General features: G+C 34.6%; 2 protein-coding genes and 1 long non-coding RNA gene across 3 annotated transcripts; 1 reads left to right on the top strand and 2 right to left on the bottom strand.

Moving 5' to 3' along the window:
- Positions 1–34,381: 34,381 nt before the first annotated feature.
- Positions 34,382–36,028, top strand: LOC136229612 (uncharacterized). Its single transcript, XR_010689178.1, has 2 exons — positions 34,382–34,943; positions 35,349–36,028. It is a non-coding gene; the product is annotated as an uncharacterized lncRNA (long non-coding RNA).
- Positions 36,029–38,895: 2,867 nt separating this feature from the next.
- Positions 38,896–43,123, bottom strand: LOC136229902 (pre-mRNA-splicing factor ATP-dependent RNA helicase DEAH1-like). The gene is made up of 4 exons (XM_066018768.1): positions 42,921–43,123; positions 42,119–42,358; positions 41,771–41,861; positions 38,896–41,300 (listed from the first exon to the last, which is right to left on the bottom strand). The coding sequence occupies exons 1-2, from the start codon at positions 43,121–43,123 to the stop codon at positions 42,160–42,162; spliced, it is 402 nt and encodes a 133-aa protein (XP_065874840.1). The 3' UTR covers positions 38,896–41,300; positions 41,771–41,861; positions 42,119–42,159.
- LOC136229610 (pre-mRNA-splicing factor ATP-dependent RNA helicase DEAH1-like) lies at positions 42,459–46,051 on the bottom strand. The gene is made up of 4 exons (XM_066018509.1): positions 45,908–46,051; positions 43,331–45,286; positions 43,073–43,227; positions 42,459–42,990 (listed from the first exon to the last, which is right to left on the bottom strand). The coding sequence occupies exons 2-3, from the start codon at positions 45,233–45,235 to the stop codon at positions 43,207–43,209; spliced, it is 1,926 nt and encodes a 641-aa protein (XP_065874581.1). The 5' UTR covers positions 45,236–45,286; positions 45,908–46,051; the 3' UTR covers positions 42,459–42,990; positions 43,073–43,206.
- Between the last annotated feature and the right edge of the window lie 26,038 nt (positions 46,052–72,089).

The following is a 72,089-nucleotide window of genomic DNA, read 5'->3' as shown; positions in this document are numbered from 1 at the left end:
TTTTTTAGAGCATTGTAATGTAAACGTATTAATATAATATTTATTTACTTTTCGCAAAATTTGCAAATAAGTTGCACCAAATAATTATAATTATAATAAATAATGATAATATATATAATGACAAAGCATAAATTATATATAAATATAATTATAATGAAAATAGATAAATTAATATATAATAAATTATAATAATTATAATAAATTGCTGAAATTATAAATAAATAATGATAATAATAATAAATTATATATAATAATTATAATAAATAATGATAAATTATTGAATACTGAAACTGAATACTGAACTGAACTGAACTGAACTGATTAGTACTGAACTGAACTGAATTGATTGTTACTGAAATTAAGTAATAAAGAACAGGGCCTAAGGGCAGCTGATGTTCTTACTTATAACAAAATTGTGATAAGCAGATAAGTAGAAGTTACCTTAAGTTATATATATATATATATAGATGGAGTCCTAGACGAATAGGAAAATAAAGTAGTTCTCATCTACCACAAGATATAATCAACGCAAGGTCTACTCCTCTAAATCATTCTGTCAACTCCTCTGCCGGCCATTCTGCGACAAATATCATCTTCTCACAGCAAGTTCATAACCCTATAAGTATAATGTTTCCAACTCTTTTATATGTTCCAATCCCTATTAGCCCTGTTTTTGTTGAAATGATCTCTCAACGTTATCCATATAAACTTTTTAATCAGTTTATACAGTCGCAACCGATCCCTCAAAATTTTCCATATTTCAATCACCCTATAGAGTCACAGCAACATGTAAATAATAAAACCCAGATGATTGGTTGGAACCCTCCTTGTCATGGATGGGTCAAGGTTAACACAGACGGTGCTTACAAACACTCAATTGACTTAGGCAGTGCTGGCGGATTAGTCCGAGATAGTAACGGGAAATGGCGCGGTGGTTTCGCAATGAATCTAGGTGATTCTGTTACTACTGCATTAGAAACTGAACTCACTGGTTTTTTAAGAGGCTTGGAACTAGTTTGGAAAATGGGATTCAGGAATATTATCTTGGAAAGTGACTGTAAGGTTGCCGTGGATTTGATAACTACTACCGAATCTGATTATCATTTGGTGCCAACTATCAAACAACTCCTATGAAGAGAATGGAATGTGAAAATACAACATCAATATCGAGAAGGGAATCAAGCGGCTGACCGGTTAGCGAATATTGGAATCAAATTGTCATATGGCTATCATGAATTTCAAGATCCGCCTTTAAGCATTTTAAACCAAATCAGCGATGATTCTAAGGGTGTCCAATATCCTCGATTAGTACGTAGCTAGTCTTTCCAGTGTAATCCAAAGCACGTTATAGAGCAGGTGTGTGTCAATGTAAAACTCATGGTGCCTTTGTTTTCTATTTTGTTGTTTGAGTTTTTGTGCCTAACAGAAGGTTCTTATTCCTGTCAGCTTTTTTCCAATGAACGCATCAGCTTTCTCTGCTTCTGAAGCCTCTTGCACATATGCCACGGAACAACATTCTTGCCAAAGTTGTAGGTCTTTTTTCACCTACCAAAAGGAAGATACAATCATATGGAGCTACATTTTTCAGTTGAGCTAGGCTAGTTCTTCTTTTATGTATATATTTGTACAAGTGTTCTCTTATATATTCCTGTCAGGTTTTTCCCAATGTAAGACGTTGTAACTAAGCTACACTTAATAATGCATTAGCTTTGGTTGTTGGAACTAAATATGTCTAAAAGAACTACTGAAGGCTTCCTAACCTGCAGCTTTCTCTGCTTCATAGACAAAATAACATAATTTTTGTATTAATTTTGGGTAACATATATTGGTTGGCTTTTCAGAGACAACTTCTGAAGCCACTTGCACATCGAGAAGTTGTTCAAGTTTTTTAACACATTGCAAACTGTTTTGGGTAGAAAATTAGAAACCAATTTCAATTTTCAGGATTTTATGGATTGTAATCATAGAAATAGTAGGCAGAGTGCAGGATTTTCTATTGTAAACCTATTATGAGTCTGAAACTATGGACAAATTTGCATATCAGATTCAAAAAAGTCTCATCTTTTGATTATACTCTAAAATCATTGGGTTTTGCATTGAACTGAAAAATGAAATGATGTTGATATTCAAAAATTGAAGAAGAGAAATGTTATAGAAACATGAAATGGAAACTTTTTTCAGTCTTAATTGCTATCATTTTCTAGTTATATTTTTTATTTTTCTTTAGTACAAGTGCTGTTGGTCATGTTTTTTTTTTAAAGAAAATCTAAAGACCTTAAAATATATATAGAATGACCAGTGAAACAAATAAATATATATGGAGTAATTAATGGTTTATATCTTAAATTATAAATCATTTAGGTATGTGCTTTAGTTGTTGTAATTAAGGTGTAAAAATATTCTTAACTTTTATCCTTAATGTTTAAAATGATGTAGTTTTAAACTTAACGTTAACAAGTTCGAAATTTCAGACATCATTATAAAAGTCAGATATTATGTTCGATATATTATGCGTCAGTAACATATCAGTTGTAACTAAAAAAAAAAAAAGTTACGCTTTCTTTAGTAATTTCATAATTAATTTGGAGATTATATTATGAAATTTGAAGATATATTTGTATTTTTATTTTTTTTTATCTCCAACTTTTATATAACACAATATAATTTTTTTATTTTTTATTTTTCTTTTCTTTCGCATGTATACACATATTTGTGACCTATTAATAATGAGTGTACAGTTGGGATAATCATTAAGAAAAAAGTTCGATAATTTATTTTTCAAATTATATATATATATATATATATATAGATAGAGTCATAGACGAACAGGGCTCTACCACAAGATATAATCAACGCAAGGTCTACTCCTCTAAATCATTCTGTCAACTCCTCTGCCGGCCATTCTGCGCAAATATCATCTTCTCACAGCAAGCCCATAACCCTATAACTGTAATGTTTCCAACTCTTTTATATGTTCCAATCCCTATTAGCCATGTTTTTGTTGAAATAATCCCTCAACATTATCCATATCAATTTTTTAATCAGTTTATACAGTCACAACCGATCCCTCAAAATTTTCCATATTTCAACCACCCTATAGAATCGCAGCAACATGTAAATAATAAAACCCTTAAGATGATTGGTTGGAACCCTCCTTGTCATGGATGGGTCAAGGTTAACACAGACGGAGCTTACAAACACTCAATTGACTTAGGCAGTGCTGACGGATTAGTCCGAGACACTAACGGAAAATGGTGCGGTGGTTTCGCAATGAATCTAGGTGATTCTGTTACGGCTTTAGAAACTGAACTCAATGGTATTTTAAGAGGCTTGGAACTAGTCTGGAAAATGGGATTCAGAAGTATTATCTTGGAAAGTGACCGTAAGGTTGCGGTGGATTTGATAACTACTACCGAATCTGATTATCATTTGGTGCCAACTATCAAACAACTCCTACGAAGAGAATGGAATGTGAAAATACAACATCAATATCGAGAAGGGAATCAAGCTGCTGACCGGTTAGCAAATATTGGCATCCAATTGTCATGTGGCTATCATGAATTTCAAGATCCGCCTTTAAGCATTTTAAACCAAATCAGCGATGATTCTAAGGGTGTCCAATATCCTCGATTAGTACGTAGCTAGTCTTTCCAGTGTAATCCAAAGCACGTTATAGAGCAGGTGTGTGTCAATGTAAACCTCCTGGTGCCTTTGTTTTCTGTTTTGTTGTTTGATTTTTTGTGCCTAATAGAAGGTTCTTATTCCTGTCAGGTTTTTCCCAATGAACGTATCAGCTTTCTCTGCTTCTGAAGCCTCTTGCACATATGCCGCGGAACAACATTCTTGCCAAAGTTGTATGTATTTTTTCACCTACCAAAAGGAAGATACAAAGAATTATATGGAGCTACATTTTACAGTTGAGCTAGGCTAGTTCTTTTATGTATATCTTTGTACAAGTGTTCTCTTATGTATTCCTGTCAGGTTTTTCCCAATGAAAGACGTTATAGCAAAGCTACACTTAATAATGCATTAGCTTTGGTTGTTGTTAGAACTGAATAATATGTCTAAAAGAACTACTGAAGGCTTGGTAACATAGATAGAATAACATAATGTTTGTGTTAATTTTGGGTAACATATATAGGCTTGGGAAACTATGGACAAATTTGCATATCAGATTCAAAATTGCTCATTATTTGATCATACTCTAAAATCATTGGCTTTTGCATTGAACCAAAAGAAACAGGAGTCATATATCATAACTGAAAATTGAAATGATGTTGATATTCAAGAATTGAAGAACAGAAATGTTACCTTTCCTGGATCAAGAAACATGAAATGGAAACTTTTTTCAGTCTTAATTACTATGATTTTCTAGTTATTTTTATGTTTTCTTTAGTAATTTCATAATTGATTTGGAAGTTATATTATGAAATTTGACGATATATTTGGATTTTTATAATTTTTTTATCTCCAACTCGTAAATAACACAATATAATTTTTTGATTTTTTCTTTTTCTTTTCTTTCGCATGTATAAACATGTTTGTGATCTATTAATAATGAGTGATAAAATGATGCACGTGTGTGAGATGACAAAATTCGTGATTGAGAAGACAGTTTGATGATTTATTTTTCAAATTGACCAAACTTATCAACGTTAGACATAAAATTGCTCTTGACTGTCAATATTGATGTAATTGTAAAATTTTAAACATAAGAGATAAAATTATTCCTTAACCCTCAAGAAAACAGTTAGTGACCGGTTTTAGCGACCAGATAAAATTTAGTCGCTAATTAGCAACCGATGCAGTCACGAATGTTTTACCCAGTCGCAAAAATTTTCCGCATGTGTTTTGCAATAAAAAGAAAAAGAAAACTAAAAAGAAAAAAGAAAAAAAAATATAAAAAAAACATGAGAAAAACCTAATTGCCTCAACCTAAAGTGTCATCATGTTTCTTCTCTGCTCTCGACCTCGACCTACCCCCCTCTCCTCTCTTCTCTGCTTTTCGATCTCGACCTAAGCCCCCTCCCCTCTCCTATAATTGCTATTAAATAAATAATTTCTCCAATACATTACAATATAAAAAAAATTCAGTAAAATACTGACAAAATTTCCGTTTGAAATTCGTTGGCAAATCAACCAGCTTATGTTTCACTTGGCCCATTAGCGACTATTTGTAGTCGCAAAATTTGGTCGGTAAAATTGCGACTAATCAGCGACTAAATAAAATGGTAGCTATGATCTGCGACTATCATAAAAAAAAAGTTCGCGTTTGTCCAGCGACTAGGCATTTACCGACTGAATGTGTTTGGTTATAAACCACTTTAGCTACCGAATTAGCTATTAGAATTGCGGTAGCTAACTAGCTGTTTTCTTGTAATCCACCTTACCCATTTCTAACAGTTCTCTTTTCAAAACACCCTCTACCAAAAATCTTCTCTAGAGGTCAGTCAATATCACCACTATTCAATGAGACTCACATTATTTTCTTTACTTTTAATCAATTAATTTATTTTGCAATAATAATATAATTGATAATAAATTAATATTAATTGAATAAATGTTTATAATTTTATCGCACCCTATTGCCCGCGGCCCAACAATTAAAGAACCGATTATCCGGAACATTTTTCCTTAAGTCCAATCGATCTTTTCGTAGGTGTTTTCTCCTGATCCAATCGGAGGATCAAATTGATTATAGAAACATGAGTTAATTAATCGATTTATTAGTGAACAAGGAAAAATATTATCTAGACGAGTGAATTGATTGAGTTTAAAACAACAACGATTAATTACTATTGTTATAAAACAAACTCGTATTTTATCTTTTGTTAACTTTTCTTAATAATAAAAAACAATTTGAAAAAAATATCGAGTTGGTCACTCTAACTACTGATCTTAGAACCAGAAAGTGCGTGGCCGGCTCACTCCGCTTTTCGTTCCCGGGGTTTCGAGTCGCCACCAATTATCTTGGTAATGTGTGTGCGGTTGTGATTAGACTCCCCGTTCATTTACGTTGACTCCTTATGATTCGGTCTTGATAAAGATGGTGTCTGGAGAGATTTGAGTTCGTTTTTCCGGTTACCTGTAGGGATTTGCAATTTGTTATGCTTTAAATTGTCGGTATAAGTCGGGTACTCGTATGTTTTAAGATTTTGGGTTTAATTTTTTTGTTTAATTTGGGAATACATTATAACATACACGTAATTATATTTATCAAATTAAAATCTAATTTTTATTTTACGTATATCACATATATCATAAATAAAATATGAATTTCTATGAGGAATAATTTAGATATATTATGAATTCGAATGAAATTTTTATATCGATTCGAATTAATTTAGTTAATTTTATTAATTCAAAATAACACCTCAAATCGATTTATTTTGATTTGGAACCACATGTATCGATCTAAATTGGTTAATTTGCTTCTCTTCCATTTCATTTCCCAATATCTAAAAACACGACACATGTTTCAAATCATCCACATAACCAAAGCAGAATACTTTGTCAATGCATTTCTCGAGTTCCTACCATGTTTAAACTTTATTTTAAACTAAGAAATGGAGCATATGGTTTAGGAGGATAAGTGACTTACCTAGGGGAAGGAAGGTTCTGAATTTCAGAGTTGAAGAATATGAATCAAATACATAAGATATTTACAAGCCTAAAAAAAAAGATCAGAATTATTTTATACTTGGATAGATGCACTAAAAAAGATAGAATTATTTACCAGCCTGCAGTTTTCTCAACACCCACACCACACCACACCAAAAAATTTTGAGGCACAAAACAAAATTTTGAGGCGAGTAATCAAAAAATTATTATTATTAATAATATTATTTATTATTATTTTTAATTTCGGAAATAATTTTTTAATTAATTATTTACATTTTGATTCAGTCTTTGTGAACGTTATTCACAACGTCTACTTTGCTCTGAACGTGTCTTCACCAACCCAGTCTTCCTGATTTTCCTCCTCCACCTTCTCCATGAAATCAGAGCTCTCAACAGCTCTTTTTTCTTGTATAAATAGGTGATCAGAGACTGCCTTCAAAAACAATTCACTTTTCATTCATTCTTTATCTTTTCGAAAACTGAGCAAGTTAAACAGAGAGTGTATACAGAACGATTTCCGTACGGTGCAATACGAAAATCGTATTTAAGAGGGCTGTTTTATCCTGGAGGTGACCGGAGTTCATACTGTTTGCTAAATTCCGGCAGTTCCGCGAACGTCTTAAAGAAAGCGACATTGTCCGCGACTCTGCCCATTTAATTTTGTTCGGTCTGTTCCTATTTTCTGAGTTCGAGCTACAACAATTTTAAGACGGTTCAATTACTGCTGATGGCTACCGAACAATCAAATGGGATTGCTGAGATTAACAAACCATTCCGGTTTGAAGGAGCTCATTTCCGAAGATGGAGACAGAAGATGTTGTTCTACCTCACAACAAAGAAGGTAGCGTCTGTTCTGACTTCGGAAAAACCAATTGTTCCTGAAGATGGTGATGAGGCAGATGTTCGTGCTGTTGTTCGTGCTGCTGAGAGATGGACAGAAAATGATTTTCTGTGCAAAAATTATATACTCAATGGACTGACTGACGATCTGTATGATTACTACACTGCTGAAGAAAAAACAGCAAAAGAAATTTGGGAAGCTCTGCAGAGGAAGTATGACACTGAGGAGGCCGGATCGAAAAAATACGCTATAAGTCGGTACCTCAAATTCCAAATGACTGATGACAAGTCAGTGGAAATTCAATCTCATGAATTACAGAAGATAGCACATGAAATTATTTCAGAAGGTATGCCTTTAAACGATCAATTTCAAGTTGCTGTCATAATTGACAAATTGCCTCCTTCGTGGAAAGATTTTAAAAATATTTTGAGGCACAAAACAAAAGAATTTTCGATGGAAAGTTTGATTACTCGCCTCCGAATTGAGGAGGAAGCTCGAAAACAAGATTTAAAAGAGGAAGTGCTTATTGTTTCTAATAGCACTAAAAGGTCCACTGCGGTTCTGAAACCTTCAAAGGAACCAAAATAGGCCACAACAACTACCACCTAGAAATGATGCTGCTTTCCTATGCTTTAATTATGGAAAACCAGGTCATATGGCACGTAAGTGCAGGAACAGGCCAAACACTACTCCTAGTGTTAACCTGACTGAAGAGCAACATAACTTTGTTGCTATGATTTCTGAGATCAACCTCATAGGTGGATCAGATGGGTGGTGGGTAGACGCTGGTGCTTCTCGCCATGTTTGCTATGATAGAAGTATGTTCAAAACATACAGTGCTGTGACCGAAGATAAGAAAGTGTTATTGAGTGATTCCCATACCACTATTGTTGCTGGAATTGGTAGTGTGGAATTGAACTTCACATCTGGAAAAACCTTAACTTTGAAGGATGTGATGCATACTCCAGAAATGAGAAAAAATTTGGTTTCGGGCTATCTACTCAACAAGGCTGGTTTTACTCAGACTATAGGAGCAGATTTATTTACTTTAACTAAGAACAATGTATTTGTAGGAAAAGGTTATGCTACTGAAGGCATGTTTAAGTTGAATGTTGAGATTAATAAAGTGAATGCTTCTGTTTACTCCTTGTGTACTTTTAATGTTTGGCATGCTCGTTTTTGTCATGTTAATAAGCGAATCATTAAAAATATGAGTAACTTAGGATTAATTCCAAAATTGAATCTGAATGAATTTCTTAAATGTGATTATTGTAGTCAGGCAAAAATCACAAAAACACCTCATAAATCTGTTGTTAGGGATTCTGAACCTCTAGATTTAATTCATTCAGATATATGTGAATTAGATGGAAAGTTGACTAGAAATGACAAACGGTACTTTATAACCTTTATAGATGATTGTTCTGACTTTACTTTTGTTTATCTTATGAAAAATAAAAGTGAAGCGTTTGACATGTTTAAGTTGTTCATAGTTGAAATAGAAAATCAATACAATAGGAAAGTCAAGAGACTTCGTAGCGATAGAGGCACAGAATATGGTTCTAGCCTGTTTATTGATTTCTATAAAACACATGGTATTATACATGAAACCACATCACCTTATTCACCAGAAATGAACGGAAAGGCTGAAAGGAAAAATAGGACACTTACCGAATCTGTAGTAGCTATTATGCTTAGTTCAGGTGCCGCCTCACATTGGTGGGGAGAAATCCTTTTGACTGTTTGCTATGTGCTAAATAGGGTCCCTAAATCCAGAAGCAAAATCTCTCCTTATGAGATCTTGAAAAATAAAACGCCTAGTCTATCATATTTTAGAACTTGGGGTTGTTTGGCTTATGTTAGGATTCCTGACCCTAAGAGAGTCAAACTTGCTAGTAGGGCTTATGAATGTGTGTTCATTGGATATGCTGTGAATAGCAAAGCATATAGGTTCTATGATTTGAATGCAAAAGTCATATTGGAGTCGAACGATGCTGACTTTTATGAAGATAGATTTCCTTTTAAGTTGAGAAATAGTGGGGGTGCATCATCTAGTAGCATACCTGCTACTAGACCTATAGTACAAAAAGAGATTGAGGAATCTGAACCTAGGAGAAGTAAGAGACCTAGAGTATCTAAAGACTTTGGTTCTGACTTTTACGCTTTCACAGTAGAAGAGGATCCACTTACCATACAAGAAGCCTTAACCTCATTAGATGCTGATTTATGGCAAGAAACCATTAATGATGAAATGGACTCACTTGAGTCAAACCAAACTTGGCACTTAGTAGACTTACCATCAGGTTGTAAACCAATAGGTTGTAAATGGATCCTTAAGAAGAAACTGAAACCTGATGGTTCAGTAGATAAGTTTAAGGCTCGCCTTGTAGCTAAAGGCTTTAGACAAAGAGAAAATGTTGATTTCTTTGATACTTATTCACCTGTCACTAGGATTACGTCCATACGTGTTTTGATTGCTATTGCTTCTGTGCACAATCTAGTAGTGCACCAAATGGATGTTAAAACTGCGTTTTTGAATGGTGAACTAGAAGAAGAGGTTTATATGGATCAACCTGAGGGCTTTGTAGTTTTTGGTCAAGCCCATAAGGTATGTAAGTTAGATAAGTCTTTATATGGGCTAAAACAAGCACCTAAGCAATGGCATGCAAAATTTGACAACTTGATTATTTCAAATGGCTATAAGGTGAATGAAAGTGATAAGTGTATCTACTATAAATATGAAAATGGTCTTTGCACCATTATATGCCTATATGTCGATGACTTGCTTATTTTTGGATCTAATATTCATGTTGTAAATGCTGTTAAGTCAATGTTGTGTGAGACCTTTGACATGAAAGATCTAGGAGAAGCGAACGTCATTCTTGGCATAAAGATAACTAGGTCTAAAACTGGAATTTCTTTAGATCAATCTCACTACGTTGAGAAGATACTAAAGAAATATAACTACTTTGACTGTAAACCTGCATGTACACCTTATGACCCTAGTATAAAACTTTTTAAGAACACTGGAGACAGTGTAAGACAATCAGAGTATGCTAGCATAATTGGCAGTCTTCGTTATGCCACTGATTGTACTAGACCCGACATCGCGTATGTCGTAGGATTGCTATGCAGATTTACTAGTAGACCTAGTGTGGAGCATTGGAATGCTATAGAAAGGGTCATGAGATACCTTAAAAGAACCATGAAACTTGGATTACATTATCAAAGGTTTCCAGCAGTCCTTGAAGGATATAGTGATGCTGACTGGAATACCTTATCAGATGATTCCAAGGCTACTAGTGGCTATATTTTCAATATAGCTGGTGGTGCTGTTTCATGGAAGTCTAAGAAACAGACTATTCTAGCTCAATCAACCATGGAATCAGAACTGATTGCACTAGTTGTGGCTAGTGAAGAAGCAGGTTGGTTGAGAAGTCTGTTAGCCGAGATTCCCCTATGGGAAAAAACGATTCCAGCTGTATTGATCCACTGCGATAGTACCGCGGCTATTGCTAAGATTCAGAATCGTTATTACAACGATAAGAAACGACAGATACGTTGTAAGCACAGCACTGTGAGAGAGCTACTCACTAAAGGAGCTGTTAGAGTGGATCACATACGCTCAGAAGAGAATTTAGCCGATCCTTTGACGAAAGGATTAGCTAGAGAGAAAGTCCATAATACGGCAAAGAGTATGGGACTTATGCCCCTACAGTGATGAGTTACACACAATGGTAACCCAACCTATAGACTGGAGATCCCAAGAAATAGGTTCAAAGGGTAATAACAAGTTGTGTTGTAATATGAGTCAGATCGTGCAATTAGAAGCATGAATATCCTGAAGCGATTTGAGGTTGAGATAATAGAAACTCTTAATGAAGTCTATACTCCATTTGGAGTGAAGTACATAGCTACAGGAGTACTTTTGATAGACTCACCTATATGAATGTGGAAGTGAGGCCGCTTCCTATGAGTTTAGGGCAAAACTCTAGAGCATTCATTAAACCGGGATAGACGTGCAAGGCCATAAACGCACGGGCTACTAGAACTACACTCTGAAAAGGTTATGGCGTGATATACGTCAGAGATAGAGTTCAAGACTACGAGTCACTCTAGTAAAATCTGAACTATACTCACTACGCAAAGGTTCAAATCGAAAGATACCTCTGCTTATGTCTGACCTTATGTAACTGCTCAGTAAAACGATTTCAAAAATTCTAGTGGGGGATTGTTGGGCTTGGCCCATTTATAATTTATGAAATTGGTCCATGCATGTGTCTTTAAGTTTTTTCAAGTGAAAAACATCCCACATTGCTTTCAAAGCACTTGGTGGAGATGTTTATAAGGAAGGTCCTCACATGTTTGGGGTGTGCCCCAAGGGGTACCCACTTTTGTGAAAGGGTGAGGACCTATCTCTTTGGTTGACCACCACACACGCGCGCGCGCGCCGTCCGTCCGACCGAACCGGGCCGGGTTGGGTTGGGTTGGTGTGGTGTGGTGTAAAATGATTAATTTTTTATTAAAAAATTATTATTATTTATTATTATTTTTAATTTCGGAAATAATTTTTTATTATAATTATAATTATTGCAAGTAGTGATCAATCCCAAAACCAATTATAGTGTTAACAAAAATCTGACAATTAGGAACAAAACCATATGGTTGTATTTGGTACGTTGTTGTATTGTAATCAAAGTTGTAACGTAATGGAATGGAATAGTCATTCTATTACTATTTTTAGTTAGTAAATTTTAAAAGAAATTGATAAAATGTAATTACCATTATAACACTTATTTTGCTTTGTTAAATGTAATCATAAAATTTTGTTTACAAAACTTAAATCAACAAAAAACTTGAACACAAGAAAAATAAGAAAAAATTGCAGGAAAATGCGAATTTTTTTTTTTATTTCTGGTGATTCTTGGATTCTCAACAATAAAATGAATTTAGGAAAGAATCCCCCATCACAAACAATGTCACCACGAAATTTGATTTTATCCGACAATCAAACAATGAAAATCATGTTAGAGTATCTCTAATGGAGTATAATGAACCACTGATTATACTCCATTATTAAAAACTCTCTCATTTATATATATATATGATAACTTGTGGAAAAATCCTTAATCGGAGCACTTCCCTGTGAGGCGCCGTTGGGATCGGCCGGGGACACTCCAATGCCAAAGTCAGTAATATTTCTGAGAATAAACTGTAAGCACAAAAGTAGATAATCGGTAAGTGTACCTCAATAGCTTGGGATGCAAGCTATTTATACTCATGTAGTTGGTAACTCTTGGTAACTAGAAAGTCTCCATTAATGCCTCATTAATGGCGGTTACTGATCTTATTCAAGTATGACTGTTAGCTCATTAATGAGTTATTAGTTGTCTTTATTGGGAATCGGCTTGGCCGTTCCTTGGGCGTATCGATGTTTGACGGCGGGTCTCCCAAGGCGTTTGACCATTTGAGGCATGTTGAGGAATCCATAGATCCGCCGGTGGATCCTTATCCATAAGAGTATTGATGGCTGATCCTTCATTCTTTGTCTAATTATTCTTTTTCCTCATGTATGATATTTGGATGTTATGGAGATGTAGATGAATAGTCATGTCATTACTTATCTTTAATTGCTATCAATTCTCCATTAATCCCAACATTCATCCTTGAAACCCTCAGAGTTGGAGTATTCGAACAGTCAAGTCTTTATTCCCTTTTAATGGCTATTAATTGTCATTTAATTGTATTTATTCTCATTCATGGATGGTAATAAAGGCACCTTTTGGTATACTTAGATCCGTCAAGGCGTATGTACGCTCTCCTTGAGAGCTATGGCGGGTCTCCACTCGCTCTCATCGGGCGTATCTCGTTATGGCGTATCTCGCGATGGTCCACGTGGTGTGGCAGAATGCTAGAAACTCCTTCATTTTCTCTATTATTTGCATATTCACCCCTACATTAATCCTGTAATAATTGTCATTAATTCCATATTAATCATGCATAAATATCTTTTTTAGAAGGAATAATGGTTTGCCATTATTTCTATTAATTTTCTCTTATTCCTTATTCAATAATAATTTGGGTTGTTATCAATAAATAAATATATATATATATATATATATATATATATTATTTTTAAAATAAGATGATAGGTTTAATTAATCCATTATGATTAAGTGATTATAGAGTTTAACCATTGGAGTTACATAGTTTAATAAAATAAAATTTATTGAACGGATGATGTGGTATGTATATTGAGTGGTTGGAAGTATAGATCATTGGAGATGCTTTTACATTTACCCCTAAAATTAAAGTAGAAGATATAACTGACAGTCAAACAATTGAAATAATATGATAGGTTTAATTAATCTATTATAATTAAATGGTTATAGAGTTTAATCATTAGAGTTAGATAATTTAATACAATGAAATTTATTAAATGGATGATGTGACATGTATATTGAGTGGTTGTGACTATGGATAATTGGATGTCACGTCCGGGTCAAAAAAAATAAATTTCTAATATTTATTTTTCGAAATAAATTATAATATATATTTTTTTAGTATATTAATTAATTACGAATTTTAGTATATTATTCGGTTTAATTTAATGTTTTAGGTGTAAATTAAAAGTTTTGAGTAAGTTTTATAAAAAAGTTATAAATTTAAAGGACTAAAATCAATATTTTTTCTAATTATAAATCATAAGAGTAAAAGGGGTTGCAATTGAATTTTATATTAATTATTAAAAAAAATGACTGAAAAAAAACGTGGCATGATTTTAGGAATAGTAAAACCACTTGTTGTGATTTGGAAGAGTAATAAAACACTTGTACATAAATAGTATTAAAATGATTATTTTTCTTACTTTTACATTATAAATAGTATTATTTTTTCTTACTTTCATTTAATAAAAATAGAAGAGAATAAATAAGAAAGGAGGAGGGATCATGGAGAAGGAAAAGAATAAGGTACCTCTTTTTATTATTATACGTATTTCATTATTTTATTGTTTTTCTCGTACTCATACTGATATTGTCAATTAGAGTCGGTATAGTAAAATATATAATTGAATATTCAATTGGTACATGAATTTGAATATAAAATTAGTAAGAATAGATTTATGATAATATAACGAGTCTAACGCTATATTCGGTCTAAAATAGCTATTTCGATAACAGATAAAAATAAGGTTCAGTTTTAAATTATTTTTAAATACGGTTTATTAAATTGTTTTAAATTTATTGTTATATACTTTTGATTTTGATTATTTGAAGAATAATTATTTATTATCGTGGTATTTAGAAAATTTGGTCGAGAAAATGAATTTGATAATCTTATGCGAATTGTTTTTGGATTGAGAAAGTTAATGCGGTTGTTGTTATTATTTTGGATTGAAGTCCAAATATGATTTTTATGAGTTGTGATATTTTGAAAGATAAAATGGTTTTGTCCATCTAGGATTGCCCAGGGTAGGAGTTGTAAGTTGTAAGACCATACCTAATGGCGGTATGGTCAGAGTGCACGGCTGGTAGTCCTAACATTAAGCAAGGAACGAAATATGAATGAGATATCTCGATTATTGATATGATTGATGTTATGATAAGCTACACGGGTGGAATTCGAGGATGAATACACATACACAAATTTTATATTATGTTTTTTTTAAATGCGGGATGATTTGATATTTTACGTTTGTTGATTACGAGTTGGTTTGATAAAACAGTTATTTGTTCATGAGCGAGTTTGATAAAAATGTTTATTCGATTTGATTCATTTTGATAAAATGATTTATCTATATAATTACGTAAATTGTACAATTAAATGATTAGCATGTCAATCAACGTATCAATTATTTAAGAGAACTACCTAAAATAGGTAGAACTACGTAGCTTTGATTTCCGGTTTAAATATTAAAAGACGTTCGGAATACGTAGGAAGCTTGATAGAATTATCAAGTCCAAACCAAATCATAAATAAAACTTTAGGTAGTCCAAATGAATTTTTATATATTAGAAAATCGGTTCGCTTTTAGACTTGATAACACTCGTTATCTTGTCTTCCGTTCATACCCGATGCCGTTTTGGGTCGGGTGTGACATTGGAGATGCTCTTACATTTACCTCTAAAATTAAAGCAGAAGACGTAACTGATAGTTAAACAACTAAAAGTAGAAGACGAAACAGACAGTCAAATAAGCGAACCGATAGTCAAACAGCTGAAAACTGAATTAAAGGGGAATTGTAAAACTGAAAGACCTAATAGATTAGAAAATTTGAGGTTGAATTATAATGCGAAAGGGATCAATTATAACTATGAAAGCCTCTTCTTCATTAACTCTCTCTAAGGAAATTAAAAAGTAGACTATATATACTAATCCTAAATCTAAACAATCGGGAAACCCTCTCATTTCTCAGCTTCTTCCCTGTGATTCTAGATATCTTCTTCACCCTTCCCGTTACTGGAGCCCCTAAATGCTTTCTTGCGGACCTTCCAGCATCCCTCAGTCACCGGAAAAAGGATCCCCCAAGCCCAGTGTTCGATTGTGGATGATTATGTGCACAATCAAGATGATTACATTTAGCAACTCATACTTCACAAACAACTAATTAAGTATAAATTTGATTAATGCCTTACGACCAGGTTTAGGATATTACTGCATTTTGAAGAAAATTTCCAGAAGATATAATCAACCAAGTAAAATTATGTTTCCAACTCTTATATATATTCCTATCCCTATTAGTCCGGTTTTTGTCCAAATGGTCCCTCAACATTATCCCTATCAAATTTTTAATAAGGTTATACCGTCACAATTGATCTCTCAAATGCTATAAAGCCCCGACATGTAGATGGTAAAATCCTTAGGATGATTAGTTGGTGTCCTCCTTGTCCTGGATGGATCAAAATCAACACAGACGGTGCTTACAAATCATCAAAAAACTTATCCAGTGCTGGTGGGCTAGTTCGGGATAGTAGTGGCAAATGGTGTGGCGGTTTTGCAATCAATTTAGGTGGATCTATTACAACATTAGAAGCTGAACTCGTTGGTATTTTGAGAGGTATGGAACTAGGCTGGAAAATGGGATTCAGAAACATTATCTTGGAAAGTGACTGTAAGGTTGCTGTAGATTTGATAACCACTACTGAATCGGATTATCATTTGGTGTCGGCTATCAAACAACTTCTAAAAAGAAAATGGAATGTCAGAATACAACACCAATATCGAGAAGGAAATCAAGCAGCTAACGGGTTAGCAAATCTTGGAATCAAATTATCATACGGCTATCGTGAATTTCAAGATCCACCTTTGAACATTTTAAACCAAATTACAAATGATTCTAATGGTACCCGATATCCTCGATTAAGTACACTCGTTGGCCGGTTAGCTAAGGCCTTTGCAATTATTTTGTACAAAACCTTGCACATGGAGATAGGTCAAAAATCCTTAAGTAAGGATGACTTGTCAATTTTCAGAATCAAAACAATTGTGGTATCATTCAGATCTGGAGGGAACTCACCCTGATCCAACCAATGCCCACAAGCTGGTCCCACCTCACTTCCAATTGTATCCCAAAAGGCTTGATAAAATTCTAGATTAAGCCCATCAGGTCTAGGGGATTTGTTCGAACTCATAGAGAACAGAGCGTTCTTAAAAGCCATTACCTCATTACCTCAAACGGGGCCGTGAGCCTCCCATTTGTGGGTGTGTCAATCATAACTTCAATAACATTGACCGTTTCTGACTCAGTTTGACCATTTGAAGAGTACACTGATTGGAAATATCTCTGTGACATATCCAGCATAGCTTCCTGGTTATCAGTCTCTCCACTTGAATCGTCTTTTAGAGTTACAATCTGATTCTGTTGTCTTCTGGCTTTTACACTAGCATGGAAAAACTTAGTATTTCTGTCCCCCTCAGTCAGCCAAAATAGCTTAGCCCTCTGCTTCCAGAACCTCTCCTCAGCTTCCAGCACCTCATTAAGTTTTCTCTTGGCAAAGAAAAATTGAGCAACAGAATCTCTGTCTCTCCTACCATTTAACCGCTCTATTTGCCTTTGCCATTTCCGAATTTGGCTTTTAAAACGAACATTGAACTGTTTTCCACATTCTTCCATTGACCTTATACATGCTCTCAATTTGTCAGGCTTATGCTTTCTCCCATGACTTCTCCAATTTCCCTTTACCAATTCACTAAATTCTCTCTCATCTAGCCATCTATCTTCAAAGTAAAACTTACTTGCCCTCCTCATTCTCTCTGCATACTCTAAAGCAGGCACAATTGGGAGATGATCAGAATGACCATTTATGATCGAATTTACCCGGTGATTGGCGAAACGTGTGAGTTATCTTATATTTATAGACATGAAGTCATAGACGAATAGGAATTATAGAAACTAGAGAGAATTATATTTGAGTTTGAAGAAAATAAAGTAGTTCTCCTCTACCACAAGATATTATCAACGAAGGTCTACTCTATCGCCGGCGAAGTCTCTAAATCATTCTGTTAACTCCTCTGCCTGCCAGTGCCGGCTAAGTCTCTAATCATTCTGCGTAAATCTCATCGTCTCACAATAACCTCATAACCCTTAATCGGAATATTTAGAAAAATAAAATAATGTTTCCAAGTCTTTTATTTGTTCCCATCCCTACTAGCCTAATTTTTGTTGAAATGATCCCTCAACGTTATCCATATCAAATGTTTAATGAGTTTATACGGTCACCACCCATCCTTCAAAATAATCCATATTTCAACCAGGCTATAGAGTCGCAACATGTAAATGGTATAATCCTTAGGATGATTGGTTGGAACCCTCATTGTCATGGATGGGTCAAGGTTAATACAGACGGTGCTTACAAACACTCAATAGACTTAGGTAGTTGTAAGTATCAAGCCTCGTCCGGTGAACCCGATGGGGATGATACCATTGACGACAACGATGCGATTGGTGCCAAAAGCAACCAATCTGGAAATCAAGCTACTCGGTAGGACCAGAGCTCGGAGTTGGAAGAGTCGCCACCCATTAATGGAAAATGAGCACTAGATTCCTTACGGGAGACCGGTTGGTTTCGGAAAATTGGGTACGAGCCGAGAAGGCTAGCTCCTTTCCGAAGAAAGTCTACTAAGCACCTCGACATCGCCCGGTCTTGAACCACCGGCCTCCTACTTAACACTACTAGGTGCTAACGATCTAATTGTATATTTTTTAAAATTTTAAATTCATTTGAAACCTTTTCTTTCTCGTTTTGAAAGCCATTTTGAGCATTATATGGAAAGCCATTTTATTTTAGAAGAATCACCCATTTACATGAATTAATATATGTGAGAGGGGGAAGAGAAGTAGAAACGTACATCGGAAAAGTAAATTACAACAAATGGACAAATATACCTATGCTATATATATTAAAGTCTAAAGCTAAACTCTCTCCCAAACTCATTTATTTACAAGTTCGTGTCCAAATCTCCGTTGGAACGATTTAGGCGCGTTTTAAAACTTTTTTTATTTACAGGTTGCCACCTAAGTCGCCGTTGGAACGACTTAGGCGTATTTAAAAAGCATGAAGTAAGAGGATTATTGAATTTAATCGTAAAAAGCGTGATTAGACATACAAGTTGATTATTTTGTAAAAAAAGCATTTTAGAAAGAGAGAATTACGTGAAAACCATTTTATTTACATCAGGAAAACATTAGAAAAATTAGAAAATCCTATTAAAATTCTCATATATTTGCATATTCGTAAACGGATTAGGGTATTAAAACGTGAGATTTTGAAAATCGTTTTGAGTTTAATCTTTAAAAATATGGTTAAGCATACAAGTAAGTTTATTTACAAAAAAACAAAAAAGGCATTTTAAAGAATACGAAGTTAAAAACCTTTTATTTTACATCAAAACTCATTTTGGTAGATTTTAATTAGGAGACTCATTTGAAAACATTAGGTGATTAAAATCCTTCTTATTTACCATCTAATTCCCTCTCTTTGAAACTAAATCTCTCATTACACCATTAATCACCCAATCCTAAAATATCTAAAATACTATTCCCAAATTCCCTTAATAGGGATAAATAGTAAGTATGTATATACATGAAAAAATCACTATTATAACTATATGTAATAAATGGTAAAAATAGGAGTAGAAAAAAAGGTAATTAAACAATACAATCCTACACAAATAAACAACAATAGAACTAAGTAATGTGATTAACATATGATGTAAACCTAATATTAATTATTAAGGCAAATAAATAGTATAAATGAAAAGGGGAAAAATAGTATATAATGAAAAGGGGAAAAAAATAGTATATGTTAAAAAGGGGGCAAAATAAAAATAAAAATAGTATATGTGTATATATATTGCCATAGCCTATAATAAGAAAAATAATAATACTAAAATAGTAAAACATAGCAAACCTATTTAATATACTATACAAACATCTAAATAACTAATCAACTATACATTAAAACCAAATACATATATAAGTATACACTAATATATAGATTACAACTATTAAAGAAGATAAATACAAATACATACATATACATAAATATAGAACATAATTAGAATATGATAAAAATATATAAGGAAATTACTAAAGGTATATATTCTAAAAATGATAAAGAAAGAACAAAAAAAAGCTTTAAAACATGATTTTTTTTTAACTTCCAGCAGATTACAGAAAATCCGTCGTAATCTGCTTTTCTGACAGAAAAACATAATTACAAAACCAATCCTTCAATGATCTAGATTTTATGAAAAATGCTAGAACATTTATAAATACACAGATCTACGACGTTATAGAACATATTTAGAATATGATAAAAAATATATAAGGAAATTACTAAGGGTATATATTCTAAAAATGATAAAGAAAGAATAAAAAAAAAGCTTTAACACGTGATTTTTTTAACTTCTAGCAGATTACAGAAAATCCGTCGTAATCTGCTTTTACTGACAGAAAAACACAATTACAGAACCAATCCTTCAATGATCCAGATTTTATAAAAAATGCTAGAACATTTATAAATACACAGATCTACGACGTTTAAATCCCAAACTGCCCGCTAATTCCTCGGATTGTTACCTCTTAATCATTAACGTCGCCCATGTCGTGGGGGTGCGCTCCTAACTCGATGGTTATTCGGCTACACCCTTGCGCTTGAGAGAGCATTTCCTCTAGTAATTAGTTAGGAGCTTGTAAAGACCATAGGCTTATAAACTCTCTAACATTTTCATTTCTTTCCTATGTGGGATTAGAATGCCTATTTTTGTTCATTTTTCTTTCCAAAACCGTTTTAAGTGGCTCACTTCGAGCATTAATTTCTCATTCGTCACTTGTCCGATTCGGGTTTGTAATATACCGTCGAAAAGCTATCACGGTATAGAATACATTGACACATGTCAAGTACTTAAAACCATTATTTATCCGTTACATTTTTAGGACTCAAATCGCCAAAAAGTCACACGCCAAAAGTGGTTTATAATTTATTTTGCACCTATCTAATTTCTAAAAACATTTTTAAATTTATAGATACGATATATTTATTCATGACATTATCCCATCCAACCAACCCGAGCCACCATGTCCGTTTATTGTTTATTTGGATTCCTTTTTTATAATTTTTCTTCATCGGTCCTCTGACCCCCGGTGTCTACAGCAGTGCTGGCGGATTAGTCCGAAATAGTAACAGGAAATAGTGCGATGGTTTCGCAATGAATCTAGGTGATTCTGTTACAACATTGGAAGACTCAGTGGTATTTTAAGAGGCCTGGAACTAGTTTGGAAAATGGGATTCAGAAATATTATCTTGGAAAGTGACTATAAGGTTGTTGTGGATCTGATAACTACTATAGAATCCGATTATCATTTGGTGCCAACTATCAAACAATTCCTACAAAGAAAATGGAATGTGAAAATACAACATCAATATCGAGAAAGGAATCAAACGGCTGACCGATTAGCAAATATTGGGATCCAATCAGTAGCGGAGCCAGGAGGCAGGGAGGGTCGGCCGACCCTCCGGCCCCATCGGAAAACCCCAGGAGTGGGGTTTTCCAACAGCTGAAGAAGATTAGATCTTCTTTAGCGAAACAAACAGAAGGCAAGGGCAACCCTTCCCATCTGTTTAACTTTTTTTTGAAACCTAAAGGTCCAAAACGACGTCGCTTTTGGCCTTTAAGTTTCAAAAAATTAAACAGATGGAAAGGGCGAAATTACCCTTCCCATCTGTTAGGAAGAATATATTAATTTGGCTTAATTAAAGCTTTCTCCGCCCGCGCCTGCTCTCCTTCATTTTCTTCTTTCTTTCTTTCTTTATTTTTTTTTTCCGAAAAAGCACAGAAAGAAAAGAAGGGTTTTTAATTGAAAATTTGGAAAAATATCCAAAATCACACCATACTTTGTGTTAAACTTTTTCCATCTATTCTTCTCTCAATCAAGCAATTTCCAAATAAATTTTCTTATTTCTCATTTTGTATTTTATTTCTTCTAGATTTAGAGTTTTATAATTTCTAAATTAGGGTTTATTATTAGGGGATTATTATTAATATGTTGTTTTCTTAAATATTCTTTAGTAATTACAATTAATTTAGAGATTTCTAATTTAGGGTTTATTATTAGATTTCTAATTTAGGGTTTAATTTAGGGATTTCTAATTTAGAAAAGAATTTTTGCCGGTGTCGAAAATGAAGTTGTGCAAAATTTTCAGAGGGGTAAATTGCCACATGTTAGACATTAATATGTGGCAATTCAGAGGGGTAAATTGCCACGTGTTAGACATTAATTTTCTTAATGTAAGTACACAAATACTTTTTACTCTTATTTTATGATATAATTTGTTTATTATATTGTTCATTTTATTTGTATGAATATGTTGAAGTAGCATTTAATTTTTTTTTGTCCACAATCTAGCTCCCTTGACCTAGAGGTCCTGGCTCCACCCCTGGATCCAATTGTCATATGGCTATCATGAATATCAAGATCCGCCTTTAAGCATTTTAAAGCAAATCAGCGATGATTCTAATGGTGTCCAATATCCTCGATTATGTTCGATTTAGTAGAGCAGGTGTGTGTCAATGTAAAACTCCCGGTGCCTTTGTTTTCTGTTTTGTTGTTTGAGTTTTTGTGCCTAATAAAAGGTTCTTATTAACATTCTTGCCAAAGTTGTATGTCTTTTTTTCACCTGCCAAAAGGAAAGATACTTTCTTTGGTGATACAATCATATGGAGCTAATTTTTCAGTTGAGCTAGGCTAGTTCTTGTTTTATGTATATCTTTGTACCAAGTATTCTCTTATGTATTCCTGTCAGGTTTTTCCCAATGAAAGACGTTGTAGCTAAGCTACACTTAATAATTCATTACCTTTGGTTTATGTCTAAAAGAATAACATAATTTTTGTGTTAATTTTAGGTAACATATATAGGTTGGCTTTCAGAGACAACTTCTGAAGCCACTTGCACATTGAGAAGTTGTTCAAGTTTTTTAACACATTGCAAACTGTTTTGAGTAGAAAATTAAAAACCAATTTTCAATTTTCAGGATTTTATGGATTGTAATAATAGAAATAGTAGGCAGAGTCCAGGATTTTCTATTGTAAAACTATTATGAGTCTGAAACTATGAACAAATTTGCATATCAGATCCCAAAATTGCTCATTTTTTTTATCATACTCTAAAATCATTGGCTTTTGGATTGAACCAAAAGAAATGATGTTGGTATGCAAGAATTGAAGAAGAGAAATGTTATAGAAATGAAATGGAAAATTTTTTCAGTCTTAATTGCTATCATTTTCTTTAGTGTAGGTACTGTTGATCGTTTTTTTTTTTTCTGTTTTTTCTTGTCAGGATGTTTTTTCTGTTTTTTTTTTCAATCTTTTAGTGCCTACAAATAAAATGATGTAACTGCGGTCTCTTTTTGATTTTGCCAACAAAGAGGGACCTAATGATATATTAGGATTCGAACTTGAGATCTCTAAGTCAAACGCACAAATTTCATTAAAAATATTTTGAGATCACTAAAAGATAAGTTTTATACTTGTATAACTAACGTCAATTTTATAATTTTATATACAAAAATTGTTAGAATAAATGGCTTTAAGCTTTGGTGTTTAAAGCTTTGATGATTGAATAAAATGGATTTCAAGTTGGGGGTATATTTGTCTTTAAGACTTTGCTTTCAAGAGCACTTTCACAATCCCACATAGGAAACTTATAAAGGTTTGAGTGAGTATATATAGAGTTGGGCTTTAGAAGCCTTTAAATTGTGTTAAGTGGTTTTTAGCAAATATACCACACGCGCTCGTTCGTTCGCGCGATGCCCGCCCGTCCCGACTGGACTTGGCCCGAATTTTATTTTTCTTTTTATCCGTTTTAACTTCTTTGAATTTTTCTTTAATTTTTTATTTAGTCAAAAACCGAACCTTATTTTTCTCCTGGTCTTGCTCCACGTTCTAACGTGTATATGAACGTTCTAACGTTCATATTTCTGAAGGCTATAAATACAACCAGTTTCCAGCTTTGGAAACACAGTTTTTCTTTCAATCGTTTTTCTGGGCAATTAAAAAACTCTTTTGTTGTTCTACAATCTTCGACTTTGAGTGCACAGGTTCGAAGGTTTCTGTGTTAACCTTGGGGAGCGACCGGAGTAACAGATTGCACCTCGGTCTACCGAAATCGCTTTCAAGGCAGTGGCCTCCGCCACGGCACAGTTCGATTTCTGCTCTTAATTTCAATTCGGTTTTTTCTGTAACCCTCTTTGTCTCCTACAAAAATAATTTATAATTTCATATACAACAATAAATGGAGGGACTAAAAATTTAACTAAGAAAATGACTAGTGAAATAAATAAATATGTATGGACTAATAAATGGTTTATCTTAAATTATAAATCATTTAGGTATGTGCTTTAGTTATTGCAGTTAAGGTGTAAAAATACTCTTAACTTTTATCCTTCATGTTTAAAATGATGTAATTTTACTTTTAACGTTGACAAGTTTGAAATTTCAGACATCATTATAAAAGCCAGATATTATGTTCTATATTATGCATCAGTAACATATCAGTTGTAACTAAAACAAAAAAAAATTACGTTTTCTTTAGTAATTTCATAATTGATTTGGAGGTTATATTATGAAATTTGAAGATATATTTGGATTTTTAATTTTTTTTTAATCTCAAACTCGAACATAACACTATAATTTTTTGATTTTTTCTTTTTCTTTTCTTTTGCATGTATACACATGTTTGTGATCTATTAATAATGAGTGCAGGGCCGTTTTAAACATTTTTGGGGCCCTGTGCTAAATGAAAAAAAAATATTAGGCATTATTTATTTAAAAAAAATTAATACTTTCATATAATAATAATGTTTCTACAAAATGAAACACCAAAATACTTTTTAACTGGGTTAGGCTATGCCTACTTTGTTTTTGACAAAGTAAGCCTTACTTTATTTTTTTCCACCATTGGATGGTGATGAACTTTGACAAAGTAAGATCATCCAATGGTAGAAAAAACAAAGTAAGCATAGAAGACACCCTTTTTAACTTGATTTTTAACATACTAAATATAATTAAATTAGATATTGTATAATAATAATAATAAAAACTGGGCCCCTTACGACTCTTAGAGCGTCATTCACTTAATTTTTCACATAATAATTAATAATAATAATTTATTTAGATTTGTATAATAATAAAACTGGGCCCTTTTAAATTTGGGGCCTGTGCGAGAGAACTCCTTGTACACCCTTCTCCTACTCCCCTGAATGAGTGATAAAACGCACGTGTGCAGTTGAGATTACAAGATTCATAATTGAGAAGACAGTTTGATGATTTATTTCTTAAATTGACCAGACTTATCAATGTTAGACATAAAATTGCTCTTCACTGTCAGTATTTGATGTAATCGCAGCATTTTAAACATAAGAGATAAAATTATTCATGAATGTTAACGTTAAAGTATCCTTAAAATTATTCCACCTTACCCATTTCTAACAGCTCTTTTTAAAACACCCTCTACCAAAAATCTTCTCTATAGGTCCGTCACTATCACCACTATTCAATGGGACTCACATTATTTTCTTTACTTTTCATCAGTTAACTTATTTTGCAATAATATAATTGATAATAAATTAATATTAATTGAATAAATGTTTATAATTTTATCGCACCCTGTTGCCCGCGGCCCAACAATTAAAGAACCGACTATCCGGAATACTTTTCCTTAAGTCCAAGCGATCTTTATGTGTTTTCTCCTGATCTAATCGGGGAATCAAATTGATTATAGAAACATGAGTTAGTTAGTCGATTTATTAGTGAACAAGGAAAAATATTATCTAGACGGGTGAATTGATTGAGTTTAAAACAACAACGATTAATTACTATTGTTATAAAACAAACTCATATTTTATCTTTTGTTAACTTTTCTTAATAATGAAAAACAATTTAAAAAAAATCGAGTTGGTCACTCTAACTATGATTTTAGAAGCAGAAAGTGCGTAGCCGGCTCACTCCGCCTTTCATTCTCGGGGTTTCGAGTCGCCATCAATCATCTTAGTAAAGATGGTGTGTGGAGAGATTAGACGCCATGTTCATTTACATTGACTCCTTATGATTTGGTCTTGATAAAGATGGTGTGTGGAGAGATTTGAGTTCGTTTTTCCGGTTACATGTAGAGAAGAAACGTAGTCTTACACTACCCTGCAAGTTAAACCAATACTATCATAATATTGTGTTTTTGCAATTTGTTATGTTTTAAAATCTAATTGTATTTATCGAATTAAAATCTAATTTTTATTTTATGTATATTACATATATGATAAATAAAATATGAATTTCAACGAAGAATAATTTAGATATATTATGAATTCAAATGATATTTTTATATCGATTCGAATTAATTTGGTTAATTTTATTAATTTAAAATAATACCTCAAATCAATTTATTTTGATTTGAAACCACGTGTATCGATTTAATTTGGTTAATTTGCTTCTCTTCCATTTCATTTCCCAATATCTAAAAACACGCACATGTTTCAAATCATCAGCATAACCAAAGCAGAATACTTTACCAATGCATTTCTCGAGTTCCTACCACGTTTAAACTTTATTGTAAAATAAGAAATGGAGCATATGGTTTAGGAGGATAAGTGAGTTATCTAGGGGAAGGAAGGTTCTGAATTTCAGAGTTGAAGAATATGAATCAAATACATAAGATATTTACAAGCCTAAAAAAAAAAGATCAGAATTATTTTATACTTGGATAGATGCACTAAAAAAGATAGAATTATTTACCAGCCTGCAGTTTTCTCAACACCCACAATTGAAATTGCCCCAGCCCCAATGTGAAAACAAAGAGTCCTCACACACATCATAATAGTATCCACCCAGTGAGAAGCAAAAACCATCTTAAGCATGACCTTGTTTAGTAAATAGGTGTTAGCGTTGATAGGTGACTACATTAACGGTTAGCTTATTTGACTAGCTGATTGTGTAAACTTATTTGATAAAATTTAACTGATTGCTAATAGCAGTTTGGGTAAATGATAAATAAAGACATGGTAAAACATTTATTTGGGGCTAAAAGGTAATAATTAGGGGTAAAAATATCATTCAAAAGAGCAATATGCTAATTGAAAAAGCTCCCAAAATGAGGTTTTTCAAAATTAGCTTATTGGACCAAATAGACTCTTTCAAACATCTATACACCAAACACCACTATTAAACGTTTGACCGGTCAAAACCTCTAAAGTGACTCAAAACCTCTAATTTTACCTTAAAAAACTCTTAACCAACCAGGGTCATAGTATTTTTGGAAAGGTGCCAAATGACCTTGTCATATGCTTTAAACATATTATCAACTTTCAAAGCAACAATAGTAATACTAAGGTCGTGGTGAAGCTCTTAGCCTGTTGGTTGGGAGCTTACCTATGATCCTAGAGGTCATGGGTTCGAATCACATCTGGGTGGGGTGGGTTAAGGGTTTTTCTTTCTCCTTAATGTAATTTTCCTTTGTTTAATGTAAGTCCATTGCGCACAACTTTTTAAAAAAAAATAGTAATACTAATGGAATGGAATAGTCATTCTATTACTATTTTTAGTTAGCAAATTTTAAAAGAAATTGATAAAATGTAATTACCATTATAACACTTATTTTGCTTTGTTAAATGTAATCATAAAATTTTGTTTACAAAACTTAAATCAACAAAAAAAACTTGAACACAAGAAAAATAAGAAAAAATTGGAGGAAAATGCGATTTTTTTTTATTTCTGGTGATTTTTGGATTCTCAACAATAAAATGAATTTAGGAAAGAATCCCAATCACAAACAATATCACCACGAAATTTGATTTTATTTTGTAAATGTATATCCGACAATCAAACAATGAAAATCATGTTAGAGTATCTCTAATAGAGTATAATGAACCACTAATTATACTCCATTATTAAAAACTCTCTCATTAGAGTGAGTTTAATGTATTAAGCACTTATCAACCACTCAATGTTTATTGAGGTTTTGATTATATATATATATATATATTATTTTTAAAATAATATGATAGGTTTAATTAATCCATTATGATTAAGTGAGTATAGAGTTTAACCATTGGAGTTACATAGTTTAATAAAATAAAATTTATTGAATGGATGATGTGGTGTGTATATTGAGTGGTTAGGAGTATGGATCATTGGAAATGCTTTTACATTTACCCCTAAAATGAAAGTAGAAGATATAAGTGACAGTCAAACAATTGAAATAATATGATAGGTTTAATTAATCTATTATGATTAAATAGTTATAGATTTAATCATTAGAGTTAGATAATTTAATACGATGAAATTTATTAAATGGATGATGTGACATGTATATTGAGTGGTTGTGACTATGGATAATTGGATGTCACGCCCAGATCAAAAAAAATAAATTTCTAATCTTTATTTTTCAAAATAAATTATAATATATATTTTTTAGTATTAATTAATTATGAATTTTAGTATATTATTCGGTTTAATTTAATATTTTAGGTATAAATTAAAAGTTTTGAGTAAGTTTTATAAAAAGTTATAAATTTAAAGGACTAAAATCAATATTTTTTCTAATTATAAATCATAAGAGTAAAAGGGTTGCAATTGAATTTTATATTAATTATTAAAAAATGAATGAAAAAAAACGTGGCATGCTATTAGGAATAGTAAAACCACTTGTTGTGATTTGAATGATTTGAAAGAGTAACAAAACACTTGTCCATAATAATTACTTAGTTGTGTATATAAGTGACATTTGTATGGAATTAAAAGATTTTTTTTCTTACTTTTACATTATAAATAGTATTATTTTTTCTTACTTTCATTTAATAAAAATAGAAGAGAATAAATAAGAAAGGAGGAGGGATCATGGAGAAGGAAAAGAATAAGGGTACCTCTTTTTATTATTATGAGTATTTCATTATTTTATTGTTTTTCTCATACTCATTTTCAAATTCGATTGATATTCAACGCCTGAGTCGGATTATACAGATAGACTCCTAGCAGTGCCACGAGTCTAACTGAACCTTCGGTCAAAATTAATAATATCGGTTTAGTGTTATGTTACAATTCCGGTGACAAATAAAAATAGTTCGATAGAAGTGTTCGATTTAAAGTCTAGTTTTATATAATAATTAAGTGATTTTAATTTGTCGAATTAAAATAAGTATAAAGGACTATACTAATATTGCCAATTAGAGTCGGTATAATAAAATATATAATTGAATATTCAATTGGTACATGAATTTAAATATAAAATTAGTATGAATAGATTTATGATAATATAACGAGTCTAACGTTATATTCGGTCTAAAATAGCTATTTCGGTAACATATAAAAATAAGGTTCAGTTTTAAATTATTTTTAAATACGTTTTATTAAATTATTTAAAGTATTTATATACTTTTGATTTTGATTATTTGAAAAATAATTATTTATTATCGTGGTATTTAAGAAATTTGGTCGAGAAAATGAATTTGATGATCTTATGCGAATTGTTTTTAGATTGAGAAAGTTATTGCGATTGTTGTTATTATTTTGGATTGAAGTCCAAATATGATTTTTATGAGTTGTGATATTTTGAAAGATAAAATGGTTTTGTCCATCTAGGATTCCCAGGGTAGGAGTTGTAAGTTGTAAGACCATACCTAATGGCGATATGGTCAGAGTGCACGGCTGGTAGTCCTAACCTTAAGCAAGGAACGAGATATGAATAAGATATCTCGATTATTGATATGATTGATGTTATGATAAGCTACACGGGTGGAATTCGAGGATGAATACACATACACAAATTTTATATTATGTTTTTTTAAATGCGGGATGATTTGATATTTTACGTTTGTTTGATTACGAGTTGGTTTGATAAAACGGTTATTTGTTCATGAGCGAGTTTGATAAAATGTTTATTCGATTTGATTCGTTTTGATAAAATGATTTATCTATATAATTATATAGTAATAAAGTAAATTTTACAATTAAATGATTAGTGTGTCAATCAACGTATCAATTATTTAAGAGAACTACCTAAAATAGGTAGAACTACGTAGCTTTGATTCCCGGTTTAAATATTAAAAGACATTCGGGATACGTAAGAAGCTTGATAGAATTGTCCAAGCTAAATCATAAATAAAACTTTAGGTAGTCCAAATGAATTTTTATATATTAGAAAATCGGTTCGCCTTTTAGACTTGATAACACTCGTTATCTTGTCTTTCGTTCATACCCGATGTCGTTTTGGGTCGGGTGTGACATTGGAGATGCTCTTACATTTACCTCTAAAATTAAAGCAAAAGACGTAACTGATAGTTAAACAATTGAATGTAGAAGACGTAACGGACAGTCAAATAAGCGAACCGATAATCAAACAGTTGAAAACTGAATTAAAGGGGAATTGTAAAACTGAAAGACCTAATAGATTAGAAAATTTGAGGTTGAATTATAATGAGAAAGGGATCAATTATAACTATGAAACCCTCTTCTTCATTAACTCTCTCTAAGGAAATTAAAAAGTAGACTATATATACTAATCCTAAATCTAAACAATCGGGAAACCCTCTCATTTCTCAGCTTCTTCCCTGTGATTCTGGATATCTTTTTCACCCTTCCTGTCACCGGAGCCTCTAAATGCTTTCTTGCGGACCTTCCAGCATCCCTCAGTCACCGGAAAAAGGATCCCCCAAGCCATGTGTTCGATTGTGGATGATTATGTGCACAATCAAGATGATTACATTTAGCAACTCATACTTCATACTTCACAAACAACTGATTAAGTATAAATTTGATTAATGCCTTACGACCAGGTTTAGGATATTACTGCATTTTGAAGAAAATTTCCAGAAGATATAATCAACCAAGTAAAATTATGTTTCTAACTCTTATATATATTCCTATCCCTATTAGTCCGGTTTTTGTCCAAATGGTCCCTCAACATTATCCCTATCAAATTTTTAATAAGGTTATACAGTCACAATTGATCGCTCAAATGCTATAAAGCCCCGACATGTAGATGGTAAAATCCTTAGGATGATTAGTTGGTGTCCTCCTTGTCCTGGATGGATCAAAATCAACACAGACGGTGCTTACAAATCATCAAAAAACTTAGCCAGTGCTGGTGGGCTAGTTCGGGATAGTAGTGGCAAATGGTGTGGCGGTTTTGCAATCAATTTAGGTGGATCTGTTACAGCATTAGAAGCTGAACTCGTTGGTATTTTGAGAGGTATGGAACTAGGCTAGAAAATGGGATTCAGAAACATTATCTTGGAAAGTGACTGTAAGGTTGCTGTAGATTTGATAACCACTACTGAATCGGATTATCATTTGGTGCCGGCTATCAAACAACTCCTAAAAAGAAAATGGAATATCAGAATACAACACCAATATTGAGAAGGAAATCAAGCAGCTGACAGGTTAGCAAATCTTGGAATCAAATTATCATACGGCTATCGTGAATTTCAAGATTCACCTTTGAACATTTTAAACCAAATTACTAATGATTCTAATGGTACCCGATATCCTCGGTTATGTTTGGTTTAGTATCTAACTAATCCTAAGTTTCTTTGTATTTTTATTATGTGAAATAAAGAGCATATTATTATTATTATTATTATTATTATTATTATTATTATTATTATTATTATTCCATTTTCAAAGGCCTTTTTCTAATTCAGCTTCACCTCTCCATTTCATCATATTATGGATTCCATTTCTCCTTTACGTGCTCCTAATTCAGGTGTCCAATGAAGTCCTGTCTTCCTTTGATCAGCGTCTTCGTATGCATCCTCGACCAATGATATTATAAACATAAAAGGATAGATGTGACAATGTATTCAGGTGTCCAATGAAGTCCTGCCTTCCTTTGATCAGCGTCTTCGTATGCATCCTCGACCGATGATATTATAAACATAAAAGGATAGATGTGACAATGTAACTTCTCGAAGAAATGTTTGGTAAAGATTTAATTCCAACTGCCATTTTTATAGTTTCGTCATCTATGTAGTGGAGATGACAAAATTCATGACTAATGTGATATATTGATCTCTTCATATTATTTAAAATGATTTATTGACCTAATGAATTTATTTAAAGTGATATATTAACAATTTTAAATTACTAAAAATGAATTATTAGCTTCATAAATTTATTTACATTGATACTCATTTGAATTTGTTAACTCTCATTTTGAGTTGTCAGGTACGATTTAGAAAGATAATCATATGGTAAATTATATCTATGATCACTGAACTTTACTCATCACCAGGGCCGGTCTTGATAATTCATGGGCCCTAGGCAAATTAAGGAATAAAGGCCTCTATGAAAAAAAGTTGTACATAACAAAATTTTTCAAAAATCGTTTTTCAAATAACAATTTTTTTCCATTCGAATCACTATTCTACTATTGCTATCGTCATCAATAAATATATCTTTTGAAAATCGTCTTTTACGAGTTCACTTTCAATACATGATAAATAGAAAAGTATTTTATTAGTAATTAGACGATATGTTTTATTACGTTCACTAAATACAATTGTTTATCCAAAATAAAAAAGATATTTTATAATTTCTTTAAATTATGGATTAAACTCCTATTTGACCCATGTAGTATCCAAAATTTTATCGTTTGGCTAATAAGGTATTATTTGATAACATTTGCCTCTTGGAGTATTTTCATTAAGAGACATTTAACTCATTTTGGATATAAAAAACTAACCTATTTGTCAAAAAATTTGCCAATAATTTTTTATTGCATGTTTCACAATTAAATCATATCATCAAAATTACTTTCAATATGTCATTATTTTTCATATATAAGAAACATAGTATGATTTTTTACTTTAAGTAAAAAAATTTAGACTTCAATTCATAAATTCTAAATTTTTCAATTCATAAATTCTAAATTTTTTAGAATGGAAATTATAAGTCTTACCACTAAGACACTTATACAAGTTGTTATAAATTGTTTTTTACCAATTATATACACAATGCAGACTAATAATTTTTTTGGGCCCCTTTACAGCCTTGGGCCCTAGGCCACGGCACTCCTGGCGTAAGCCCAGGGCCGGCCCTGCTCATCACGGTATGACCATTAAACTTCAAAATGTAACATAAAAGTAACTCAATTTTATACTTTCTAATATTATGGCTACGGAACTTCAATCAATACCTCAAAATAAAAATTCTAAGAATTGATGACCTTTAATTCTTCAAAAATTTTGTTCTGAGATTATTTAAGTGTTATTTGGTTAGAAGAGAAAGTGAATTTTTAGAGAGAGAAAGCTTCAGAAATGTGGTTCCGTGGTAAATATTAGGCCTAATACACAAATAACCTCCTGAACTTGTCTAAATGTTGCAACTGCCCCTTCCAACTTTCAATTGTAACAACTTACCCCTCAAACTTGTCCAATTGTAAAACATAACCCCTCAAACTTGTTCAATTGTAAAACAGAACCCTAAATTACTGACACAAACTGCAATTGAAGAAACACGTGAAATACAAAAGCTGCAAACGCTCGTGGAATGTGATAATCAGATCTTTAGACAAAAAAATCAGTATTTAAGTAACCAAATCCTCAATTCTTCAATTTATTCTTCAACTTCTTCTTCTTCTTTTTGTTATTGTTATTTGTTTTTTAGTGATTTCTTGATTCAAAGTTTTGGGATATTATGTGGGTGAAAATGTATTTATGTGGAGAAATAACTCCATTGAAGATTTCATAACGTGATACGAATTCGGGGAAACATTTTTATGGTTGCTTCAAGTACGGGGTAAAAAAAATCCCAATTTGGGGTTATGTTTTACAATTGGACAAGTTTGAGGGGTTATATTTTACAATTGGACAACTTTGAGGGGTAAATTGTTACAATTGAAAGTTGAGGGGGGCAGTTGCAACATTTGGACAAGTTCAGGGAGTTATTTGTGTATTAGGTCTAAATATTATTCTAAATAACTTTAATCTTGAATGGTTTTTATTTTAAGATCGTTAACGGTCATTTTGGGACATTATTTAAATTTTAGTGGTCATAGTGTTAGAAAATGTAAGATGAATGACTTAAAGTCTAGTGGTCAAATTGTGAAAATGTAAGGTCAATGGTATGAGTGTAATTTACCTGACAATCATATCATTTTAATTTTTTTTCTTCAAAAAACATTTGACCTCTATTCTTTGGTTGGAGTAATAAAATGATGCAAATGTAAAATGTAAATGACATGATTCATAATTGAGAGGCAGTTTAATAAATTATTTATGAGATTCACCATATTTGTTAATGTTATAGATCACATCCAACATTAGAAATAAAATTGAACCGTTTTAAATATTAATGGTAAAATTGGTCATGAGTGTCAAGATATTTTTACACCTTATTACCATTTTAAATCATTTTTAGAGGTTAATTGAACGGTTTCAAAGTTTGAGGGGGTGATTACAATCTTCAGTCGAAATTTGGAGGCCTAAAAATATATTAGGCTGAAAAGATAATATTCATGGTTCAAATCAAAGCCTCATCTTTTATTTATTAGGGATTCCCCTTCATATCACGGCCGCCGCAACCCAAATTCCCCAAATCGGTCTCAAATCAATTCCATCATGCTGATTACCATCTTTTATTTAGGGGTTTGCGATTCATATCACCGCCGCAACCCAAATTCTCCAAATCCGTCTCAGATCAACTCCACCATGCTGATTTCCACTTTCAAACGCCTTCTTTCTTCCTCTTCTACAGCTCCACCTCTCACTCTCACTCTCACTCGTTCTCCATTTCATCATATTATGGGTTCCATTTCTCCTTTACATACTCCTAATTCAGGTGCTGGGTCCAACCTCGTTCTCGCTTCCTTTGATCAGCTTCTTCTTATGCATCCTCGACCTTCCGTGACTGAGTTCACCAAATTGTTATCTGCACTGCTCCTCAGGATGAAGGATTTTCAGATGGAATTTGTGAGAATTAAGCCTCATCTTTATACTTGTAAGATCTTAATTAATGCATTATGGCGTGTTAATTTTGGTGTCTCTGTGTTGGCAAAAACTTTCAAGCTTGGTTTTCAGACTAATATGATAAATGGATTATATAGAGATAGATTTGTTTGATAAGATAGTGAGGGCTCAGTACATGGTCAATAGCATGATTCAAATGACTATAGAGCCTAATGTTGTTACTTATAATCCATTAGTAGATGTCTATAGTTTAGACACTCAAATGCACCGAGCAAACAAAGTATTTCATGCCATGGTGAGGAAGAGTTAGTTGGATCTTGATTAATTGGTATTGTAAGCCTAAAAGGCTAGATGTAGCTGTGGAACTTTTGAAGAAATGTTTGGTGAAGGTTTAATTTCCAACAATCATTCTTATAGTTCTCTCATGCATGCTCAGCTTTGATAAATGGCTTCGGTAAATGTGGAAAGCTTGATGTTGCGCCTGAAATATTTCAAGAAATTAACGGCTTACGATCCATATATAGTACCTTAATTGACGGTTTGTTCAAAGTTGGAAGGTTTAAAGATGTAATGGGTTGGAGCCTGATATCTACACAATTAATACAATAATTGGTGGACTAAGCAGAGCTCTGTCTTTGGATAAACCATATGAAAGACTTCAGAAAAATGGAAGACAATGACATCTCATCAGATCGTTGCTCTTATAATTTGATTATTCTTGTATTCTTCAATACAAGGATTTGTCAAGGGCATCGGAACTCATTCTTGAAATGCGTGAGTGACAAGGGCTTCGCAAATAACACCACAGTATAATGATATTTTGAAATCACTGTTTATGGATTTTTCGAGCACAAAGATTTGTTAAGAGCATCAGAACTCACGCATGACATGGGCTTCGAAGATAACACCACATTAGATCTGGTAACAAAGTATAATGATGCATAATGATATTTTGAAATCACTGTTAATGAGCACAAGGATATGTCAAGTGCATCGTGACAAGGGCTTCACAGACAACACCACAGTAGATTTGTTAACAAAGTATAATGATATTTAGAAATCACTGTAAATTTCAGTTCCTAAAGTTTATTTTCTCAATAAATTTTTCTAATGATATTTTTTTTTCTGTTAAATTATTGTTACTTTAATATATCTTAATATTAGTTTGATGCCTCTAGTTAATTATACAAAGTCACCAACATTTTATAGGATGTATGTCCTAGTAATAGTGGCTTTTAGACTAAGGAGATATTTATCGTAATGTCAATTCTGCAATGGGATTCATGATATTTGTAGGCATGTCACTACTAAGCTCCTTTATCGATCATTTTCTCTGCTTTTGATGTTTTTATTAATTATATGTGAAATTGTTAGAAGCTAGTGCTTTGCGTTTTGAAAGAATACAAATCTTCAATTTTACTCTAACAAGAATCAGTTTATTGGGGGAAGTTCAGCAACTGCAGGTGATATTTGTTTTTGTTTGATAAGTTCATTTCATTTGCAAAATATGTTGATGAAGATTGTTTGAATTTCTGCAATTTGAACACTTTCAAGTTATTAAACACTTGACTGTTAGTTCTTGAATTCAAAGATTATACATGTTTTCTGATTCCATTGGACCATATATCTGAAAAGTTTTGTACTGGATTTTTCTGCTGTGTATTTTCTGTACTTTAATTTTTCTTCTCTATTACCATTGCTTCAATTGTTTGTTTCTTCTGTCGTGGAATCAGAGATAATATCAATGAATTTTTGCCCGAGTTCTCATATAATCATAGTTGTGTGGCGCAGGTCGTGTAATAATTTTTCAACCAATAGACTACTTATTCTTGGTTGCAATTATTCTCTTTTTGTTGCCTTTCTGAGCTGGAAGGTTTTAATTAATTTGCTTTTTCTATTATGTGACCAAGTTTTGTGTTATCTAGTTGATCTCATGTGTATTGTAAATCACAGGATTTTCTATTCTAAAACTATTTCTCATCTTTTGATAATTATTTAGTTGATTGGACCATATTCATCATACTTTTATCAATAGCCTACTCTAAAATCATTGGTTTTGGCATTGCACCCAAAATTGGAAGGGTGTTGATATTCAGGAATTGAAGAACATAAATGTTAACTTTCCTCTGAAATTGAAACTTTTTTCAGTCTTAATTGCTATGATGTTGCAGTTATCGCATTTTTTATTTTTCTGTAGTACATATGCTGTTTATCCGTTTTCCTTGATTGGAAGTTTAGGATTCATTTAATAAGTATATATTGTCCTTTATTTTTGTGGATTACTTCATTTATCATTTATTTTTTATGTTTTAAGTAATCATATATGGACGATCAGAACCTACTACTCTGTATTTAGGAAGAACAGAAAACATTAAATTTGGCTCTGCAAATCTCAGTTGTTATCTTCTGAAGTATAGCAATAAACCAACTGTTAGTTTGTCGAACATAGTTTGGGGACATGGTATTGTTCCTGGTTGCAGTTATATTGTTTGGTTGGCCCTGTGTAATGGCTGTCAAAAGTTGATTAATAAAAGGTTCAATATAATGTCCGTGTGTTTTGCAGTCAAAATGAAGAATCAGAGGAGCATCTATTTTTTTATTTTTGCAGTCTATTCATCAGTGTGTTTCAATGTAAAACTCCAGGTGCCTTGTTTATTTATAGGCAAGAAAGAGTTTTGAGCAGAAATGAAGACTATTATTTTAAGCAGAAATGAAGACTATTAAACTATCTGATTTCGGTCTGGCAAGGCTAATTGACAAGAGCCAAAGTCAAATTATAACTAAACTACGAGGAACGAGAGGGTAAATGGCTCCCAAATGGTTGAGCACAAAGATAACAGAGAAGGTTGATGTTTATAGCTTCAATATTGTTATCTTGGAGATCATTTGTGGAAGAAAGAATTTGGATATGAAAGAAGGTTGTTTTAACTTATCCACTAGTGGTAAATCAGGTCATACAAGATATTTCACGTGTTTTCTGAATGTGCTTTTCAGGTCATACGTAATTTTATTGTTTGGATTTAACTTAATAGGTAATGTGTCATTTTTTGGTTGATACAGAAGTTTTTGGATTGCTTAAAAGTTGAAATACTAATCCGAATGACATGAATTTTATAGTCATTGCTATATCCTCTTATGTTTTTACATATCACCTTTATTAATAAAGGTAATAAAACTACAACTACTACTTGAAAACACGGCTCGAACCTCATTTATTATTATAAACACATTGCACGACCCTCTCCAATATGATATTAGCATACTTTTTTTATGATTATAATTAACATATAATTCAATAACAACACAATTTTTTTTAAAATAGCACCGTATCCTTCTTACATTTTTAAAAGTCAACATTAATATATGTATATAGTAAAATTACATGTGATTCGAAAACACGATACAAAATCGATATTAACCCGAATAGGTTAACACACTATTGACACAAAAAAATTTAGAGAGAATATAATAAAGAAAAAGGTAGTAATAATGTGTTTGAATTTAGAAAATCCAATTATACACTCACTAGTAGTAAAATAAGAATAATGGATTAAGGTTCGCTTGAGTGGTTAAAAGTTTGAAATCAATTACAACTTTTGGACAATTTGCGAGGGCTGTGAATATATCATGCCATATTCAAATAAACAATGTCAAGCAACATGTTAAAAGAGTTAAAGTGTGATACACCATAGTCCTCAATTATAGGTTTCTTACGGTCTTGAAAGTTTTAGAAAGTCCACCCATTATTATGACTACTATTAGCATAATAATTAACGTGGGTTGTTAAATACCACCTCCAAATTACTTATCATCATTTCCATTCCAAATCCCGAAAATGGATGATTACAATCTGGTTTTATGACCAACTGCTCCATTTGCATCCACCACAAAAACAGAAATGAACTCCTAACAATTTAAATAATCCTTGACGAAGCATTAAAGTGCATATGTAAAAGAAAAGCCTATTCTCCAAAAAAAAAAAAAAAAAAAAAAAAAAATCTAGAAAACCCAAAAGTGTCTGCCATTCAACCAACTCTGTTGATTAACTAATATATCTTCTAACTCATTTAAATGTGGTTATTTCATCCAACCATGAAGTGTTATGACAAGCACGTTAAATTCGGGATAAAGCCCATGTACTATGATTCTTTTTATTCTCATTTTAGTAGTTTTATTTTCAGGATCTAATTTTCTGTACACTAAGTTTTAACTTTAGTAAAGTATAACTTGTCATGTCTTGTTGTGAAAGTTGCAGTAACTCACCTTGACCTGTTGAAGCTTGACATCATTTTATTCTTGCAAACAATCTGGCAAGTGTCATATACTTCTTTGGAGGTTTGCATCCTTGTTGATAAAAGCATGCATTTCTTTACCACTCTTGGCATTCAACATCTTAATGTCATTTTATATTGTTAGAGGTGTCTTGCCATAGGCTCCAACAATCTCTCAAAAATCTTTACCGAGCAGATAAAATTGCATAAGAGTACTCCAAATATTGTAATTTTTATTGTTAATTTTTTCAAGAGTGCTTAGGGGCTGAGCCAAGCTCAAAACTTGGGGGGAGCCCCCAGCCACCGGCTCCACCTATGACTAGCAATTAGTTCCACCCCTTGTAGCTAAAATCGCACACATGTTTCACAACTACACAATCTGTATTCTAACAAATCATCAGCATAACCAAAGTAGAATACTTTGTTGAGCATTTCTTGAGTTCCTACCACGTTTAAACTTTATTTTAAGAAGTAAAAAAAGAGCGGATAAGCGACTTACCAAGGCCGGGAAGTAAGGTTCTGAATTTCCAGACTTGAAGAATATGAAATACATTAAAATTGCCCAAACGCCAATGTGAAAACAAAGAGATCTCACACACATCATTGATAGTATCCACCAAGTGAGAAGCAAAATCCATCTTAAGCATACTATTTTCCAAAAAGTGCCAATTGACTGTCTCATGATTTTAACATATATATCACTAATTTTATAAAAAAAGATATTTGAGAGTGAAGAAGCGATTGGAATGAACAAAATCAATGTTCTCAATTCTGATCCATAATTTGTAAAAAACGATTTGTATGAATCATATTGTTTTACATGAACTTAACGGATAACATTTCAATAAGAGAGCATAGAGATGCTAGTAATTTTTACCTGCAATGTGATCGAGTATATAGACTACAATGCTTGAACACGAGGGTCATCAAATATTTCTTGCTCAAAAGGCATTTTTGACGCCTCTTGTTCACTATATATCTGACCTGATAAACGTCAATTAACTTGTAAAACTATTGAAGATTGCATACATCATTTAAGGAAAAAGATGCTCACATCATTGAATAGGAAAGGGTAGCCTTTTTCATGATATCTCTTCCAACTAATTGAAGTGCATGTACCTACTACCTATGAAATGGAGCATATGGTTTAGGAGGATAAGTGAGTTACCTAGGGGAAGGAAGGTTCTGAATTTCCAGACATGAAGAATACGAATCAAATACATAAGATATTTACAAGCCTAAAAAAAGATCAGAATTATTTTATACTTGGATAGATGCACTAAAAAGGATAAAATTATTTACCAGCCTGCAGTTTCCTCAACACCCACAATTGAAATTGCCCCAGCGCCAATGTGAAAAGGAAGAGTCCTCACACACATCATAATAGTATCCACCCAGTGAGAAGCAAAATCAATTCATAAGATAGTATTATCCAAAGAGTGCCAATTGACCCTGTCTTATGCTTTAAACATATATATAAACTTTCAAAGCAATAATAGTAACACTAACTCTCTACTTACCCTGACTCTTAGGTTGCAAGTATTGACCTATCTCAAAACTAATTATAGTGTTAACAAAAATCTGACGATTAGGAACAAAAACACTATGCGTTTCGGATATAATATCAGAAAGAATGGTTATTAAAGGTGCGGCTTAGAACCCCAAAGGTGCTTACTGTCGCCAAGGTGACGGCAAGGTGTGCCTAGTAATACACAACAGGAAACTGACTTTGTCAATGAGTATTATGTAGATGAAGAGGATTATATCCTTGAAGAAGAATTTGATGATGTTGGAGATGAGAGTGATGGCAATGAATATTTATTGATGAATATGGATACATTTTATGAGAAGTAGTAGCTATTAGTCAACTTAGGATTTACTATTTAGTTGAACACTTGGACGTTTATTGCATGTTAGAATTTATGATTAAGAATATTGCCATAATTTAGTACTTGTTGCATTTTGATTTTAGAATTTATCATTTCGTATACTTTAAAATATTATCATTTATTGTTTTAAATAGTTTTATTCTTTCAGTGCACCTTGTATCGCTCGGGCACATCTCTGTGCCTTCCGCCTTGCATCATGACTCCAGGACCCCCTTGCACCTTTATCAACTATGTCAGAAAGAATAATTTCTGCCCATTAGCAAGCATCTTAGCCACAATTTCATACAAAATAGTACACAGAAATAGGTCAAAAGCTACTAATGACATCTAGAGACTTTATATTCGAAATCAACACAATTGCAATTCTGTTCAAAACCTCAAGTAACACATCATCATTAAGCCATTTCAAGCAAGCACAAGTTACATCCTCACTGATAATATCCCAGTTTTTTTACCCACCAATCAAAGATTTAACAATAGCAGCATTATGCAATACATCTTCAGTTTGAATAGGTAGGCGGTGACATCTTTGTCATCTAAATTCATTTTATAAAAAAGATATTTTTGAGTAATTTTGTACTTGAATGCAATCAGTGGTGTTCAAAATTGGATGGGTTATTATGTGTGTAATGTACCTATTACATACTCTTTAAAGACAAGAAAAGAATAACTGTTGGCAGAAAAAATTAAACTTGTACCTATGAATCGAACCCGGTTGCGAAGGAACTGTCAGAATGTAGTTGTAAAACCTTGTAGGGCATCAACAGTAGCAGATCTCATCAAGTACATCTTCTAACATTAATTGTAGAAAGAGAATTTCAGATCAAACAAATACTAAAAGGAACCTCATAACCAAAACCACAAGCATTCATACATGAAAAATTGGAAACCATCCATGAAACCATTGTCAAGTAATCATGGAATATGGAATTAAATATATCTAATGGATACTAATGCAGACACAAATAAGTGAATAATATTTAACGCTAATATATCAACAACCAACGGAAACAGCACAAACAAAAAGAAATTTTTTAAAAATATACCTCAGAAATCCAAGTCCTAGCCATACAATCCACCCCACCTATCATACTTGACTTCGTCCTTTACCTCGTGGCATTTTATTGGATGCAGGATCTTCAACATCCTTCAGCTGGTAATAGTGAGGGGCTATTTCTACAAGCCACTCAGGCTTTAGCTCAGACACCTGCCTCATGTACTCCTTGGTTGTAAGAACCAACTCATGGTATATGACCCATCTTGGAAGCACCCGAGACAACCCTGAGCTGGGGTGTATACTATGAAGCACGGACTCTTCCCCGGGGTCGCCGTGGCCGAGTCGGACTCGCCGGACTCGGGGACTCGGCGGGGACACGGCCGGACACGGCTGGGGTAAAAAAAAGTTAAAAATTAGGGTTTTTTTTAAATTTTTTTATAAAATTTAAGGATCAATTATGCAATTTGTCAAAAATCCTAAATTATAATCTCTATCGCACGAATTAGAATTAGGTCTTCTCTCCTTCCTGCGCAAATCGCGATTTCAACCCCTGTGCTGCGTACATCGCAGTTCTCCTAACATCACGATTTCATTTTCGTTTGGGAATAATCAGAAACAATTTCTTCTCTCCTGGGTTCTTCCTTCTCATGCGCTGCGATTCTTCTCCTAGGTTCTTCTCCTAACATCACGATTCTGATTTGTGATTTAGCATGTTTTTTATATATTTTTATATCTAATATATATATAATTAATTATATAAAATTTGCCGTGTCCCCGCCGCACCCATGTATCATATTTTCTAAAAATGCCGTTTGCCGTGTCCGCACCCGTGTCCGCACCCGTGTCCGTGCTTCATAGGGTGTATATGAACTGTTTGTGGATGTTTCACTGTTCTGTAGTATCCATTCTTTTGTAGCTTTGCTGAATGAGGAAAAAAAACAGATGTTATGGACTTCATTATGGCATCTAAATCATTGCAATTGGATGTTATCTCAATTCCAACCTTTTCCAAAAGGCCCTCTAATTGGTTCCAGATATCTCGAGCTCGTTTCATACTCCTGGCCTGAATATAATTTTCATAGCACCATTGTGTTGAGTAGTTTGTTTCCTTCCATGAACTATAAACTTTCAGAAGAGCTATATGGTCCCCAACATTTCCTGTGTAGAAATTCAATTTGGCATTGTCAGCATGAACCTGCTTGTCCTTTGGACGATAAAATATCGAGTTTCCAATGGACAGCATTGCAGCAATAGAAATTACCTCATCTGAGCATTTGTACTTTTCAGAAGCAACAATCATTTTTGACAGCATGGGATCAAGAGGAAACTCCGCCATCAATTTACCAACTTTTGTCAGGTCACCATGTTTATCTAGTGCACCAAGTGCATACAGAAGTTCCAAGGCTTTCATTAATGACTCAGAAGGTGGAGGATCCATAAAATCAAAAGCACAGAAGTCATGAATCCCAAGCCTCTTTAAAGAGAGCACGACACTGGCCAAATTTGTCCTTTGGATTTCTGGCACAGTATTGGCATCCATGTCATGCTTATAAGAATAGGCAGTGTACAAGCGGAAGCACTTTCCTGGACCTGTTCGCACAGACCGACCAGCACGTTGCATACAAGAAGCTTTTGAAATAGGCGTTACAAGCAAAGCTTCCACTCCTGTTCTCAGATTGTATGATTTCGTCTTGCAAAAGCCGGGATCAATGACATACTTGATCCCATCAATTGTCAAAGATGTTTCAGCAATATTAGTTGCAAGGATAACCTTCCGTGCCCCCTCTGGAGTAGGTTCAAATATTTTAGCTTGAAGCTGAGTTGGTAAATTTGCATATATTGGGCATATTATAAGCTCTGCAACCTTCGTTCCCAAACCTCTTATCCTATGCTTCAGAATTTCCTCAGCTGTCTCAATTTCCTCCTGACCAGTGAGGAAAACTAAAATATCTCCTCCTGGCGGTTCCTTAACGTGGATTTGAAGCGCAGTTACTATTGCTGCATCTAGATAATCAGGTTCTGGTGCTTTTGTGAAGTGTATCTCAACAGGAAACCTCCTCCCAGGAATTTTGAAAATCGGAGCTGAATCGAAGTAATCACTAAACTTGACAGCATCCAGTGTAGCACTTGAGATGAGCAACTTCAAGTCTGGACGGAGTCTGGCAAGATCCTTCACTAGTCCAAATAGTATATCTGTTGACAAAGTTCTTTCATGAGCCTCATCCACTATTACTACACTATAGCTGGCTAAATCTGGCTCACTAAGGAATTCTTGCAAGAGCATTCCATCAGTCATATACTTCAGAATGGTCTTATCTGATGTGCAGTCTTCAAAACGAATGGAATAGCCAACCTTGTGCCCAAGTTTGACACCCATTTCTTGAGCAACCCTTGCAGCAACACTCAAAGCAGCAACCCGTCTTGGCTGTGTACAACCGACCTTCCCACGCTTGGTATAACCAGCTTCATGAAGATACTGGGGTATTTGAGTGGTCTTTCCTGAACCAGTTTCTCCTACAATAACAAGAACCTGAAACTTCTCAATAGCATCAAGTAGTTCATCCCGATATTCGTATATTGGTAAAGCTTTCCGATCCTCCTGAATCTTCTCAAAAGCTGATTTTGCCATAGTCTCACAAGGCATTAAATGTTCATCAAGCTTGTCACCATCCATCACTGATGCCTTGATAGATTCAATATGGTCTTCATACACAAACTGATAATCATCAGATGTTTTTTGTTCATGCTTTGAGCCAAACTTGAGTGTTGCTTTCCCAATTTGATATTCTTCCCAAGCCTCCTGGTTCATTTTCTCACCAGCACCAGATTCCCTATACCGCTGCATAGCCACAGAAAACCTCTTGTCTTGGCTAACATTGCCTTCCTGATCGTATGCATCTGGCATTCTGTACTCATTTGTCTCATAGGCCTCATATGACCTCTTGGTTACAAGTTGTAAAAGTTGTTGCTTGGTTCTCAATTTCCGATACTCTGATTCAGTGAGCTTCAGACCATTAAAAAGATAATGTTCATCTTCTATTTCATCTCTGAGTTGATTCACTTTCTTTTCCTCCCTTTTCTTCATGTACTTTTGTCTTGAAACTTTTCTCAAATCGTCAATTCCGTTTTTCTCCAAAGCATTTGATCTTCGTTTACTGCTACCCATTCTTTAGAATACTAGGATTTGAGGAGAATAATCAATTGCAAGGATTGGTCACTGTTGAAACACAAAGAAAACACAAAGAAAATTAAACTAACCATCAATATAATCTGTTTATCAAAGAAGAATTCAAACAAAAACAGTACATAATCCTACAGACAGCATATATATTTCTCAATTTCAATTCTCATGCACTCACATTTAGAGGTGACTAAAGTACACCATCGGAAACTGACTCACAAATTTTTGGATTGAGTTAGAGTTAGATATGTTAACGATACATACAAATATTTAAAATTATTGTTATATTATCTCGTATTGTTATATGTCAAATTATAATTATTACTTAACGCATTACATAACTACCTAACACTAACAGATGACTATCTAAGATCATATTGGCTGACTTTTCGAAGTTAGTGTAACATGTTAATCTAAAAATAATATAAATATTTAAAATAGAACCGTAATCCAAAAACATAATACCAAATCGACTATCCAAACAGGTTAACACAATTGTATTGTGATAGAAAAGTTTTTGGTTTGGGGTTTAGATTTTCTATTTTTAACACGAATGAGGTCTAACTCATGTAACCTACAAGACGAAAACACAGTCATGCCTCTAAGCCAGAGAAAGAATTCGAGAAAAAAAAATGGAGATGATAGATTGAAACTTACCTTGCAACGGAAAGAAATTGAAGAAGACAAACGCACTCCAGCTACAAAGAAAAACCAGAGAAAGTATTTTGTGATAGTTATTTATAGATTGTGATAGTAGAATTCCCCTTTTGTATTCGGAATTGTGTTTTCTTTGTCCGCAAGAATCGGTTTCCTAATTGTAAACGCACGCCGAGGAAATTAATAGTATACAAATATAAATAAGGCTTGATACATCATTTGCCTCTGAACTTTTGAACTTTTAAAGTGTCTCAATGACTTCCTGAACTTGCATAAAATGTTTAATTAGCCTTCTGAATTTATATAAAATGTAAACAATTAATTATTCGATTGTAAAAAAGTAAGTCAAATGCGGAAGATATGTTACACGTGCCTTAGAATGTTATTACATATTTCAGAAAATAGATTAAAACATGTTAAAAAAGAATTTCTTACTTATATAACTATAAAACATTCTTTTCTCTGATATTATAATCGCATACCCCGATTTTGGTCGTTTTACTTTTTCTAAGATGCGTGCAATATATCTTTCGCGTTTAACTTACTTTTTTACAACCGAGTGATTAATTAATTACATTTTATGCAAGTTCAGGAGACTAACTGAACATTTTATGCAAGTTCAAGGGGCTATCGAGACACTTTGAAAGTTCAGAGGACCAATCAACCATTTTGGACAAGTTCAGAAGGCAAATGATGTATTAAGCCTTATTTAAAAAAAGTTAATTTTGTAACAATGTAATTCTCAGTGATTATCATTGATGTGTAAAATGGTATAAATACATAGTACAGTTCACGTTTCAGTGAAACTCTAATTCTGTCTAACTGTTGTGTAGATAAGTACAGTAACAGTAAATACTAATAAATATCTCTAATACACCCCCGTAGTCGAAAGGTTTAGAGGCCGAACATTGAGACTATTTTTGAAGTCCTCGAACAGAGGTGAGGGCAGGCCTTTAGTGAAAATGTCAGCTATTTGATATCGGGACGGGACATGTAGCACACGGACTTCGACTTTGGCGACCCGTTCCGAGACAAAGTGAATGTCCATCTCGACATGCTTTGTTCGATGGTATTGAACTGTATTACCGGTGAGATAAATGGCGCTGACGTTATCACAGTAAACAACTGTAGATTTCTGATTTGGGTACTCGAGCTCAAGTAAAAGGTTACAAATCCAGCATGTTTCAGACACAACATTGGCCACACCGCGATACTCGGCTTCGGCGCTGGAGCGGGACAGCGTGGGATGTCGTTTGGCTGACCAAGAAATAAGATTGTCACCAAGAAAAACACAGTATCCGGAGGTTGAGCGACGAGTATCGGGACAGCCAGCCCAATCCGCATCAGTGTAAGAGACCAACTGCGATGGAGATGAAGCAATTAATGTGAGAACAAGATCAATAGTGCCTTGTATATACCGAAGGATGCGTTTAAGGGCTGCCATGTGAGATATTTTGGGGTCGTGCATGAATAGACAGATCTGCTGAACTGCATAGGAGATGTCTGGCCTGGTGAGGGTAAGGTATTGCAGTGCACCGGCTAACTGTCTGTATTCTGTGGGATTATGACACGCTGAGCCGGAGGATATACTGAGTTTTTGTTTTGTGTCAACCGGAGTAGCAACTGGATTGCAGGAACTAAGACCAGCTTTATCAATAATTTCTGAGGCATACTTCTTTTGAGATAGAAATAAGGAGCCTGGTGAGTGTGTAACCGATATTCCCAAGAAGTAGTGAAGGGGTCCTAGATCTTTCATTGCAAATTCAGAGTTCAGCTGAGATAGAATTGATGATTGAAGTTTGTCAGAAGAGCTTACATGAACAATATCATCAACGTAGATGAGAATGTAGGCGGTGTCCGTGCCTTGCTGAAGGATGAATAGGGAGTGATCAGATATGCTATTGGTGAATCCTACTTTGGTGACAAATGCAGCAAAACGCTGGTACCAGGCCCTAGGTGCTTGCTTCAAGCCATACAGAGATTTCTGAAGCAGACAGACATAATCAGGATGTCAGGGATCACGGAAACCCAAAGGCTAATGCATATATACTGTTTCATTAAGATTGCCATGGAGGAATGCATTTTTGACATCCAATTGACGGATATTCCATTGTTTGGATAGAGCAATGCTAAGAACAGCCCTGATGGTTGCAGGCTTGACCACGGGACTGAACGTTTCACCACAATCGACACCTGCCAACTGTCCTGATCCATTACCCACCAATCGTGCTTTATACCTCTCGAATGATCCGTCTGATTTAGTTTTGTGCCTGAAAATCCACCAACTACGAATGGCATTATCATTATTTGGACGGGGTACTAGTACCCACGTCTTATTTTCAATAAGAGCCTCAAATTCATCAGTCATGGCTTGTGTCCAATTTGGATCACTTAATGCAATAATCGGTGTTTTAGGAATGGGGGAAATGTGAGTAGGTGCAGAAACCGATAAATTGAGCATTCGACGGGGCTTGTGAATGCCATGGCGCGGGTGGTCATAGTGTGATTGTTTGGATTAATGAGCTGGTTATCATTTCTGGGGAAATAGAAGTAGAGGGAATGGATGTTAAGGCAGGAGATGGGATTGTGTTCCAATTTGTGGATCTGGCAATACCATGTAACAATGTAATTTTCAGTGATTATCATTGATGTGTAAAATGGTATAAATACATAGTACAGTTCACGTTTCAGTGAAACTCTAATTCTGTCTAACTGTAGTGTAGATAAGTACAGTAAATGCTATAACAGTAAATACTAATAAATATCTCTAATAAATTTTACAACTAATTTGGCAGGAAAATATTTTTATGAATTCCCACCCCTTTTTGGTCTACAAAAACCTTCCAAGCAACAGGTTACTAGAAACACCATTCCCTTTCCATAGAAAACTCTTAGGCAAAAAGCATTATTAGAGTCTGATTTTTCCATTTTTGGTTCACTAACCCCTTAGATTTTTTATTTGAATATATTAAGCCATTGATTATTTATTTTTAATCTCATTAAGTTGATGACTAAAGATAATAATTTTGAACATAAAATTCGGTTAACATACTGTTATTTATTGCACCTGCATTCGAAATTTGTATGTTTTCATAATTTGAAAGCATGATGTGTATAGTGGCAATAAGAAAATTGTAAAACTTTAATTTAAACTATAAAAAATAGATTTTTTTTAATAATTTTAAATACATATGAAATTAATAACGACTTTTTAATAGAATTACAATTTCACAACTTACTAATTTGCTTATTAAGGGCTTAATAAGACCAAAATTCAAACTATAAAAATATTTTTTAAAATAATTTCAAATACATATGAAATTAATAACGTCTTTTTAATATAATTACATATTCACAACTTACTAATTTGGTCATCAATGGCTTAATGAGCCCAAAATTGGATGTGAAACGACCATTGTAGGGCACTCCACACGTTGTTCACATGGGTTCCCCACGCGCCACATAGTATGCATGGATTGATTGCATATTTTCACATGTCACAACATGGTTGGTGCGAACGTCGCACGCATAACATGTGGCAAATGCCTAATTATAGGTGCGTGGGATTTGCAGGTGGCCCATGTGGCCTATGCATCGCCTTCCCGCCATCTGTTGCCTCTAGAACTTATTCGGGTTTATAGTTTTTGGAGTCTCTGATCACGTTGGTGATGTATGTTTGTCCATACGACGAACATAAACTAGGGTTGAAGCATACACACATTCAGTTAAAGACTAAAATGCGCATTGTTCCGAATAAAAAACCCTAAATTACAAAACACACTATTCTATGTGATTCCAGTGTCGTTTACAAAAGAAAAAAAAAAGCAATCTGAAAAACACATATACATGCTTAATAAACACATATCTAATACATATATTAATCTTAGCATGAAAAAAATACGTTTTTTTTTTCATATCCGTGGATCAAAACTGACACAACACAAGATATATGGCTCTGATAATAATGAAGATTTATATCACATATATAAACGAATAAAAATACAGGCTATCAGATTACCTCTCTTGTAGCGCAAAAACTCATTGAGTTGATTGCAGCGGAAGAACCACTAAAAAAAATATTTATTGGCAAAAAAAGAAATAGTTTTTGCTTAAAAACAAACATTGGCAACAAAGAATTTCATGTTGTTACCACTACCGACTGTTGTTGTTATTTCTTATCTTTATCCGTAAATTTACATGTTTGGTTGTTCATTTTTATGCTATTGTTTACCTTTTACTTCAAAATGAATAGTTTTAAGTATTTGATTAGCGACCTCATGTTTGTCTTTTACATCGGAAAAGCAGCATTTTACAAAAGTAAAAAATCTCTGCTTTTTTTAAAAGTAGTTTTTTCAATAGCAAACAGTAAATAAAACAAACGGGCCCTATGTTAATAACAAGTATTTTAGATATAATTAATGCTTACACTGTCTAATGTGACAGTCAAATAATAATCAAACTAGTTAGTTGAATCTTTTCATTGTGTAGAAATAAAATTCACCATCTTTGAAAATACATATAGGTAAAAATGCATTTTTCCACAATAATAGAGGCAAAATTAGACATTATCTAATTTCGATTAACCAGTTCGTGGTTGTTCAGGTACATTTTACGTGATTTATCTTTCAATTATAGTTTATTATGCATGCTAGGACTCAAACTAATTGAGATCGTTAACTTAAAAAGATTTAAAAACTTACTACTCAAACTGGTCGCAAATTGGTTTATTATTTTATTGTAAGACTAAAATTTATATAAGTACAAATAATTTCATCAATTTGTAAATTTGTAAACAAGGTTCTTTATAAAGTTAACAAATTTTGTTTTGACTACATTTGTCGCGTCATCGAATCAACATGTTAAATTAGTAAAAATCAAAAATTTATTGTACCACATCATTAAAGTCAACAAGTCACGTAATGTAAGTTAATATGCTATTGTCATGAAAGACTAATACATTAGTTAAATTTTTATTTACTAGCTATGTAAAACAAGGGTTTTGCTATTTACCGCCTCAAATGACTTATCACCGCTTCCATTTGGATAATTTTGTCCTTTGCATATTTTTTTTTTTCAAAACTGGAATTTTTTTTTTTTGAGAGAATCGGCCAAAATTTAGCCTAAATACTAAATAGTTTAATTTTTTGTGATGAAAAATGCAAAATTCTCTAATTTTTTATGACGAAAAATGCAAAAGCGTCATGAAAAATTTTCATGAGTTCTTTGATAAAAAAAATATAAATTTTAATGTTTCCAGCTCGTAATCATCCTTTTGGGTTTATTCAACCTTCTAGTTTAGCTAGAGAAGTTTATATTCTTTGTGGGTTTAAGATTAAAACTCTCAGTTCGATTTAATCTACATCAACGATGGGAATGAATGAATTGTAGAAGAGAAACTTCGGGAGAATCGAAGGAATCCCAAAAGAGAAGACATTTGGAAAGAAGAAATCGCAGAACACGACTGAAAATGGTGGTTGCGGAATGGAAGACGAAGACAATAGGTTGGGATGTAAAATATCCTTTTAGACTCAATGATATTTTAAAATTCTTATTAATGCCACAATATATTATTTATGTGGTAACAAAATCAACTTGAGTTTAACTTTCCATCCATTTTGGGGTTGACTTTACTAATTCGGATAGGTGAGGGGCCAAATGTGACAAATAATAAATCAAAGGGCTAAACACACAAATTTTGGATAGGTCAATTGCCTAATTTATATAAAGGAAAATTACAAAACTAGATCAAATGGGAGGCCCATTTACATATTTAACTCATTTACTCAACCTACTACATATCTAGACTGATTTTGTGTGACTTTCCCATAATACCTCTGACCTTCCCACTTCCCCAAACACGAACGGTCTCTCCCCTCTTCTCCTTGGTTGCATGAAACGGTTTGCAGCTCCTCCATTAATGATTTCAAGACTTTTGATCTTATTATCTTCCTTTAAATTGCACGAAATTTGCACCATTTCTCCAAATCACAATGTATTTCTCTTCTTCCTCTCTTCATCTCTTGATTCTGCAACTTCCTAATCCTAGAAAACGAAGTCATGGTTCTTCATTTACCATTTCCTGCTCGTTTCTTGGTTTCTTTCTTCTTGTGACCATCGAAGAAATAGTGATTCTACGTTATTTTCATCGTTTTTTCCAGTTTATCATATCGGGTTTGTCGAAAAATGTAAGTATATACTGTTTTTTCTACGTTTTTCCCATAAATCCACTTAGCATATGCGGTTTTCGCGAAGTCTGTGGGGAGAAATTTATCGATTTCACTTCGTGAAATGATGATTACGCGAAGTTTGCAAGGTAATTCGATTAATTTCTCTCGCAGACTCCGCGAAATCATCGTTTCGCGAAGTCAGAGCGTCACATTTCTCCTCGCACACTCCGCGAAATCATTGTTTCGCGAAGTCAGAGCGTCACATTCCTCCTCGCAGACGTCGCGAAATCATTGTTTCGCTAAGTAAAATCATCATCTTCCTTGCACATTTATGTTCGCATACTTAGCGAATTATCGTTTCGTGAAGTCAAATCTTCCTTTTTTCTGACTAACACGATTAAATTTTTCTGAAGGTGGTTGAATACATAATATCCATTCCTGGAAGCCGGCGTGTTAGGGTGCCATGAGAGACATCCATTCCAAAAGGCGTGGACTTCCAACCATCCGTGGTGAATAGGAGTCTACACTGTGGGATACGTCCATCCCTCAGTGGTTAATAAGAGTCTATGTGTCGTGAGACATCCATCCATTGGTGGTGAATAAGAGCCTATGTATAATGAAGTGATTTGTTAGGAGTTTATTGTGGCAATCTTGTTCTGTACCGTGAGACACATCCATCCATCGGTAGTGAAAAGGAGCCTATGTATTACGAAGTGATTTGTTAGGAGTTTATTGTGGCAATCTTGTTGTAAATTTTGATAATGTTATGATTTTAATGTTAGAATCTGTTGTTGTTTGGAATTTTTTGTTATATATCACTTCGCGAATTAGCTTCAAAACACATCCATGTTTCGCATATGGTAATTAAACTCATCAAGTAACCCCAAACATTGGTTTCGCATAAGATCGAATCTGCAAAGTCAGACGGAAAGGAGACAGACGCGTGTAAATATTAAGGGTATTATGGAAAATCACATAAAATCAATCTAAATATATAGTAAATTAAGTAAATGGATTAAATATGTAAATGGCCTCCGTTTGACCCATTTTTATAATTTTCCCTAATAATAAATCTGCGCCTAGATCAAGAATTTAATTTAACAATTCGTCAAAAAAAAAATAACTTAGATTTTTGTCTTTTGCCTCGGTGGCGCCTCAAATTTTCATTGCAACCGGGAAAATTGGCACCCTTTCCTACTTTCCCTTTTTCACCCAACAAATCCAAAATTTCTTCGAACAAATACAAAAATAAGAATTTACCATCTCCCTCCAAATCCAAATCCAAATTCCAGATCCAAACTTGAAAAATCTCACTACAAAAATGCTAATTCACCGTCTCATTTTCCCCCAATCAGTCTCCATTAATCTCCAAAACTCTCTCACATCACTTCACTTGAACCCACCGAAAATCAATGGAGTCCTCCGCCAACAAAGAAAACATTCCTCCATTCTCTTCTTCAGAGAACAAAGACAGAGAAATGGTGAAGAAGAATCCATTGAAGAAAAAAGGGTTTAAAAGAAGGGTTCGACAGCCTTTGGAAGATATTACTAACTTTTATCTTAATGGGAGTTCTGTTCAGTTGATTTTAGCTCAAGATTTTGATTCTTCCCCATCCTCAACTGCTGCTGATGTGTCTGTTTCGTCAGATTCAAAGAAGAGGAAAGCAGTATCTGGAGATCTTCCCAATGCCAAATCACTCAGATTCGGGTTTAGATAGTTAGATATATACATTATTTTTTTGATCTTAACCATACATACATTATTAAAGTGTCTCAGATCTACGTATACTCAAATGATAGTTTTTAGGTGTTTTGGCATAAAAAAGAAAAATTAAAGTTCCGTATGTTGGTTCCATGAAATTTTTTGGTATTTTGTAGCAACGGTACATGATTCACAGTTAGAAGTTGTTTGTAGTGCTTTTTTTTAGTGATTTATAGATACTGATCAGTTGATATTTTTGGATGATTTTATATAAAATATTAATGCTATTTATGTAGTTTTCATAAATAAAAAATAAAAAAAAATTCTATATTTTGCAGGCGGGGGCAGAGCCAGCCCAGGGCTTGGGGTCCGGAGCCTCTGGCCACCGGCTCCGCCATTGAGTACGGATCGATTTTTCCCATGTAGCTCCCCCTAAAATTAGTATATATTGACTCTATGTAGTATTATTTTAATATTTAAATGTAGATGAGATGGTTAAGGATAAATACTTTTATTTTAGAGGTCATATGTTCAAATCCCTTCAACCTTATTTTGTTTTACAAAGTTTTTATTTATTTTTAAATAATTATAAAAACATGTTACCATTATTAATTAATTTAAATTACCTCTTGGATCCCTCATGGCAAAGAGAGATACATAGAGTGTTCATTGCACTGCTTGATCATAGGAATTCAGGCATGATTTTAGAAGGTGTTTTTTTTTTTAAGATCGTTACACATAAATGAATGGATGCTGATTCCATAATATGGTTTTGTATTATTAAGTTTCAGCTTGGTTTTTATTTTATTTTTTTCTAGTTGAATTTTGTTTTTTTATTCTTTGTATAATAGAAATGTCGGTTTCCCCTTATTTTGTAGATATATAAAAGGTTAGGCTGATTTGGGTTTGGGATAAATCTCAACTCAATTTAGTTTATGTGTGGATTTAAGTGGATCTAGATTGCACTGGATCAAATATTAAATATACATATCGAAATTCAACCTAAAAAATGTGAAGTTGGATGGTGTTGGACGGCTAACGGATCCATAAATTTTAACTATCAAATAACACTGTGAATGTGCTTCAATTATTGTTTTCTAAAAGTAGAATTCTATCAAACGAAACATTTTAAAAAATAGTCACACACCTTTAGGGAAGGAAATAGAGTTGTTGATGCATTGATAAAGTTTGGAGTCTCTTCCTCCGTGATCAATTGGTGGCCTTCAGCTCCTGCTTTTTGCCACAGGTTTATCAATGATGATATTTGTAGTATTTCACAATTGCGCTTTTCTTGACTTTTACTATCTTTTCTCCTCCCCCTTCTTTTGTTTGTCCTCATTCCCTTTCTCTTATTCAAACACTCACTTTTTTCTTTTTTATATATTACGGGTTTGTCAGTTCTTGGGCCATGGGTGCTCACCCCGCCCAAGTTCTGTCTGGTCCCAATTTCTATCAAAAAAAACATTTTAAAAAATAGAATAATTAATTATTGTAATATACATAAATCGAACATTGATTAATTATTCACCCAACTTTATATTTCCGGGATAAATCAGCAGTTAAAAATAAAAAAGAAATTTTTATAACAAAGAAACATTAAAAAAAACATTATTTGGTGTGGTGTGAAATGCAGCCCCTTCTTAGAAATTTGGATAAATGTTTGTTGCTTGTTCTAAAATATATAGATTGCATGTGGTTTGACTTTTTTTTTCATATCAGTATTTGTGATTGGTAAAAATTTTATTTTTCCAAATTTGATCGATAAGGATCTCAAAATAAAAAAATTTAAGAATTAAATTATATTTTAATTAACTTTAATTCTTTAACTTTTTAGGTTTGAGGTTATTTAAATGTTTTTTTATGAGAGAGAAAGTTAATGTTTAGAAAGATAAAACTCCAAAAATGATGATTTTGAAAAATAAAAAATGTAGTTTCATAGTAAATATGACACTAAGAAAATTTAATTCTGTATCGGCCAAATTTAGAAAAATGAAAATTTTGCCAACCATGAAACCACATAGTATTTATTTGAAATTAACCAAAATATATATTGCTAGTGATGTTTACAAAAGTTCACAAAGGTACAATACATTATTTGGCTGGAAGGGAGATGTGTGTATACTGTATCCGCATGGACTATGGATTAGAGAGTAAAAGGAGATAAAAAAAAAAGAGTGACTAAAATAGACAAAATAAACTAAGTAAAAATAAGATTCAAAATAAAAAAATGAAAAAATAATTTGTCGATGGATTGTATAAATAAAAAGTATTTATTTTTCATTTATCATGATAATATTGGATATTCAATTTATATTTTAATTCATATAAACACTAAATAATGTTTCTAATTAGTCAACGAATATTTTGTCTTCCTAAACCCAAGAGTGATAAGAAAAATAAAATTTTATAATTTGTTTTATATACAAAACAAAAGAAATATGTGGTATTGTCTATATCCTACTTTGAAAAACATATCCACGGTATTGTAACTAAGTACGTAACTAATTACTAACTAGTATAACTAGATAATATATAATTATATATATATATATATATATATATATATATATATATATATATATATTTTAATATTTAATTGACATTTGGTCAGTTTCGGTTAACCGTGGTTTTTTAATACCAAAATCATAACCGTAATCATTAACTACTTTTTTTAAAATTAAAAACCGTGCACTAATCTATCGGTTTCGGTTAACCTTGTTTTCGATTCGATTTCGGTTTGGTTTTACTCGTACGATTTTAAGGAGTTTTATGTGCACCCCCTACTACGAACACGTAGATCGAGAACTCCCATTTAAAGACCTACTAAATTTTAAAGAAAAAAACTTTCACTAATCAATAGCTTTGAAATGACAGAAATCTCAAGAACACATGTCGTCCATTCACAAAAACCTCAAGTGGATTTAACAACGGTTGTCACCTCAACACGTGCCACTTCAAACCCTTTCCATCTTGCCACACTTTCTCTTTAACCCACACGTGTGCCTCCAAAGAGTGAAATCCACAAAGGCAACAAATATAACATTCACTAAAATGCAGATCCAAACCCCTCAATCCTTCAAAAAGTATAGATCGTGAAAAGAAGCTTCCAACTCTCTCGACCATAGCAAGGAAAAGTTAATTGAAGCCCTAAAGGACTTCAAAGAATTGAAGGAGGTGGGGGACATCTAATTGGCCACGTGGATCAATGATATGTTCCAAAACAGAGTAATGATGAACATGCAAAAACAATTATATATAGAATTTTAAAATATACTCCTATAAATAATAAACGAAAAGGTATTTCATTATTGTGCGGTACATATTATTAATTCATCAAATACTTTTGTTTACGTAAAATCTAAAAAATGTTTCATAATTTCTTTAGTTTAACCCTCAACCTATATTTAAAAAGCCAATTCGACCACTTTTATGTCTAAAATATCAATTATTTAGACCATTTAAAGCATAAATGACATTAATATATGAATAAAAGCACAATGAAGGAAATAGGAGGAGTAACTGACATAATCTCATCCCCCCAAAATTAAACAAAAGCACAATGAAGGAAATAGGAGGAGTAACTGACCTCGCTCTGGGCAGTAATGGTCAGAAAAGCAGCCCCCACAACACAAGCCCATCAGACCCACTAAGAGTACCAATGGAGGCCAAGCCCACATGCAGGGCCTATAAATACTCTCTCTCTCTCTCTCTCTCTCTCTCTCTCTCTCTCTCTCTCTCTCCCCAAACACACTTGGTTCCTCGATTATATGCTTAATAACCACCTAGAACGTCTAACTTTCTTGATCGTCGGAGTATCCACAGGGACCACTCCCCGCGCAGGGACGATATCCGAAGGACACAAGGCATCCAAGAGCTAGCCGGGCCACTATAGTTCGTTACCTAATTATAAATTATAATATATTTTTATAAATATAAATATAAATACTTAAATTTGTTGTGATTCATATAAATATAAATTATAATTTTTTTAATATACAAATGAGCTTGGATGGACGGGCTTGGGATTCATATCTTAGGCCCGAGTCCGACTAAATTTCTTGCGGATTGGTCTGGGCTTGGACTCGTCATGCTTTATTAAAAGCCCGACATACCCGGCTCATGCTCAGGTCTATTTCTTACACCAAGCTGGCATTTTCTTAATTTATATAATAATAAATCTGCTCTTAAATCCGTTTGTACAATCAAGGGTCACGCAGGAGGAAAATGAGTTGCTATCTCACGCATTCTCAAACGACGAAGTAAAAAATGCTTGCTTCTCTATGCATCCGGATAAAAGTCCGGGCCCTGACAGATTAAATCCGGCTTTCTTTCAGCATTTTTGGAGTATAGTGGGACCTGATGTATGTGAGGTATGTTTCTCTATTCTCCGTTCTGGCAGGATCCCGCTAAATCTTAATGATACGTTGATTGTGCTCATTCCAAAGATCAGTAAGCCAGAATATGTCTCTGATTTACGTCCGATTGCACTCTGTAATGTTCTGCTCAGGATTCTATCAAAAATATTAGCTAATAGACTTAAAATTGTTCTTCCATCCATCATTGCTACTACTCAGAGTGCATTCATAGCTGGCAGATCCATCTCAGATAACATTATTGTGGCGTATGAGATGATCCATAAATTGCGCGGGTTGAGGCAATGGAAACATGTGACAGCCGCTTTGAAGCTCGACATGAGCAAATCATACGATCGTATTGAATGGGTTTTTTTGGAAAATATGATGAAAAAGATGAGGATTAACTTAAGATGGATTCAATGGATGATGATGATGGTTTTCACAGTTTCATATAAAGTATTGCATGACGGTAGAGAGATTGGACCGATTATTCCTCAGTGAGGTTTGAGACAGGGGGATCCATTATCACCTTTCCTATTCCTGATCTGTGCTGAAGGCCTATCATCGTTGCTATCAGCTAGAGAACGGATGGGATTGATTCATGGAGCTCAGGTGTCTCGCAATGCTCCAAAAGTTTCCCACTTATTCTTTGCCGACGATAGTTACCTATTCTTTCGGGCAAATAAAAAAGAAGCCGAGGAGGTTCAATCATGTTTGAGGTGTTACGAGCAAGCATCTGGTCAATGCGTGAATTTCCAAAAGTCGTCTATATTTTTTAGCGGCAATACGACAATTGAGGCCCGCTCTGATGTTTGTAATGAACTCGGGGTTGGAGAAGTTGAGGATATGGTTTTCTATTTGGGGGCACCTATTGTTGTTGGTAGAAGCAAGATGCAAGCCTTTGGTTTTTTAAAAGACAGAATCTGGAAACGTATCAATAGTTGGAAAGAAAAATACTTGTCTCGAGCAGGGAAGGAGATTCTCATCAAATCTGTGCTACAATCTATTCCCACCTACATAATGAGCATTTTTCTTATGCCAAATGAGTTCTGTAATGATATTAATAATATGTTGAACAGGTTCTGGTGGAATTCATCGGGCTCTACATCAGGTGGAATTCACTGGAAGGCTTGGGATAAGTTGTGTTGGCCAAAATCAAATGGAGGACTGGGCTTCCGTGACATTCACAAATTTAATCTTGCATTGTTGGCTAAGCAAAGTTGGCGGCTTGTTCGACATCCGAATTCATTGGTTGCTCAATTACTAAAAGCACGTTATTTTCCTAATGTTGATTTCTTACAGGCTTCCTTAGGGCATAACCCTTCTTTCGTATGGCGTAGCATCATGGCGGGTCGTGATTTATTGATTGAGGGGCTGAGACGGAAGATTGGCAATGGAGAGTCCAGTTCCATCTGGAATAGTCCATGGCTTCCTGACGATCAAAATCTGTATCCTACGAGTTCGGTTGATGCATCATTACAAACAGGCTTTGTGAAAGACTTAATGAATGATTATGGGGGATGGAATGAAGAGATCATCAGCAGTAATTTTAATAGTCGTGATGTTGTGCTTATTCGTTCCATTCCTATGAGACGTGGGAGGGAAGAAGATGGATGGTTCTGGCCGAAGGATAAATCCGGAGCGTACACGGTAAGAAGCGGATATTTTCAAGCATTGGGACCAATACCGATGTCTCTGATAAATACAAATCGAATCAACTGGAATTTAATTTGGAACCTGAAGGTAGCACCGAAAATTAAGAATTGTCTATGGAGAATATTTACAAACAGTTTACCAACGCTAAACAACCTTGCATCCCGCCATAGTTCTCTTCCTAATTGCTGCCCCGTTTGTGGCGCATTTGGGGAAAATGAATTTCATATTTTCATCGGGTGTCCACGGGCGTATCAGGTTTGGCAAATTTTTTTCCAAGATAATCGAATGGATCAGATTACCAGCTTCATTCAGTGGTTTATCAATCACCTTGAAGATGCAACGAGCGATTGTAATCGTATCGCAATGATATGTTGGCAATTATGGAAGGCGCGAAATCATAAAGTATGGAACGATAAGCTTCGCACCCCTGAGAAAATCTATCATTCGGCAGCAACAGAACTTGTGGCTTGGCAGGCTGCATAGAATTGTCATCCGAGTCAGGCTAATCCATATTCAAATGCAAAGAGTAAGTGGAAAAAGCCTAGCGTCGGCAGTTTCATATGCAATGTTGACGCAGGCATTGATAGCCAAAACAATTTCTTTTCATATGGTTTTCTTCTACGAGATCACCAAGGGCGATGTTTTGCGGCTCGTATGGCAAATGGCAAAGAGAGATGCATAGAGCGTTCATTGCACTACTTGATCACGGGAATTCAGGCATGATTCTAGATTGGCTGTAATCGAGCTGAGCCGAGTTTTGGCATGTTCAAACTCGGTTCGCTATAAAATTAACGAGTTCGAACCCAAGCCGAGCTTTGGCTTGCTCAAATTTGGCTCAACTCATTAGAAAATAAACGAGCGTCGAGCGTGTTTCAAACCCAAAATTCTTCTTGAATTTGGTTCATTAAGAAAATTATCTAACCATGAATTGTTTGTGAGTAAATCGTTAATTATATTTATGAAGTTTGCTCGCAAATAGCTCTTTAATTGTGTACATAAACAAACTCAAACAAAATTCGTGAATAAATAAACAAGATGCTTACAAATAGTTCGTCTATACTCATTTATTATGTTTGTGAACAAACTCATCTAATAGCAAATTAAATAATATTAAGTTTAAATATTTGTGAGATAAAACAAAGCTATATAGTTTTCTACAAAACTAAAATTTATTCATAAATGTTCTAATCGAGTCTGATCGCGAGCTTTCACTTCGAGTTTTGGTCTGCTCAAGCCCGACTCATTCACCCAACTTTATATTTCTGGGATAAATAAGCAGTTAAAAATCAAAAAGAAATTTTTATATAAAAAAAGAAACATTAAAAACATTATTTGGTGTGGTGTGAAATGCAGCCCCTTAGAAATTTGGATAAATGTTGGTTGCTTGTTCTAAAATATATAGGTTGTATGTGGTTTCACTTTTTTTTTTCATATGTGATTGGCAAAAAAAAAAAAAATTATTTTTTCAAATTTGACAGCTTACACTTCCACCTCGTTTACGCACAAATGTGATGAATTGAGTTTCATCACCAGTCATATGCCTCGAGCATGTGCTGTCAATGTACCACATCTTTGACTTCTCAGCACACCTCAGGCTTACCTGCAATATAGCTAGTTATCTTTAGGTACCCAAGTCTTTTTGGGTCCTTGTTTGTTAGGCTCAATAGGTTAAAGCATCATATTTAATCTTATGACGACACACTTGAACAATGTGTCCATTTTTCCCACAGAAGTCACAACTGACCTTCCGTTTAGGATATCTCACTGACTGGTCAGCACCCTAGTGCTGAGCATGCCAGCACACCTTTGTGGTGTGTCCTTTCTTCCCACAGAAGTCACACTAGACATTCCGCCGAGGATTCCATCTCTACTGACTAGTACTTCGGTACTGAGTGTTCAGAGGAATATTTCTTTTATTCGGAACCTTGAGTTGGTTCTAAATAGATGTGACGTCCTTTTTCAGTTTCTTAGAATCTGATTGAACCTCAGAGACAAACTTTTGCATAATTTCTACGTTGCTATGCAAAGTTGAGTTGTCTTGGAGAAGATATCGAAGGTCACTCAGTTTGACCTCTTCAATCTCGTCACATCGCCTGCTGAGTGCTCTAACCTTCTTGTTACACTTTTTGACAAGTGTGTAAAGGTCACTCAGGGCATTAATCATTTCATTTTTGAGCAAGGGTAGTGATATTACCTCAGTTGAGTGTACCTCATCGTCAGATGCAATGGAGGGGTCAGCATGCTCAGAAACACAAGGCTCAGCAAGCTCATCTGCCATGAAGCAGATCTTTGCTGACTCAGTGGTATCAGCTTCTGATGATGATGACTCATCACTATCACTCCAGGTTGTCACCATTGCCTTCTTGCCGTTCTTTCTTTCCTTCCTCAAGGTAGGACAGCTTGATTTGATATGGCCAGTTTGATGACATTCAAAGCATGTAATGGGCTTTGAGTTGTCCTTCTTGTACTTGATGTCGCTGGACTCAGCTTTGTACTTGTCAAACTTCTTGTAAGGCTTCTTGGAATATTTGTCATTCTTTCTGAACAGCCTTTTCATCTTTCTGGTGAACATTGTCATTTCTTCATCGTTTGTTGAGCTCCCATCAGTGGAGTCAGCTTTCATGACAAGAGACTTTTGCTTCTTGTCTTCAGACTTCTCCTTCACCTCAAAGTTCTTCATTGAGATCTCATGGGTCAGCAGCAAGCCAATGAGTTCATCATACTTGTAGGTGGTTAAGTCTTGAGCTTCCTCAACAGCAGTTTTCTTGGCTTGCCAGCTTTTAGGAAGACTCCTCAGTATCTTCTTGACTTGCTCTTCCTCAGTAAAGATCTTGCCAAGTCTCTTGAGCTCGTTGATTATGTTTGTGAATCTTGAGTTCATGTCAGAGATTCCTTCATCATCATTCATTTCAAAAAAGCTCGTACAACCTCATGTGCTGGTTCACCTTGGACTCCTTAACTTTGTTGGTTCCTTCGTAGGTGACCTCCAGTTTCTTCCAGATCTCCTGCGCTGACTCACAACCTGAAATTTTGTTGTACTCTGCACCATCTAACGCACAGTGAAGCATGTTTATAGCTGAAGCATGATTTTGTAGCTTCTTAAGATCATCTTCTGTCCACTTAGTTTCAGCTTTAACAACTGTTTGGCCGTCAATAGTTTCAACAGGAACAAATGGGCCTTGGACTATAGAAAGCCATGCACTCATATTTGTTGCCTGAATGAAATTTTTCATTCTGTTCTTCAAAAGGTATAGTTAGACCCGAAGAACAGAGGAGGCCGAGTAATGGACAGTCCCTCAGGTAAAATCTGAGTTGTCTGATTTCCTGGGAGGAAACGAGTGATGTTCTCAGCCATTGTGGGGATCAGCTCAAGATAGTTATATCTTGCTCAGTGAGCTTTTATGCTCTGATACCACTTATTGGTCCCTTATAACGTGACAAGGTTAGTTCCAAGGGGGGGGATAGGAACTATTTAAAAATTTGTCCGTTAAGGCTGACTTCTTTTCTTAAGAAAAGGTTTACACAGCGGCGCTAAGTAGTTTTAAGACACAAGCTTAGTCAACTTGTGACTAAGTCTGTTTCTTTCCTTGAGTCGGGAGATAACACTTAAAGTCTATTCCTGAACTCAGCTTCTTAGTGCACTCAACTCAGCGTGAGTTCGTTACTTTGTCAGTTTTATAGCAAGCAATATATAAAGGAGTTTAAGGGTTAGAAATATGTTACTCAGCAGACATATCCTGGTTTGGCCTCTCTGCCTACATCCAGTCCCCGGAACGCGTTCCAAGCTTTTTGAATTCTCTACTGAGCTCTTTAAAGGTAGATCACGAAACCTTTTACAATAGAAGCTGAGTATACAAGAGTACCTTCCTCTATACCTCTACTCACTCCTATAACTACCGCTGAGTACTATAACCGAGTACTCAGCCTCTCCTTTCTATTCTTCTAGAAATGATAAAGTGTTTGTCCTAAACAACAATTGCTAAGACACTTTAGATGATTGAAATCACTCTAGACTTTTACACAATGATCGGAAATTGGTGTAAGATTTTTGCTTTGCTTTTCTTACAGAACTTCAAGTATGAATTTGGACAGCATTTCCACTAATTGAAGATCTGCATCGAATGAAGCAATTGAGAGGCCTTTATATAGTGACACTTGAGGCACCGGTAATTTCGAATTTCGAAATAACCGTTGGAGGCAAACGGCTTCCTGTCGTTGTCACTCAGGACGTGCTTAGTGTCGTTGGCCAATGAGATTCTTGCATATTTTGTCTACGGCAGTGCTCAGCAGCTTGTCATCAGATACACAGAATGTTTCGACATTTATGGTATAGTCTTCCAGACAGCTTCCTGCGCCTTCTGAACTTTACCCAAAGTAGAATTACTTTGTCTAGAAGTTGGTTCTGTTCTGCCGCTGACCTGACTGCATTGTCGCTCAACTCAGCAGCTTCCTCTTGAAGCTTTTGTTAGAAGGCTTCTCGATCCTTCTTCATGCTGAGTCGTCGTTTCACTTGATACGACTGCGTTTTATCTTCTTGGGCCGTGAGGTCTTGATGTGTGGACTTAGGCTTGACTTTCACTTATTGGCCTTTAGACTTTTTATCTTAATGTCTTATAAATCAATAAACTCAACATTGAATAAACACATTAGTGTGAATAAATCAAAGCATTTAAATTTAATGTGTTAGAATATTTTTTATCATTTACTTAAATAATTTTGTCAAATCAAAATCATGTAGAAAGGTGTTTCAACAAGGTAAACATTGATGCTTCCGTTGTGGCTGGCTTGGCGGGTTGTGGTGGGGTACTTAGGGATCACACGGATGGTTCTTTGGGGTCTTATGCTTTTCCGCTGGATTGTACGTTAGTGCACATGGCTGAACTCCAAGCGGTTTTATTTGCAATTTCTTATGCCTTTTCGCGTGGGTGGCGCAAGCTTTGGGTTGAGAGTGATTCTTCTTATGTTGTGCATCTGTTTCGTTCTCGATTGATGGTTCCGTGGACTATGAGGGTGGATTGGCAGAACTGTTTGGAGCATATGTTACAGATGGAAATAGTTTTTTCTCATGTGTTCAGGGAAGGTAATCAAGTTGCGGATAAGCTGGCTGATTTTGGTAGAGTTAGTTCGGATTTTTTTTGGTGGGATGGAATTCCAGATTTTTTTTTCTCCTTCGCGATAATGCTTTAGGTAGGGATTCTTTCCGTATTGTTTAGTTGTTGTTTTCTGGATGCTCTGTTGTTAATTTTTTGATTTTGCTTTTAATAATATTGGGTATCACCCATCCTTTATTTAAAAAAAAAAAATTATAAAATTTTGTTTTTCTTATCACTGTGGGCTCTAGGAAGACAAAATATTCATTGGCTAAATAGAAACATTATTTAGGTTTTATACGAATTAAAATATAAGTTGAATATCCAATATTGTCCTTATAAATAAAAAATAAATACTTTTTATTTATATAATCCGACATATTATTTTTTTATTTCTTTGTTTTGAATCTTATTTTCACTTAGTTTATTCTATCCAGTTCAGTCACTCCTTTTTTTATCAGCTTTTACTCTCTAATCCATAGCCTATACGGACACAATGCCACATCTCCCTTCCCGCAAAAAAAAATGTATTGTACCTTTGTGAACTTTTGTAAGCATCACCGGCAATATATATTTGGATTAATTTCAAATAAATGTCTTACGGTTTCACTTTTTTTTTTTTTGCAAATCAGTACATGTGGTTGATAAAATTTTCATTTTTCTAAATTTAGCCGATAACGACATCAAAATGAAAATTTTCAAGAATTAAATTTGCTTAGTATCATATTTGCTATGGAACTACATTTTTTATTTTTCAAAATTATAATTTTTAGAGTTTTATCTGTTTAAACATTATCTTTCTCTCTTATAAATAACATCTAAATGACCTCAAATCTAAAAAGTTGAAGAATTAAAATTGCTTAAGATGAAAGCTATGTAATTTGTGATCAATGGAGATGGATGAGATGAAAAAGAAATAAGAAATGAAATTATGATTTTCTTTTTTGTTCTTGTTCTACTTAGATATCCGTAAATGCACATATAGAAAGTTGTGATTTATGTTCCCAATAAGGAAAAATCTCTCTTTCGGTCCCTCTAAACTTTAACTTCTTTTAAAATTTATCCTGAACTTTTAATTTTACACTTAAGGTATGAAATTAGCCTCCAATCTATATTCATAATATTCAATTAACTCTCCAATCAATAAACAACTAATAATATAACCTTATATTAGGGTATAATAACTAAAATTAGGGACACGGATGTGACACTGATTGTTTACAAGTGGTTAGTTAGTTTGTTGTTGAGGATTAGTAGGGGTATGCAGAATTTTATTTGGACCGGGTCTTCTTCTGAAAAGAAGTTAGTTTCGGTCCCTTGGCAATCTTGTTTCAAGCCTTTAAAGGAGGGGGGGGGGGGGGGGGGTCTTGGGCTTCAGCATTTGAAAACTTTGAATCTTGCACTTTCAGGTAAGATGGCTTGGGGTTTGATCTCTTCTAATACGCTTTGCTTTAAGACTCTTAGATCACGTTTCTTGGGGGGCTCTGGCTTGCTTCGTTCTCGGGTTCTTCCGTCCACGGTTTGGGCTTCTATTAGGTCTGCGTATATGGTCCTTCGTGATCATTCTTTTTGGATTCCGGGTAATTCGTCTGATTTGTTCTTTTGGACTTCGGAATGGATTCTTCCTCCACTTGTGGATCGTTTGGGCATCTCAATGCCATCGAACCTTTCGGCTAAAGTTTCTGATTTCTTTTCTAATGAGGTTTGGCATGACCTTCCTGACCTCCCGAATGCTCTTGCTCACCAAAGTAATAATATTCAGGGCAGCGGTCAGTCTGATGATATTTGTTTTTGGCGGCTGCTAGCAGTGGCGTGTTTTCTGCTAGGCTCTTTTATCTTTGGCTTCGTCCTCCTTCTGCAATAAATTCGATTTTTTTGGGGATTTGGCGGCCTTTTACACAACCTTCTCATTCAATGGTGTGTTGGCGTGCATTTTTGGGTTATCTTCCAACGCAAGATGCTCTCCGGGCTAGGGGTTTGCAAATTGTTTCTCGTTATCCGCTGTGCTGTTGTAATTGCGAGTCTTTGGATCATTTATTGGTTCATTGTTCGTTTGCTAAGCAGGTTTGGGCCAGCGTTTCTTTACTTTTTGGTTGTCGTCTGGATCTAATGCTTTCTTTGTCAGGTTTTATTCATCATGCTTTTGCTCATCGCTTTAGCTCTCAAATAAGATGTTTGTGGTATTGTGCAATTGTAAATGCAGTTTGGGTGATTTGGAAAACCAGGAATGATTGTATTTTTGGTGAGCAGTTTCCTAATATTCATTTGTGTTTGCGCTCACTTTGGGCGGCTATTAGAGGTGCGGATTCTCTTGGTTTTGGCACCATTTGGAATTCAGTGGTGGAGAGGAATATTTTGTTGAATTTGGGTCTGCAGCCTAGGTATAGTCGTGCTCCTTTGATTATTACGGTTCGTTGGCAACCGCCGCCACCGTTGTGGGTTAAGGTATGTTGGTCCCTTATAACGTGACAAGGTTAGTTCCAAAGGGGGGGGGATAGGAACTATTTAAAATTTGTCCGTTAAGGCTGACTTCTTTTCTTAAGAAAAGGTTTACACAGCGGCGCTAAGTAGTTTTAAGACACAAGCTTAGTCAACTTGTGACTAAGTCTGTTTCTTTCCTTGAGTCAGGAGATAGCACTTAAAGTCTATTCCTGAACTCAGCTTCTTAGTGCACTCAACTCAGCGTGAGTTCGTTACTTAGTCAGTTTTATAACAAGCAATATATAAAGGAGTTTAAAGGTTAGAAATATGTTACTCAGCAGACATATCCTGGTTCGGCCTCTCCGCCTACGTCCAGTCCCCGGAACGCGTTCCGAGCTTTTTGAATTCTCTACTGAGCTCTTTAAAAGTAGAGCACGAAACCTTTTACAATAGAAGCTGAGTATACAAGAGTACCTTCCTCTATACCTCTACTCACTCCTATAACTACCGCTGAGTACTATAACCGAGTACTCAGCCTCTCCTTTCTATTCTTCTAGAAATGATAAAGTGTTTGTCCTAAACAACAATTGCTAAGACATTTTAGATGATTGAAATCACTCTAGACTTTTACACAATGATTGGAAATTGGTGTAAGATTTTTGCTTTGCTTTTCTCACAGAACTTAAAGTATGAATTTGGACAGCGTTTCGACTAATTGAAGATCTGCATCGAATGAAGCAATTGAGAGGCCTTTATATAGTGACACTTGAGGCACCGGTAATTTCGAATTTCGAAATAACCATTGGAGACAAACGGCTTCCTGTCGTTGTCACTCAGGACGTGCTCAGTGTCGTTGGCCAATGAGATTCTTGCATCTTCTGTCTACGGCAGTGCTCAACAGCTTTTCATCAGATACACAGAATGTTTCGACATTTACGGCAAAGTCTTACAGACAGCTTCCTGCGCCTTCTGAACTTTACCCAAAGTAGAATTACTTTGTCTAGAAGTTGGTTCTGTGTTGCCACTGACCTGACTGCATTGTCGCTCAACTCAGCAACTTCCTCTTGAAGCTTTTGTTAGAAGGCTTCTCGATCCTTCTTCATGCTGAGTCGTCGTTTCACTTGATACGACTGCGTTTTATCTTCTTGGGCCGTGAGGTCTTGATGTGTGGACTTGGGCTTGACTTTCACTTATTGGCCTTTAGACTTTTTATCTTAATGTCTTATAAATCAATAAACTCAACATTGAACAAACACATTAGTGTGAATAAATCAAAGCATTTAAATTTAATGTGTTAGAATATTTTTTATCATTTACTTAAATAATTTTGTCAAATCAAAATCATGTGGAAAGGTGTTTTAACAAACTCCCCCATTTTGATGTTGGCAAAAATATCCAGTGAAGAACTCAGTGTTGAGCTCCCCCATGATAGTTGACCTTATATTACTCAGGATACTCCCCCGTAAGGGTTGAGCTACTAACTTAGTTTTACTTTAAACATTTCAAGGTTTAATCAAGTAAGTCTAAGGTCAGTTTTCAGAAATAGGTCAACATATGGAACATATTCTTTTTAACTCAGTTTATGCGGAAGATTTAGATAGCAGAGAGCGCTGAGTATCTTTGTTCAATGTGTTTAAGAAGACATATAAAAGAGGTCAACTTATAGATCAACACATCATACAATCATAGAGCAAAGTAGACAATTTACACAGTTGATTTACTGAAGATGCATTAGAGTTTATCACAAAAAATCTAAGTCTAGCAATCCTAGCCAAGCTATTTTTTCTTGTAGTTGAGTTGGGCTTCATGCTCTTTAGCTTTTCCTTTTCCCTTGAATTTCTGCTGACTTCCTGATGCTTCCCCTGATTGTTGAGTTCTTTGAGCTTGTTCTTTCTCCCCCGTTTTACCACCATCGGGAGGAGGAGGAATGAAGGTGTCGTCAATGGCAGCACGAGTTAAGCGGTTAGAGAATGCCTTAAGCATGCACGTGCTTTCATTGATGCCATCAAAAACAGGAACACCCTCATCCAAGACAGAACGCGGAATCCTGATAGCCGAGGCACTGAGCATACTCAGGATGTATGCTTGAGACTTTCCAACCCAGGTCATACTGTCAGTTAGCATGGCAAAGGCTTGATGAAACATCTTTAGCAATGTCGTGTCAAAATACTGACGTTGAGCATTTGAGTGGCGCACATGGTTGAAAGTGACTCGAGAGTACTTCAGAATTTCATTCGTCTTGAGTTGGTCAGTTTCCATCTTTTCCTTACTCAAGTTGAGTAGACGGACAACCTCACTGATTTACTCAATGGAGCATTGGGAGGAGGAAGAGAGTTGCTCATTTGTTCGGGCTTGCTCAGTGTGAAGTTGGTTGAAGAGTTGATGAACTTCATCAGAAGTTGCATACATTGTGTTCGCAGCTGACAGAGAATGAAATTGACCCTGAAGAGAGTTCAAGTGATTGACCATAGTCAGCTGGAGTTCGGCCAGCTTTGTGATTGATTCCTGTCTGGGCTGTTGAGACTGAAGTGAAGTCATGACACTCAGAAGATCCTTAAGACCTTTGATTTCTGTGAGAAGCTGAGTGACAGACGAAAGCTGAGTTGGCTCAACAGGAACTGACCCAGCGGCATCGATATTTGTTTGATGGAGGTCCTGGAGTAGAGCTTGCGCTGAGTCAATAATTCTTCGACCAGACTCAGAGGCATTCAGATACGAGAAGGATCCATCATTATTTGGCCCAGTTTCCGGAGTACGAGTAGAACCGGATTGTGGAGGTGTTTGGTTCTGCTCAATATTAGAAGTGCCAGCATGATCAGTGGTTGGTCTTGAGTTTAGATTTCCAGTAGAAGCTGACTGGATGATATTCTGCACTTGTATTTGTGGACGAGTGTGATCGGCAGAATTATCTACTTGCTCAGTGTCAGGCTGAAGCTGACTGGTTTCAGGAGGTTGAGGAATTTCAGCATCGACCTGAGCAGGTATTTCCTTAGCTGTCTCCGTATGTTGAGGAGCAGGAACTTCGAGCACTTGCTCGGGATCATCTTGGCTTAGTAGAGCAGTTGAGTCGGCATGTTCCTTAGGATTAGAAACAGAGGCTTGCTTTTCCTGTTGCTATGGTGGACACTCAATGGGATTTGAGAAGAACTTAAATTGCATATATGATAGGTCAGTGATCTGATCCCGCAGAGGTGAGTCACTCATAAGGTCAATGATGGGGGATCGATGTGCCTTCTTCTTAAGTCTCCTTAACTTCTTAGTCTTTTGAGGAGAGGGGTCAGCAGGAATGGACTCAATAGAGTCAGTAGGTGAAGTTGCCCCTTGATCAGTGTGATCCTTTGCTGTTGGCTCAGCTTCTTCGTCAACCTCCTCAGTGTAGGTTGTGCCATGTTGGTCAATATCTGATGGCTCATGTTTCTCATCATCCACTGTTTCCTCATTATCAAACTGACCACCCAGTTCTTCTTCATCTTGTTCACCTTGTGGTTGCTCAATGTCAACGTCAAGACTTCATGCAAAGTGTGAGTCAGCAGGAATGACGAAGTCAGTGGGAGGTGCATTGATGGGACTCAACCCGGAAGAGATTTTCTTCTTCTTTCTTAGTGGTTGCTCATCAGTGTCCTCTTTCTCTTCTACCTCAGGCTCAGCTTGCCTTTTGAGATTTTCCGTTGACTTAGGTCCTACCTGACCTTGTTGAATTTGAGGCTTAGTTCCTCTGGATACAAACTTAAGCTTTTTTGGTGGAGAAACAGCGTCTCTAGAGGGGCTTTGAACAGCTTTCCTCTTTCTTTCCTTCTTTCCTTTACGGGTCTGCACCCCCTCGGTTTCTTAAATAGCAGCCCCTTTCCCTTTCTTGGGCACAATTGGTTGATCGTAGAATAGACCAAACAGTGCAGCTGCAGTGATCTCTGTTCCCCAGGTGTGGATTTCCTCAACCAAGCTCACTCGGTGATCTTTGAGGATTCTTGTGATAATGGAGCCTAACCTAAGGGTTCCAGTACTTCTTTGAAACCCACCGATTATAAAGACAAGCATGTTGATCGGCTTATAGGTCAGCATGTGCCAGATGAAGCACTGCTCAAAGTTTGTCGCTAAGTTGGTGGAGTTGACCTTAGGGAAGAGGACATTGGTCAGTATGTAGTGGGCCATCTTTTGATGTTGACCCATGGAGGTACTCGAAATTTCCCCTACATGAATAGGAGGTTTACAGAAATCAGCGGAGTACTCAATCTTATCTTGGTCACCTGATTTTCTGAGTTGAGCTCCTTCATTTTTCAGTTTGAGCAGTGAGGCAAGGTAAGCAGGGTTGATGAAGATATCCTTCCCTCGAACCTTAGTGACCATGTAGTCCCGATTATCATCCGCGGCTCTTAGGTTAGCGTAGAATTCCTTCACTAACTCAGGATAGGTAGCTTCTCGAACTGAGAACAGCTCGGTCCAGTCGTTCTTTTTGATCCACTCACAGAAGGGTTGCTCAGCTTCCACAAATCCCTTTGAAAACCATCGAGAGTGGTCAACCTTATACCCCCTTACACTCTCATAGACTAAAGAGTAGGTACGTTCTACGGGGTTCTTTGCCTTGTCCTGCTTTTGCTTCCCTTTCGAGGAGCTACCTTAGTCAGCTTTGGTTTTCCTCCTTGCTGTAGTGACATTTGAGTGGTCATGCTGACTAGTTTCTTGAGACTTGGTGGGTGTCTCGCTATGTTCCTATTGAGCAGGAGATTGAGGGTTTTCATCGGAGCCATTATCGGTGTAACCGGCACCGGAGACATTCTGAGAATCTTTTGTCAT

Source organism: Euphorbia lathyris, chromosome 5 (assembly GCF_963576675.1).
Source record: "Euphorbia lathyris chromosome 5, ddEupLath1.1, whole genome shotgun sequence".
In the NCBI taxonomy this organism is placed as follows: domain Eukaryota; kingdom Viridiplantae; phylum Streptophyta; class Magnoliopsida; order Malpighiales; family Euphorbiaceae; genus Euphorbia; species Euphorbia lathyris.
This window is presented reverse-complemented; position numbering and strand designations above follow the sequence as displayed.

Bases quoted from the DNA above. Each gene is read 5' to 3' on its own strand.
- LOC136229610 (XM_066018509.1), bottom strand. From the start codon at position 45,235: ATGGGTAGCAGTAAACGAAGATCAAATGCTTTGGAGAAAAACGGAATT. The intron at 43,228-43,330 runs GTAATTTCTATT...ATTTCTACACAG, and splicing joins AGTACAAATGCTCAGATGAG to GAAATGTTGGGGACCATATA.
- LOC136229902 (XM_066018768.1), bottom strand. From the start codon at position 43,123: ATGAAACGAGCTCGAGATATCTGGAACCAATTAGAGGGCCTTTTGGAA. The intron at 42,359-42,920 runs GCACGGACACGG...TATACACCCCAG, and splicing joins GTTCATATACACCCTATGAA to CTCAGGGTTGTCTCGGGTGC.